The sequence below is a fragment of the Magnolia sinica genome, chromosome 6, assembly GCF_029962835.1.
Source record: "Magnolia sinica isolate HGM2019 chromosome 6, MsV1, whole genome shotgun sequence".
In the NCBI taxonomy this organism is placed as follows: domain Eukaryota; kingdom Viridiplantae; phylum Streptophyta; class Magnoliopsida; order Magnoliales; family Magnoliaceae; genus Magnolia; species Magnolia sinica.
In genome coordinates, this window is record NC_080578.1 from 88,715,587 (window position 1) to 88,787,675 (window position 72,089).

At 41.0% G+C, this 72,089-nt stretch overlaps 1 protein-coding gene and 1 long non-coding RNA gene across 2 annotated transcripts; both read right to left on the minus strand.

The window, feature by feature from the left end:
• Window positions 1–17,703: 17,703 nt before the first annotated feature.
• LOC131249710 (uncharacterized) lies at window positions 17,704–33,199 on the minus strand. Its single transcript, XM_058250485.1, has 4 exons — window positions 33,144–33,199; window positions 32,973–33,036; window positions 18,361–18,525; window positions 17,704–18,252 (listed from the first exon to the last, which is right to left on the minus strand). Exons 1-4 carry the CDS (start codon window positions 33,197–33,199, stop codon window positions 17,704–17,706), a joined length of 834 nt encoding a protein of 277 aa, XP_058106468.1.
• Window positions 33,200–43,496: 10,297 nt separating this feature from the next.
• On the minus strand, window positions 43,497–45,093 carry LOC131250114 (uncharacterized). The gene is made up of 3 exons (XR_009173071.1): window positions 44,992–45,093; window positions 44,383–44,528; window positions 43,497–44,025 (listed from the first exon to the last, which is right to left on the minus strand). It is a non-coding gene; the product is annotated as an uncharacterized LOC131250114 (long non-coding RNA).
• Window positions 45,094–72,089: the final 26,996 nt, after the last annotated feature.

Sequence of the window (72,089 nt, forward strand, 5' to 3'; positions counted from 1 at the left end):
TTCCATACGAATTCTCTAACCCTTGGAGAGAAAAGAGAGAAAAGAGGAGAGAAGAGTAAGGAAAAGAGAGAGAGAGATCTGTGGATTGTTGCTGGGATTCACTCCCACTACTCCACGTACCGAATCTCCACCACCGCATCGCTACACCATCAATTATAATATTATTTTAGGAATCCAAGTAAAGGAATCTATGAAATAGCTAACCTATTTCATTGCATAGGTGTCCTACGTTCAGTTTACAGGAATATAGTGTTCGAATCAAGTTTGAAACGAGCAAACCGACGAAAGGTGCGGACTATAAATGTTTAGGTTATGGTTTTCAAGGCTTTCAATGTCAGTAATGATTTATGCTTGACTTGATTGTTGCCATATGATATTAGTTACGACATTCTGTTTGATAAACTATACATGTATGAAATATGTGAATATAAAATGCATTTTATGTGTTTTTTGAAATGTTTTAATGAAAGTGAAATTATGATTTATGTTGGCCATGCCTATTAACTTAGAATACATATTCGTTGTATGTGTGACAACTCCTTTATGAAAGGATTTGTCATAATATATACTATAACTAGATTAGTTCATGTATGTAGTATTATGTAGTCTAAGTGTTTGTTAAAATGTCTGAATGAGATTTTGTTGATGGATTGTACTTAATAAGTGCATTGAGATAGGATTCTTAGTTTCCTTAGTCATATGATTAGTTTTCTTCATGTATTGCAAATTGTCACTATATGATTTGTGGATGAAATGCATATGTATGTTAATTTGTCAAATATGTTTGAAAAAATGCTCAAATGAGATTTATGTTTGTATTATTTATTAAATGTTGATATGAGTAATATATGCAATTCCCTATTGCATTTGAGTATGTTTGGGACTACTACTTAGTCCAGGCAATCGGTAATGGCTCCTAATTGAGTGGTCGAACTAGTTTCTCCATGTTAGATACGTTTGAGGAATCCAAGTCGTACGGTGATTGTTGACAGTCGTTAGGCCATGCGGAGTGCTTACGTGCTCTATGTCGATCAACTGAACGTGCGCTCATACCAATCGCACTTGTCAAATAACCTGATTAGCCTATTGTATGTTTACCCTGTATAGACACTACTGCTTGAATCTAAGGTATCACTTACCAATGTAAAACCCATTTAACCATAGTACCAAGATCCGCTAAGACTCATGAGCCGGACTTAGTAGTGTTTGGGACATCGTAATCAAGCCGTCGGCCTACACTAGGGTGACGAGCCTCCCCATAGTGACCAGTGAGCAACCCAAACTCGTGAGCCGAATATGGTGGTGTATGGGACACTGTATTCGAGCTGTCAGCCTACATTCAGATGACGAGCCTCCCATAGTGACCTCGAGTATAAATTAGGCCTATGCTGAGGTGACGAGCCTCTCCGTAGCAACCTCCAGTGTAAACTCATGAACTTACATATCCACTACTTTTCTTTAGGGGTGATACCCCACAACTTGCCTATCGTATGTGATTAACTAGGACTGATGACCCTAGATGGATCATTATTTAGGTAAGTGATAAAAATGAACGTACCTAAGCTTCCCAAATCTATTGTATGCATAAGCCTAATAAAATTACTTAGCTAACATGACTATGCAGCACATTGCATGTGCTTTGGCAAGGAAGCGCACGTTTAGGGAGTTTGCCATGTGTGATCGTGAGATGATGTCGCTGAGGGAGTGCAGGTGAGGGCATGCATCATTACGCATATCATTCTTGTATTAACAAGAGTACTTAGGATATGATTGTTGTATTGCTCTATCATTACTTCTTGACTGAATTGATAACATGTTAACCTTTACCTTATAGTACCACTGAGTTGATCACTCACTCCTACTCTAGGACAGTGTTTTAAAATACCAACCAGACTATGATGTAGATGCAGATTGTGATGCGGCTTACATGACGGAGCCGGACTTCATGGATGAGGAGGAGGAATTCTCCTATATTTAGCTATCAGGCAGGTCTCTATAGACCTTGTTCTGATTCGATGATATTACAGGGTTACATGGACTAGTTAGACAGTTATATTATGATATTTTGTAAATTTTGGAACAAATACTTGTATATATTCATCCTGTAACAGATTCATACTCCGGTTGGTGAAGCACTTTCGTGTTATAATTCAAGTACTTAAGTCTTCCGCTTGCTTAATTTAATTGCACATGGAGTACGATATGTTATTTAGGATTAATCCCACTTATGTTTAATGAACTAACATGGACAACATTTAATCATCATTATCTAAGTTGCATAAGTGATGCGTTGGAACTTGGGAGTTGAGCTTTGCTCGACCCCCGATTTTTGGGGCGTTACAATACCGTTCATCTATTTTTTGAGATCATTTTATAGAATTATCCAAAAAATGAATCATGTCCAAAGATTAAATGGACCACACCACAAATAAGGGGAACAAATTAGCTCCTCACCCTACACCATCCAATGGCTGGTGGTTGGTGCTGTGTGGGCCCCACCATGATGTATGTGTATAATCTATGTTGTCCATCTATTTTTAAAGATCATCTTATGGCATGAGACCAAAAATGAGGCATATCCCAATTTGAAATGGACCACATGACAAGAAATAGTGTTGAATGAGCGTCAACCATTTAAAACATTCCGGGGCGATAAAAGTTTTGGATTGAGATGATTTTTGTTTTTCCCTTCATCTAGGCCTGTATGACCTAATAAACAGATTGGATGCCAAATAAACAATACAGTGGGCCTTACGAGGATTTTAATGATGAATATCTAATCACTATTGTTTTCATGTGGCGTGGTCCACCTGATATTTATATACCTCTCATTTTTGGGCCCCACCATGAGTACGTTTTATATCCACACCTTCCATCCATTTGGAGAGATCATTTTAGGGCAATATCCAAAGATAAATCCAAAGCTCCAGTGGACCCTAGCACAGAAAACAGTGGGGATAGTGACACCCACCATTAAAAACTTCTAAAGGCCACGAAAGTTTTAGATCAAGCTGATATTTGTGTTTTACCTTATTTCATGTCTTTTTTAACTTTTGAACAGGTTGGATTTCAAATAAAAATTATGGTGGGCCTTAGGATAGTTTCAACGGTGGGAATCACTCTCCCCACTATTTTCTTTCGTGAGGTCCACTACATCTTTTTATCTGTCTCATTCTTTGGCTCATGCCCTAAAATAATATCTCAAAATGGATGGACAGTGTGGATACAACACATACATCATAGTGGGGCCCACAGAACTTGTTGACGTCACTTCAGTAGCCAACTCGTACTCAACCTATCTAAGCCGTGTGCCCGTGCGGCAGTCTCTCTCTCTCTCTCTCTCTCTCTCTCTCTGTCTTGCACCCTCTCCCTCCTCTCGCTCTCTATCTCTCTTCCTCTCTCTCTGATCTCTCCACCCTCTTCTCTCTCTGTGTCTCTCTTTTCCTCTCTCTCTGATCCCTCTTGCGGTCCATTGCTGAACGCCCTACCCATGCATGCCCTCTCTCTCTCTCTAAAGCTCGGTTGAAGGTCATTCATGACAGTGAGGTATCTTTCTCTCTCTCTCAATCTCAATACTGATTTAGGGATTTGGGGATTGGTACATAGGCACTTCAAAATTACTTAGGGCGTGTTTGGGCAGTGGGATTAGAAGGGATTAGGTGGGATGGAATTGCATCTGGTCCACATTGAGGTGTGGTACACTTAAGATTTGGATCTGCTTTATTTTTTTGATCATGCCCTAAAATAATCTTTCAAAACGAATGAACAACATAGATGTAATACACATACATCAAGGTGGGCCCACAGTTAAGGATGGATATGCGATATCAAGGTATTCCATAACAGTAACAATGACTGTAATGGTTGTTACAGCCTCCTATCTTTTATTGAAAAAAATTGTTTCAGCCCTGTAATGGAACCTACTGGCCATTTTTTTTATGCCTAGCTTCTTATATATTTTATTGTTGGTGATCTATTGTGAAGATAGCCTACTTAAGTTACTTGTATCAATATGTCATTTAGGTTTTCATGTTGATTCACATTCTCTCCCGCACTAGTGATTGTTCATCATGTTACATTGTGATGTTGTAGCCATCACTTTCAGAAGGATTAGGTCACCTCTTTGTTATGACCTGTCATAATCCCACACAAATTTTCTTACCTTTACTATTGTCAACTAAATTTTACAACTGACCAGAGTCCCCAGTGAGTAATGACACATTACATTGCTTAAAGTGTAGATTCATAATGTTGAGGCTTTCATCTCCATTGAGATGGATGAATATCTGATTCTTCATTTTCTTTGGATTTCCCAAAGACCTAGGGAAAAAATGATAGCTTAATAACCTTGGTTGATGAAAAGAATCTTCTCATAAAGTATGATGCGAATTACCTCAAATAGTCGTGCATTTGAAATAAGTCTTTCACACAAATCATAATAAAGATATCCTGTGACAAAAGCCAAATGACTGCATACGGGAACCTACAACAAGTAAAAAATCTACGGATTAACAGGCATAAAAGAACATTCATAGTTTTGTATAAACTAATATGAAGGGATCTTACACTACAGACGAGGGCTGTTGCTGCCTCTTTTATTTTATCAACAATGACATCAGGACCCAAAGATCTCCTAGTACAGCACGGTTGGTAATGTGTTGACGTGTCAAAGCTCTATGGGACTCACTCTGTTGCATGTGTTACATCCACACCGTCCATCCATTTTGCCGGATCATTTTAGGGCATAAACCCAAAAATGAGGCATATCCAAAGCTCAAGTGGACCACACAGGAAACAGTAGGGATTGAATGCCTACCATTGAAAACTCCTTAAGAGGCCATGGAAGTTATATTTATGGTTTCCCGTCCTGAATATGTGTGACCTTATGAACATGTTAGATGGCAAATAAACATCATGGTGGACTCTAAAAAGGTGTCATTGGTGGGCATTAGTCACTTGAGTTTTAGATCTCTCTCATTTTTTGGCTCATGCCCTAAAATAATTGCAGTGTAGATATAACACATACATCTGAGAGGAGTTTACATTGAGGTCATATTTGGTCAATGGGATCGAATTGTATTAGATGGGATTAACATCATTTTTGCACAATGATTGCATGTCTGGAAATTCCATGGTATTTTGGCCATCCCATCCTTATGTTTGGGATAAGATTCTAACTATGGGAAAAGCACTAGATTAAGCAAAACACAATTTTGTGGACCATGGAATTATATTCTTTATATATATATATATATATATATATAAAGCTTTATTCAAGAGTAACTAAGGTGAACAATCCTTCAGGCAGGCCCCAATAAAAAGATCCGGGGCACGCTTATCATGTGGAAACCGTAGTCAAAGCTATACAAGAGGAAGCTGGAAAATTAACAAGGAGAGGGAGCTGGGGGGCAGATGACATAAAAGGGGTAACAGATGAGCAAAACACTGGCGCAAAAGGAGCATCCCGTAGTCGGGACCAGTGGAAGACACTAGCGAGAGGGACGACTAGGACAGAGGCCCAAGATATGGGGGATTAGCCCACGCCTTTCTTGATTTTGCAGAGGCGGATATGCCCTACTCCTGCTCTATCTAAAACCAAAGATCCTTTGATGTGCCTGGGGAGATCGGGATGATTGAGGAAGACTCTATCCAGGGCGCCACCGCTAGCAATGTTGGCGAGACCATCCGCTACTGAATTGCCTTCCCGAAAGGTGTGGCTGAATTTGAGGTTAAGAAGAGGCTTGAGTTGATGGATGGCTTCAAGGATATACCAAAGTTTCCATCCACAAGAAGTAGATTAGTTTGAAACTGCTTCAAAAAGAACTTGGGAGTCTGTTTCCACAATGATCGAAGAGAGACCCAAGTTCCTGCATAAAAAGAGGCCATCGATCATCGCACGGGCTTCAGCTATCATATTCGAGATCTGACCATAGGAGTGGTGATAAGCAAAAATTAGATCACCGGAGTAGCCCCGGCATACACCACCTCCACCACCGGCCCCTGGGTTTCCCCGAGCAGAGCCGTCCACATTCAATTTCTTCCAGCCCATGGAATTATATTCGACAAACTAAATTTACAACAGATGTCGGTCACTTATATATGTATATAACTAGAATGTCATGTGTAAAGAGCTGATAAGATGGATGACATGGATAAAATACATGCATCAATGTACGACCCACTTGTGTAGTGGATTCTAGAATTCACTGAAAATCCCATGTAAGACCAAATGCAATTCCATCCCACTTAATCCCAACCAGTCCCGTCCTCTCGAACTTACCTATTTTTATGTTACTTACATGTAACCATTTAACTATTTATTATTGAATTTCAAAATATCTTTCACATATATTATAATTAAATATTAAGAGGCATAGGTCAAAACAAAAGTTATCTTTGATTTGACCTGCCTAGGCTGGACATTGAGCTCAATTGATTTGACTCTCCCTGCTAAAGGTGTGTGTTATCCATAGACAATCATATATGTCACCCCATGTTAATCCAAAAATAGGCCTATAATGATCGGAAAGGATGCCCACTCTCCAAAGTATTTCGGTTGATGTGGCCCACTTAAATTACAAATATGCCCTTTTTTTTTTTAAGCTTCAAACCTAGAGTGGATTTTACATTAAACATTATGATCGGCCCTGTGAAATCCAAAGGATTGGTGGCCAGAATCTATCAAAAAATAATTTCAAAAATTATAAGAGGCAAATTCCAAGCCTCTAAAATATAATTTCTGAAATCTAAGAATTTCCAAATCTATGATTTCACAGCCTAGACCAGGAAATCGGAATCACAGGAATCCCCATTCTCGGATCCCTGCGCCCATATGCCAGGTTCTGATCCTGGGATCCTACAAGAACGATTTTTTTTCAACGTACATTTATCTCGTAAGAAGCATAACCACAAGTTTACTGAAATCACAAAGGTAACATCATCATCGCATATCCATTAATATAAACATTTGAATACAATGCTAAAAGGGAAATACATATATCAAAATTAAAACTCCAAAAGTCAGCTACATGCTCCAAGCTCCATACTGCTGCAACCTAACATCACCTGCATGCATTTATCGTGCATAAGCTTATAGAAAATATAGAGGGTGGTGTGAGTGTGTGCACGAGGTAAGTACTAAGTAAGTGATATCAGAGTAAGCAATGCAGATCATAATAAGGCAAATACTAAGAAAGTAATGTAGATCAACTATGCAATGCGGAGACATAATAAGCCAAGTATTCAATACAATGCCATAAAGAGTCAAGTATCAGATGTCGAGAATACAATGCAATATGAGGTGCAAATGAAATGACCAAACTGGAGTGAAGTCGGAATGATAGTACGTAGTATCGCGGCTATGGGGTCCATCACAAGGGAATTCTATCTAAACCAGTCCCATACCTAAATTTGGATAGTCAGACTCAATGTGGTAAACCCCTGATCTCAGGTTAGTCATGCGCCCCAACCGAAATCCTGGCCATTGCGAAGGTACATAATAATTAGTTACGCACCACCAACCCGAGTGGATAGTGAATAAATGAATGAATGAGTATGCAACTCTAACTCAATAAGTCCACATATTAGTATTGTTCATATCTGGGAACTCATCGGGGTCTATTACACTCTACGCTAACTTGCCACCCCTATCTGAGCGCACAACTGGATAAGTGGAAGAGACCTCACTATCCACCTACTAATATCGGGCCCGGCTCGTAGATAGCGGACCCATTCCTCAAGCTGGTCAAACTCAACCTAGACATTGCCCCCTCACTCAGGCGGGTAAGGTCACACCTCCTCCCAACCGACCATGACACAGTGGGAGAGACGCGGTCAACTAGTAATATGTATCCACTCGGTCTCGACGTTGGGGCATCCTCTGGTACCAAAAAGGTTTAGGGATTTTCACCTAGGGTCATCTATGGCAGCCCGATGCTAGTAATAGATTTTCGATGTCCCATCTGGCCATCCACGATATCCTTGTGGAGGCTACGGCCCTAATGTCGCTAGGGCATACAATAATCACAACACACAATGCGAGATACTTGAGTCATACAGTCCAGTCATGCATCAATCCTACACATACCGTGCGCTCATGTGAGATAACCTCCGCCTATCACAAAGTCTTATAATAACCTGTCTAATGATATATGCAATGGTTAACCACATCTCATAACAAACATGCAGATGATGCGTATGGGCATGTATCATGATGCTATGCTGTTAAATACTCATAATCGGTATCAATAATCAACATCAACAATCGGCCTTAACAATGTGGACATTTAACTAACATTACTCTAGGAATGACCCATTTAGAGCCTAACATATAGTAGACCTATGACTTCGCACAAGGGCTTAATATACAACACCATGGGCCTTACTCAAGAGCTCAATACACATCATGATGGGCCTCTCACATGGGGTTTAAGATACATCACAATGGGCTCCATCGCCTAACCCTCAAATGCACCACAATGGGCCTTATCACATAGGCCTAATGTACATCACATTGGGCCTCAAACACAGGTTGAATGTATAACACAATGGGCCTCAAATAAGGACCATATATACACCACATTAGGAATCGACAATCGGAATCGGCCTCGACAATCGGAATCGGCCTCATCAATCGGACTCGGCCTTGACAATCAGAATCGATGATCGGAATCGATAATCAGGATCAGCCTCGACAATCGACCTCAACAGACGGAATCGGCCTTGTCGATCGGACTCGGCCTCGACAATCGGAATCGACGATTGGAATCAACAATTGGAATCGGCCTCGACAATCGGCCTCAATAGACCGAATCGACCTCGTCCATCAGACTTGACCTCAACAATCGGAATCAACAATCGAAATCAACAATCAGAATCGGCCTTGACAAACGAAATCGGCCTCGTCAATCGAACTGAGCCTCGACAATCGGAATTGGCCTCGACAATCAGAATCGGCCTAACAAAGGGTTTAAGGGAAGGTTATAATGAGGACATTTAACCATCATTGCCCATCAATGTAGACATTTAACCAACCTTGCTCCTAAGAAGTGGCCCACATAGAGCCAAACATACAATGGACCCATGGCCACATCACATGGGCCTAACACTCATCACTATAGGTCACATCATATGGGCCTAACACACACCACTATGGGCCACATCACATGGGCCAAAAATACATCACAATGGGCCACGACATATGGGCCGAGTATACATCTCAATGGGCTACGACCCATGGGCCTCAGATACAACAAGTGGGTCACATCAATGGGCCGCACTGATGGGTCTCATATACATAATAGGTGGGCCCTACTCATGGGTCTCATATGCATCAAATGGGCCATGCATTTGGGCCTTGAATACATCAAATGGGCCATGCATCATGGGCCTAATACATATTACAATGGGCCTTGCCCATGGGCCTCGAATACATCGGAGTGGGCCTTACCCATGGGCCTTAGATCCAAGCAGGTGGGCCCCATCATATGGGCCTTAAATACAAGGCAGGTGGGCCCTATCACATGGGCTTATACACATAAAGTAGGCTACATCAATGGGCCACACTAATGGGCCTCACATCCACTACAAAGGGCCTCTAAGGGGGAGCTTGGACTATGTCTAAAATCATTTCAATAGTTGGACGTGCAATATGTGTATCATCGTACACTATCATTCCATGGGGCATATGGCAACTAATGATGATCAGCACTATCCAAATATTGTCTAGGTAAATCAGCACCGTTCAAACATTGTCTATGTAAATCAGCGCCGTCCAGTCATTGTCCACATGAATCAGCGTCGTCCAAACATATCCAGCACCGTCCAGATCACGTGGACAGTGTGGATGAAACAAATACATCTGGTTGGGTCCCCACCGTCTAAAAACGTTGGACAGTGTGGATAACTCCATACATCAAGGTGGGTCCCACGTGGGACCTGCCATACATATATATATATATATATAATATTATAATAATATGGACCTGCCATACGTATGTGTGTGTATATATAATATAATAATATATAATAATATTTATTTCTTTTTTATTTTTAGTCAGCAGGGCAACACCATCCAGCGTCCATTGATGAACGACTGGATGAAATTCATACCTGCAAGTGGGCCTCACCCTCACACGAGCCACACATGTGAGGTGGCCCACGTCAACGGAAAATGGACGGAAGGTGTGGATGCACACATATATCATAGTAATGCCCCACCGTCCAGCAGCTACTGGACGGTGCAAGATATGGCCATACTTCAGGGTAGGCCTCACACGTGTGATGCTTTACCAAGGTGGGCCCATGTCCGTGTATATGGACGGATGGCTTGGATACACTGTACACCATATGTCAGATCCACAAAACTCTGACATTAACAGAGCAGCTATTTTTGCTGCTTGTCCACAGATGGACGGCTTGAAATAACACATGCGTCATGATCAAGGTGGAGTCTACGTGGTGGCCCACCTGAGATGTGAATCTGCCTTAATCTTGGATGGTGTGGATGCACCACACGTGTGCCTGGCTTCGCCATCCAGAATACTGGATAGTGCAAGATGGGACACATATATCATGTAGGGCCTCGGCAACTGCTGGACAAAATGTAACACCCCGAACTTTTCAATACCCGGGTATTGAAAGTTCTCGAGTGTTACCATGAAATTTAACTTAATAAGTACATGAATACGATGCCAATCTAACTATCCTAACCATATATTTATCCTCCAACACGAATCTAGCCATTAAGAATGATCTTCATCCATAAATCGGGTCATTCGACCGTTGCACATGTAGTTTGATATATGTACCTTCCTTTAACTAAATCAGTGAATAAGTCTTTATCTATAATGATTTAAATATAAGTCCTTTTATAAGAATTGTTTAAAAAATGACATATAATCATCTAGAACCATTAGATTTCACAAAACTCTAAGAACAACAATAATTATGAAAATGCCATCAACCTATACCCTAAATTCCAATTCACATGGTTCTCATGATCCGATTCATGTGAAATCTTATACCAAGCCTAATTATTATAAATTAACCATACACATCAAAATTCAGCCCTTAGATCACATTAAATTAGCTACTGGATCTCTACATCCGTCCGTACACTTACCAGATCAAGATTCTGATCCGTTCATCTTGTTCACACCATATGAATATGCTTAACCTACCATTAGAATTACAATATGAGAAACCTACATGTGTGAGAAAGTCACTCGATCCTAACGATAGTCATGTTCTACCCCTAATTACTCCAAAAACACACTTTATGATCATTCGTATACAAATTTGACTCATACATCCACCTACATTCATGGTCAAGGTGCTAACCACCAAGTCCTCCTATTTTTAGCTAGTCATCTGACCATCCAACATGTTTGGATCTGCCAAACGGGCCACATGAATATCGCAGTGAACCGACCATCATAAAGATCTTAGGACATAGGACGAAACTACCCGATAACTCGTCAATCAAAGGTGTACAAATACCGTTTCTAATTGCGGAGAGTTTTAGCCAATAAAAGAGCATCTCAGCCATCCTTGACAGATCGAGCCCTAAATTTAAGTGGTTGAGAGATCTTAAGAAATGAAGATGATTGGTAAAGTTTCACTTCTTTTGGATAGCACAGTAGGGAGGAATGGCTAACAGAAGATATAGCAAGGGGGAAGGGCAAATTTGTAAATATCAAGCGCATGGCAACCACATACTAAGGAGGATGGGGTTAAACGGTGAATGACACCTCATGCATCGAAGGATCATGTGGCCCACCTGAAAATCATATCTGACTCAAACTTGGGGCTGTGGGCCACAATGACATGTAAAGAGTGGTGAATGGCATGGATTCTCCAAAAGATCATCACAAGTAGACCCCAGCTAATCAAACAAGATTGGCATTTTTTCGCATAAGCTAGCTGTAACAACAGCAACTAAACTGAATGGAATGATGGGTTTCACCCCACTTCCCTACCCCGCATGTGGGTCACCTGATCAATGGATTCCCACCATATTTTGGCCCCTGACCTAAAACAACCCTACAAAACTAATAAACGGATTAGATCTCTGGGAATGCCATCAAAATGGACCCCACTCAATGCTATAGTAAGTCATAACTCTCCAAGCTAGAAATCCTTCCGAAATAAGTATGTATTCAAATTCAAAACGAACTACCTCTGTTTCTTTCTCCTAAAACAATCACGTTCCAACAAGGATTAGCATCAACAGATCTCACCACTCCATATGGGATGATCCCTACCCTCAATGGACCCCACTAACTCAAGAACCGATCTAGAAAAGAAACTCTCTCGCACGTTACAGTAATGCCCATGAAAACCGTCAGTCTAATGATCTGTAGTATAGATTTGGGATGTACCCCATTAGCATGGGCCACTTAAGTTTTGATATTGCACCACCCATAGTCAGATGGCCTAAACAGGACCCATAAAACATGACAGACGGTATGGATCTCATTAATCCTCACTGAAGGTCCCACACATTGGTGGTGCATGTACACATAATGTGTATACTTCCGAGGATCACCAAAACCAAGGCCAGCCCAGATTTCACTAGAGATTTCAATGAAGGAAATCCTTTCTTCCTTTCGCATTCATGGACAACCGTCCGCTAGGACGAGTCGTGGCCCACCACGATCGTCCCTAGGGATGATCTGAACCGTCCATTCAGTTAGTTCCATGACAAAGCCCAAAATCCCCGAAAAACTGAAACACTCTATACAACTCGTGGCATGCGCACCAGCCGACACAAGGATAACCTTTTCACATTGAAACTGGTAATGGCAATTGTTCTGCGATCAACAGCCTGTCCCTTAGTGCAATCAGAACTGTCCAAACTCATCCTGAGGGGATTCCTAACCTCGTCAAGGAGGCCGATTTGAGAGATACCTCACACCTGAATTGCTGACCGATCCGTTCTCCAAAGGCAAAACCACAACTGCCTTCTCTATGCACGAAACTGGAGCTACGTATGTCCAGCCAATCATCCGGTTATGTGAGGGATATGCACGGGTCCTCATGTTGACAAAAGACCTCCCGTCCTACTAGCATAAGCCCACGGTAGAAAGAAAAGAAGAAAGGTGGGAGAGGGAGAGAGGTTCGAGATAGCGGCAGCGGCCTTGCCAAATCTAGCGGACCGAGTCAGGAAGCGACTTACGTAACTTTCAGATCAAGGGCAGGACTACGACGACTTAGGTGATGACTTTCCCCTTGGGCTTTCCATTTCTAAGTTAGCCAAACACAGTATACATCAAATTGCTACCACTAGCTTAAGTCCTAATACTTGTCATAAATTTCTAAGTTCTATTAACTACTTTATATCAAATTCATAATTGATGTATTATGTTCATATTACATGCTAGACTCATATGCTAGTTTACGAGTACGATTCATGAATAATGGTTGTTGTTCTAATGTTTAATATTGTATCAATTGATAGTTGGTACTATAGTCTTCTGATGACACATTGAAATTTTTACCTCCATTATGTAATTCCATGCACCTTCATATAAGAAATTAGGGTTGTGAGTCACCTAAATGTATAACTCACAACACTACGCGTGGAAAACTCACTATTGTATGTGAGCCATACTTGGGGTGTAACTAGACAGATTTTGTGTGGAAAACAGGGCCCTTAACTAAGTGTCATTTTGATCAAAGGGTTTTATTTAACATCTCAAGGTGGAAACCTCATGAGCCGGGGATGGTGGTTATGGGACACTATGTCCGAGCTGTCGGCCTACACTGGGTGAGGAGTCCCCCCATAGTGACCATTGAGTCTACTTAAATTAGCTGATTGTAATTAGAATAATAATGGTTTGGCTAAATTATGCATTCACGGCATACTGGCGATGACGGGTGGCTAACTTTAGATGCTGTAGCATGTGCCTTAGGGTCATTGAGGTATTATTTTGCTAGCTCCTAGACCACCGACTATCGACCTATTTGTCCAACTGAAAGAGCATTTTCAGGTCGATGATTGCATGGGTGATGAGACCAAGTCCGACTGGATACATCCCCAGGTCGATGATTGCATGGGTGATGAGCCCCAGTCCGACTGGATGAGCATCCCCAAGTCGATGTGCATTCATACATCCATGCACTTTAATAAGACTGCATCTTACCTGTTTTGGATTATTTCCTTATTTTTCTTTAAACTATGTTTGCTAAGGCGGCGGTGGTAATCTTAAGGGGAATTCACACTAAGCTGGCCACTCATTTATCGAATATCCAACAGTATAGAGTATGTAGGTGTAGAGCGAGCTGATGCTGTTCACTGGATTGCTAGAGCAAATCTGGTAGCTGAGGAGCTAGACGGGGGCCTTGCAACCCATACTGAGCTCCACTACTAGTTGATTGATTCATGTTTTTGTTTATATGAACTTTGTTATTTGGGATTGTATAAGTTTTGTATGGGCGCTACATTTGGATTTTATTTATAGTGTTTTAAGTGCTTTTATACAATGCATGGTTTACTCTAGATTCGTTGCTATTCACTCTGATTAATAATAGGCGGTTTAAATTTACACTAAATTTTATAGGCTAATACTCGGGTTTTTGGAGGACGAGTAATATACTCGGGTTTTAAAAACCGGGGCGTTACACAAAAGGTCCAGCAGCACCCCACCTATTGGACGAGTGGATGTACAATACATTATAGGTGGATCCCAAACAGATGAGCGGTGAGGCTATAGTGTACATACATCATGGTAGGATCCACGCAGGTGGCCACCCACTTCATCATCAACATAAAAAAAAATGAAAGGAAGAGATAGAAGGAGAAAGGAAGAAGCATGTGAAGGGGAGGGACCCCACCACTATGGGCCCTCCATATACAATGCATACATCAAGGTGGGTCCTACCATATGTGGGCCCTTAAATCATCAAAACCACACAAATCAAACCTTAGAAGAACACCCACCTTTGATCTCATCTTCTTTCTTCTACTAGTGTATGTTAGAGCTCTAAAGGTACAATTTCAACAGTTGGGATCGATTTTGGAGGGTGGGATTGGGTGGTAGGGAGTGGGCCACACCTAGTTTCTCTCATGGAAGCCATGGACGTCCACATCTCATGGGGGTTGCTTGAAAAAAATGGAGAGAGAGAATGAGAGAGAGAGAGAGGTGATGGAAAAGAGGGATGGTGAGTGGTGGAGTGATGTGTACTTGACATGTAAGGGAGAGAGTTGACTTTAGGGATAGGTGGTTGTACTTGGGGATGAGTGTTGTACTTGACATTTGATTGATGGGTTGATGTGACGTATCATAGAGATTCCCTCGGTATTTGCAGCGCGCAGCGTTTTCCTTGAACCAAATGCAGATCCACATCCTTGGCCCAGGTATTGGATTGATGCGCGAGTCGCGGTATTGGAACTGCGGCGACGGTATGGTTGCTAGGGTACAAGTTTCAAGTCGAGTCGACTCTGATATGCAAGACTCGGCTTAGGATCGCGTGCAAACATCAGATACAGGTCGAGGGTCGCCAAAATCGACCGAGACGACCACGGAGGGCTACGAAATGGTACGGTCTAAGATACGAGCCTTACAGCTCTCCCCACCTAATAAAAATTTCATCCTCGAAATTTATAGAATAGACAAGAGTAGAGGAAACATCATCAAGTATATATGTCATGGCTCAATCAATTTATAAAAGAATAAAGATAGCGCTCTCCGAAGACGCATCATCAACACTATGGTGATCCTACTGAACCTTGCCCTCCGAAGACGCATCATCAACACTATGGTGATCCTACTGAACCTTGGATCCTAGTCAGAAATGATCGAGACTGGAACACTAAGCAGCCTCACAATCTCAACGGTATTAGAAAATTTCTAAGTTATCTGAACTCGGGAGTCTAACCATCCTAAGTTTTCAACAATTATAGAGTGTAGGGCAGCTATCAGCAGATATGTGATGTTATCTTTAAGTATTCCCAAGTTATGCTCTGATACCAACTTCTTTCGCGCCCCAGACAGCGAAATCGGATTCACAGGAATCCTGATTACCGAATCTGGTGCCAATAGCCTCCGTAGTGCCCTATTCTCGGATCATAGTGCCCATATGCCAGGTTCCGATCTTGGGATCCTATAAGGAGGATTTTATTTTATTTTTCAACGTACATTTATCTCATAAGAAGCATAACCACAAGTTTACCGAAATCACAAAGGCAACATCATCATCACATATCCACTAATATAAATAATTGAATACAATACTGAAAGAGAAATACATATGTCAAAATTAAAACTTCAGAAGTCAGCTACATGCTCCAAGCTCTTTGCTGCTGCAACCTAACATCACTTGCATGCATTTATCGTGCATAAGCTTATAGAAAGCTTAGAGGGTGGTGTGAGTGTGTGCATAAGGTAAGTGCCAAGTAAGCGATATTAGAGTAAGCAATGCATATCATAATAAGCCAAATACTGAGGAAGTAATGTAGATCAGCTATGCAATGCGGAGACATAGTAAGCCAAGTATTCAATACAATGTCATAAAGAGTCAAGTATCAGATGTCGAGGATGCAATGCAATATGAGGTACAAATGAAATGACTAAACTGGAGTGAAGTCGAGATGATAGTACGTAGTATCGCAAGCTATGAGGTCCATCACAAGGGAATTCTATTCAAACTAGTCCCATATCTAAATTTAGATAGTCAGACTCAATGTGGTAAACTCCTGATCTCAAGTTAGTCACACACACCAACCAAAATCCTGACCATTACGAAAGTACACAACAATTAGTTGCGCACCATCAACAAGAGTGGATAGTGAATAAATGAATGAATGAGTATGCAACTCCTGCTCAATAAGTCCACATATCAGTACTGTTCATCTCTGAAAAATTACTGGGGTCTATTACAGTCTACGCCAACTTTTCGCCCCTATCCGAGCGCATAACTAGGTAAGTGAAAGAGACCTCACTATCTGTCTGCCAATATCGGGCCCAGCTCGTCGATAGAGGACCCATTCCTCAAGCTGGTCAAACTCAACCTAGACATTGCCCCCTCACTCAGGCGGGTAAGGTCACACCCCCTCCCAACCGACCATGACACAGTAGGAGACGTGGCCTATTAATATATGACCCTCATGCACTCATATGTATCCACTCGGTCTCGATGTTGGGGCGTCCTCTGGTACCAAGAGTTAACTTTAGTCCGATGCTAGTAACAGATTTTCAGTGTCCTATCTTTCCATCCACGATATGCCTGTGGAGGCTATGAATCTGATGTTGCTAGGGCGTATAGTAATCACAACACACAATGCGAGATGCATGAGTCATACAATCCAGTCATGCATCAATCCTGCGCATAACATGCGCTCATATGAGATAACCTCTGCCTATCATGTAGTCTCATAACAACCTACCCAATGATATATGCAACAGCCCTGGACGCACAACGATTTAAGCCCTCTACTTAGAACTTATGTCACTATTATAAAAAGACTTGGCGATATCAGGTCCCCCTGCCGAAGACCTCTAGAGGACTTGAAGAAGCCCGAAATCTCTCCATTGACAAGCACCAAGAACCAGGAGTTCGCTTAGCATTTTTCAACTAACGCGACCTACGAAGGACAGAAACCAAATCTCTGTAAAACCTGCTTAAGGAAAGACCAGTCTAGTCTATCATAGGCTTTTTCCATATCTAATTTTAACACAATATTACATCCTCACACCTTTCTGTTCATATCTCAAAAAACTCCTGAGATAGCTCAATGTTTTCCGTAATAGACCTTCCTTTGACAAAAGCCCCTTTTTCTGCCGAAATGAGAAGCGGCATGACCTGACTCAACCTGGCTGTAATAACTTTAGAGAAAATCTTGTACAGGCAGTTGCAGAGGCTGATTGGCCTAAAGTCTAGGAATCTCTTAGGCGGTGCCGATTTTAGGACTAAACATATCTGGGACGCAGAAACCGCTCTAAGAAGAGGGCCACCTTGAAACAGGAAGGTTGTTTCATCAAGCAGGTCTTTGCCCACAATGTCCCAACAAGCAGCAAGGAAGGAACCAAGGAACCCATCGGGACTAGCTGTGCCATCAGCTAGTATTGACAAAACGGCTTGTTGAACTTCAAAACTGGTCGGCAAAGCCATCAACATGACATTCTGGTCAGGAGAAATCTTAGACAGGATAACCTTGAGCAGGCCTTTAGTCACTAAACATGGCACTGCCTTGATCAAGCCTTCGAAGTGATCCACCGCTGCACGCTTAATGACAGCATTATCATCTAACGACTGGCCAAACTCCAGTACAATATTGTGGATAACTGATCTCCTTTATTTTTCCTTCACTGTTGCTGGGAAAAACTTGGTGTTTTTGTCACCTGTGTCCAGCTAGCTTACCCTCACTTTTTTCTTCCAAAATGTTTCCTCCAGCAACTGTAAACGGGCGAGATTCCTAGAGGCTTTGATATAACTTTCCTGCAGGTCACTATCCAGGCCTGCAGCATCCGTAGCGGCTTGCATAAGACACTTGCAGTTCTCTACTTCTTGCTCAGCTAGAGACAGCTATGAGAAAATATTTCCAAAGACATCTCTATTCCATACCTCCAGGGCCTATTTGACGATGTTCAACTTGGTCAACACGTTGTAAATAGGGTGATTGGAGCTAGCTGAATTCCATGTAATCTTAACCACCCGATTGAAGGATTGATGTCTAATCCGCATATTCTAGAATCTGAACGGCTTCACTGATGGGGTTGATAACTGGGGAGAAACCAATAATAGAGGAGCATGGTTCGAATTAATCCGGGGGAGATGGATGACTTGGAATCTCGAAAACATAGAAGACCAGGCCGCATTCATGAGAACCCTATCCAGCCTAGCCCATATGCAGGCCGCTCCGCCCTTGATTATTGCTCCAAGTGAACTGATTGCCTGAGAAGCCTACATCCTGCAAACCGGCACTGTTTATAGTTGCCACAAATTCTTCCAAGTTGGATCTGTCTACAACCCTTCTGCTTCTTCTTTCATTAGTTGCAATTGTTGCATTAAAGTCTCCACAACCCAGGGGCTGTGAAGGGTTGAAGAGATAGCTACCAGATCACTTCATAGAGATCTTCTTTGAAACTTGTCACAGCTCGCATATATGAAGGTAATCGTGATAGGCAGGGACAAATTCTACAAAGTAAACGCAATAGACAACGATTGGTTAAAAATATTAATAAAAGAGGGAGAAATCTGGGTTCTGAAATAGACCCAGATCTTCCTCCCAATGTTTGAGTTGGAGAAGGATTGGTGGAATCCCAGCGATAAACCAACCCCCACTCTTATCGTTAGAGAGCATAGGTTCGAGAATCGCCACAATCATGGGGGCAAATTTTTGGATGAGCCTCTTAGAGGACAACACAGAGCAGCGATTTCCAATGTTGCGCACATTCCAAATAAGGACTCTATCCATTAGTAACATAATCTGAATTTACCGCCCTTCTCTTCAACCTTCGAAGCCTAGATTCTCAATCCCCTCTTGTTATAACACCTTAGACCGTTTCATCAAAATAGATTTCCTGGCTCCCATAAGAGAAATCTGGGGTGGCTGCATGTAATGACCTTGGAAATTTTTGTGCTAATCTTTCCTTAGTAGTGTTTTTGGGATAATTAGCGCTATACTCGATTGCTTGTGAAATTCGCATCAATCACTTTAAATTGTATCTGCATGGCTCAAAACTTGTAGATTAGTTAGCGCTATGTTACTCTGAAATCTGGGATCCATCGCTAAATCCAGTTGTTCTGGGGAATTTTTGGAAGATCTGGATCAGACCTGGACCGTGCGTCGAAAGTCCGTTAGCGATGATCTTAGGCTGTTGCGTTCACTATGTTGGGCTTGACCATCACCTTGAAAATCAAGTCCAGATGATGTTCTGGGTCGATTTGATTGATTTCGGAGTGAAGAGTGTGAAAACGATTGGAATTTAATAAGCTTTTATGAAATCTAAGTCGTGTCGCTTGCGCGATGATTTTAAGCTATCTGACCGTTGGATTCTGACCCAATTTCACCCTCTGATCAGGGAAGGTGGCCCAGGCATATCCTTGTGCTTGTGGACCTGATCGAGATCCCGTGACCGTTGAATTGAGTGTGGTCCGCCACGGCTGATCTGAAGAGCCGGTCGGTTCGAAAACTCAGCCTGACCTAGATCCATGGTCAGTGAGCTTAAGTCCGACCTTTCGTGGTCTTAGGCCTACCAGAAGTGCTTCGTTGGATCGTAAGAGGCAGGTTTTGGTTATACTTTAAGTATACCTTGACCCTGGGGTTATTTTCATCAATAATAGGCCTATTTATAGTCCTTAAACCCTAGCCCTCTTTTCCATACGAATTTTCTCTAACCCTAGCTTGGAAAGAGAGTGGAAAAGAGAGAGATATTGAGAGATAAGTTGGTGAATCATCTTGGATTCTTCCTTGTTCTTCTGCATCTTTGAACCTTCACTTTGAATCGTTATTCTGACGGTTCTGAGTTCATCTTAGGGTAAGTTAACCTAACTCTAACCTGTGTTAGAGCTTAGATTAGTCTTGGTGTTGTTGTAACTCATTTCAATCCTTGTTTTAGGGTATTCTATCGCCGTTGACAAAGACAACTCGTCTAAATCAATTCGGTGTTCTTTCCTTACTTAAGGTGCGGACTTTAAGTGTATAGGTTATGGTTTTCAAGGATTTCAATGCCAGTTAGTGATTTATTCTTATTATGGATGAGATTCCACATCCCAAATATTGTGTTTACGTTGCTTTCCTGATATGCATGCGTTATATTGAGATTTGTGTATTCTATGTGTATGTATAAAGTACCGTATACGTATAAAATATGCACTTGTGTTTGCCATGATTATTTGTTGTGTATGTATGCTAGATGTATGTATGACAACTCCTTGGTAAAAGGAATTGTCCAAATGCTTGTTTTGCAACATACGTCATGTATGTTGTTCCATGTATTCTAAGTGTTTGTAGGAATGCATGAATGATCTAAAGTGTAACTTCTTACACTAATTGCGGGCATTGAGAAGTGATTCTCAACACTCCCTTTGATGTGCATGATTTCCTTTATGCAAGTTACATTCCTTGTCGTTTAATTTCAAGCATTACATATGCTTACATTTATGTTAAGTTGATATTCTTCAAGTGCTTATGTATCATGATTTGAGTTGTTGTTCCTTTACTGTTTTTCATTCAATGTGAACATCTGTAGTAGTGTAATGTGTTTGGGACTATGCATTAGTCCAGGAAATCGGTAATCGACCCTATGTTCGTGGTTGAGGTTGCTTTCGCCACGTAGGACGTATTAGACGAACCCGAGTCGTATTAGAGTTGGCGGTAGTGGTTTGGCCACGCGGAGTGTTTGCGCACTCTATGTCGTTCAACCAAACGTGCGCTCGTGCTAGTCCAGTTCATTAAGTAACCCGATTGTCCGATGTATGTTCACCATGTATGGACGCTACTGTTTGAATCTAGGATACCAAACTTACCAGTGAAATCCTATTAACCATGATACTTGATTCGCTAAGACTCATGAGCCGAACATGGTGGTATGGGACACCGTGGTCGAGCTGTCGACCTACGCTGGGGTGACAAGCCTCCCCGTAGTGACCAGTGAGCAACTAAACTCGTGAGCCGATTATGGTGGTATGGGACACTATATTCGTGCTGTCGGCCTACATTGATTGGTGACGAGCACTTTGTAGTGACCTCGAGCATACCTGGATACCGCAATGAGGTGACGAACCAAACTGTGGTAGTAAAGGTATGAAAGGCGTGCATTGATTGGTGATGAGCCCTTTCCTATGACCTCAAACATATGATCGTATGAGATGTCTAGGACTGACGACCCTAGAATGGATCACTGTTTGGATGGTGATATGAGGAAGGTATCTTAGCTTCCCAATCCTGCTATATGAAAATAGACTAATAACAACTTGGTAATCATATCCATGCACCGCATTTGCATGTGCTTTGTAGATGTGGTGCACTTTGAGGTGGTGTCATGCGTAACGTAAGATGAAGACGCTGAGGGTGTACACGTGAGGGCACGCATCATTTTACATACATCCCTGCATTAACAAGAGTACTTAGGATTTATTTAATTGTTCTGCTTTATCATTACTGCTTGATTGAACTGATAACATGTTAACCAGTGCCTTATTGTTCCACTGAGTTGATCACTCACTCCTACATTCTGGGGCGGTGTTAAACACCCACCAGACTCTGTCTTAGGTTCTGATGTTACAGATGTTGATGCGACTTCTGAGGCAGAGCGGGAGTTGGATGATGATGAGGCTGCTTTCTCTTATATACAGTTTTCAGACGGGTTCTAGCGAGCCTTGGTCTGATGCGTGGGACTCTGGGATTATCTTTTTGAGAATTTAAATGATGTAACTTGATACTTTAATTTTGATAAGTAACACTTTCATACGACCCGGTTTGTATATATACTTCAGGGATTTACACTTGTACACATATTTTTCTATAAGTCTTCGACTTGCTTTATTCACTTATCCCTGAATTATATCTATGTTTGGGCTTAATCTATTCCATGTTTTATGCACTAATACAGTCAACATACATCCATCATGAAATATGTTGCATAAGTGATGTTTTGGAACTCGGGAGCTGAGTTATGCTCGACCTCCAAATTTCAGGGCGTTACAAGTTAGTATCAGAGCATGATCTGGATTAAACCGGACCTGGGTTATGGTCACACACTGTACGTTATCACCACTTTAGTATAATTGGGTGCGGGTCTATCGTAGTTTTTGTGTTTGTGCCCCGTAGCTTCTATCGGCGAAAGTTTCCTGAAAACCTTCTCCGAGATCAAGTCTGCGCTCTCTCCTAATCACACACAGTGACCCGAAACCTTTTCTAGACCATCTATTAATGAGTTTAGATGGTTTATCATCTTGTTTTAACCCTTAAACCTTTAAGAAATCTTTATTTGAATCAGATTTCTGCCAGAATGGCCCGATAGGCGTCAAATCATGCAAGGGGCCAATCGGGGCATTTTCTGTGGGGCCCAAGGGGGGAACCACATATTTTTGACCTTGGGGGACCAGGAGGACCTCGCCAAAACGGCAAGGCATCGCTAGAAGGTCCAGAGACCGGCGATGCTATCGCCGGTTCGACGAGGGCTCGCTGATCAGCGAGCCAAGCAGGGCGGGCCGGTGTGGGCCGATGAATCCTAGGCCTTGTGTGGCCCACCCCTCCACGGTTTTCACCTTAAAACCCCTTCTTTCATCTATTTCCTTCACAAGCTCCCCTCCTAAGCTCTCCCTTTCTTGAAAACCTTCTCCAAATCCTTCCAAATCTCTCCCAAATCTTCTTCTTCTTCCATTTTTCGTGCAAACCCATCACCCCATCTCAAAACCCTCACCCCCATTGCTGATTTCCCTTTCTTTCCTTCTCATTTGAGCTCCTACATTCCCTTTTTGGCTCTTAGGTGTGTGGAAGCTTCTCCATCTTCCTATTTCTCTCTTTCTCTCATTTCTCATGGCCTTCTTTGAGATTGTGACGGCCATCTTTTTCATTTCTTCCCTTCTTTCTTTGATGGGGAAGAAGAGAGCGCCCGTGGTTGAAGCCGGGCCGAGCCGCCCAACCCATGCACGAAGGCCGAGAGGTGCCGCCGCAAGCACGTCCACCACTCGTGAATTCCAGACGAAGCGGGACCTTGATCCTCGAGCTCCCGTTAGTAGAATTTTTTTGGCGGAGTTGTCGCATGGAGTCTATGAAGGCCGTAGAGTCTTTTTTAAGGCTCATGTTGATCCGTGGCTCTTTGGTGAGTTTATGTTGTTGGAGCGCCTAGAAGGGGTTGGTTGGGGTCCCTTGTTTGAAGGTGAGTATCGCACGAATGCTAGCACTGTTCGAGCCTTTTATGCCAATATTCTTGATCCTTCGCTGGAGCCTCTACAGTTCAAGATTCCTTGTGGTAACGGTCGTGTGGGTATTGTTGATGTTGCTTTGATATCTCGCCTCCTGAAAGTACCACTTGGTGAAGTACATGCCAGTGAGAAGAATGTGAACAGTGTGTGTGAGAGGGATCATCGCACCCGATCCTTGTGTGTTCGTCTGGTTGAATGGCAGCCGAATAGGAGTCTTCTGGCTACCTACATGACAGACGACTTCCATTTGCTTCACCACATATTTACGTTCAATGTATACCCAAGGTGGAGCAATCGCAGCGAGTGTACGCACCTGATGGTGGATTTCCTATATCAGGTGGGGTAGGAAGCAAAGTTATGTGTGCCGACGTACGTCCTGCGTCAGATTATTCTCATCGCTCATTCGAGTAGGAGGACCGAGTCGCTTCCATTTGGCCACCTCATTTGCAAGCTTGCACATGAGTTTGGCTTTAGGCTTGGAGCTGAGAAGTCGGTTCCCGTTCGTCATATTGATCTGAGGACTCTTAAGCTGATGGAGATCGGTTCTGGTCGGCATGCCTCAGAGAGTGAGGCTGAGTTTGAGAGCGGTGATGAAGAGAGTTATGCTGAAGGTGGTGCGGAGATTGAGGAAGAAGCAGAGCAGGACAAAGAAGGAGATGAGGCACAGGATTCGAGTGATAGCTCTCCTCCTGTGGCGCCAGAGCAGAGCGCAGAGCAGACTGCCAGAGATGCCCGTCTTACACGGCTTGAAGAAGGGCAGGCTGTTTTACACCAGGATATTGTTAATCTTCGAGGCCTTGTTAAACATAAGTTTAAGAAGGTGACTCGAACTCTGAAGTCTATCCTGTGTTGCTTGCAGAATAAGGGTGCTCCGCCTTCATCTCCTAATTCCGATGAGTAACTGTCGTCGTGGCCGTCTTTTATTTTGTTTGTTGTTTTTCTTCTGTATGTAGCCGTTGTTGGCTTTGTAGTTGGAGTAGTTGGTGTTGTTGTAGTTGTTGTTTGTAGTTGCTGTGGTTGTTTGAAGTGTAGATGTTGTTGTTTTCATGCTTTCCTAGTCGTGATTCATGTATTGCTGCACTATTTGTATTGCGACGATTTTGATTAATGGAATGCATGTTGTTTGCCTTTGGAGTTGTGTTGTGTTGCTGTGTGGATGGATTATGTGACATAGAATCTGACAGGTTGCATCTTCTGTTGAATGTAAGGATGCCTCCTAAGGGTTCGAAGTCTTCGGCCCGTCTCTCTTTGATTAAGTCGCTTGCTGGGGTTCCTCCCTTGAGAGATAGCCAGTCAGATCCGCAGGCAGGTCCATCTCGTGCTGGTGTTGGGTCGACACCTATGGCTTCCCCAGTCACACCCTCGGTTCCTGAGCCGAGCCGTGCACTTTCGTCTGCTTCGCCGTCTGATAGGTTTGAGCAGATGATGCTGTTGATGCAGCAGCAGCAGATTCAGCAGCAGCAGCACCACCAGCAGCAGCAGCAGGAGTTCCTCTCTTCCATGGCTGGCATCTTTGCTCAGTCAGTGGGGGCGACTCCACCTGTTTCACCTATGCCTCCATCTGGGAGCGCCAGTGCCAGCGGCACTTTCGAGCGATTCCAGCGCTTGCGACCTCCTACTTTTGTGGGTTCTCATAGACCCGAGGAGGCCGAGTATTGGATCGACTGCATCTCTAAGATGCTGAGACCGCTGCACTGCTCTGAGGTCGAGCAGGTTGAGCTTGTCACCTTCATGTTTGAGAAGGAGGCCAGTCTGTGGTGGGACAGTGTTCTTTGCACTGTCGAGGAGGATTTTGTGTGGTCGTGGCAGGCGTTTGAGGCGCGCTTCCACGAGAAGTATTTCCCGGTTACGTACCGACATGAGAAGGAGAGTGAGTTCCTTCGCCTCCGCCAGGGAGGGTTGTCGGCGACAGAGTATGAGAACCGGTTTACTGAGTTGGGGCGGTATGTTCCTTTGATCCTGGGTGATCAGCCGATGAGGATGTGGCGTTTCTCTGAGGGATTGAGACCTGAGATCCGATCGAAGATTTGTTGTGCTAGCATTTCTTCGTATGCGGAGCTAGTGAGCATGTCCTTGAGAGCAGAGCAGGACGGGGATAGAGCGTCCCACATGCGAGCACCGATGGTTCCTAGGCCGCGATCGAATTTTCATGGTGCACCTTTCCTCGGCAAGAGGCCGCGAGCAGATTCTCCTCCGAGGCATTCAGCGCCGCCCGCTTAGGAGATGAGAGCTGATCTTCGATGTTCATATTGTGGGAAGATAGGGCATTTGGACCGTTTCTGCTTCTCCCGTATGCGAGCCAGTGGTTTTACTCCACCGCAGAGGATTAGTCGTCCGATGCCTCAGGTGATCTCTCCTCCACCTATTCGATCAACGCCAGCTCATCCATCCTTCAGACCTGCAGTTCCTAGCTTCAGGTCACCTCAGCGGCCCATGGTTCCTCCGCCGAATCGTCAGCAGCAAGCTCGAGCTCATGCGCTTTCAGCTGAAGTGCCTATGTCTGACTTAGTGCCGAGGTCCTTCGAGGTGAAAGCGCACATTGAAGGTATTCCCGTTTCTATGTTGGTGGATACGGGGTCCACTACTTCTCTTATATCTTATGCGGCAGTTAGGCATTTGGGTTTGAAATCTGTTCCTATGCAAGGAGTGACGCTTACTACCGCTACGGGGATTTTCTCTGCTTTGGGCAAGCGTTGTTTGGATTGTTTGGTCGATCTTGGAAGTGGATCGATCCGTGTTGATTTGTTAGTTGCACCGCTTTATCACTACGATGTTATTATGGGTATGGATTGGCTCACGAGGATGCGAGCTGAGATTGATTGTGAAGCTAGATTAGTGACGATCCATGGACTTGAGGGCGAGACTATTACTTTCCCAGTTCAGGTCAGTTACCCTCTTCGTATTTATTATTATTCTTCTCTGTTGGAGAGTTCGGCTGAATCGGCATTAGTTAGTACGCCGGTAGTTCAGGAATTTAAAGATGTGTTTAAGTTGATTCCTAGACTACCACCTCAGCGTGAGATTGATTTTGCTATCGATCTTATGCTTGGTTCGGCGCCCATTTCTTTACCCACCTATTGTATGCCTCCGAGTGAAATGGAAGAGTTGAGGAAGCAGATGGATGGTTTGCTGGACTTGGGTTTTATTCGGCCTAGTGTGTCTCCTTGGGGAGCACCTGTCTTGTTTGTGAAGAAGAAGGATGGTTCCTTGCAATTGTGTATTGATTATCTCAGGTTGAATTTGGTAACTGTAAAGAATAAGTACCCTTTGCCCAGGATTGATGATCTGTTTGATCAGTTGAAGGGAGCACGGTACTTTTCGAAGGTTGATCTGCAGTCAGGGTATCATCAGTTGTGCGTCAAGGATGGGGACGTGCAGAAGACCGCTTTCAAGACTAGCTTCGGTCATTATGAGTTCCTTGTGATGTCGTTCGGTCTGACGAACGCACCAGCCGTGTTTATGGATCTGATGAATAGGGTGTTTCGGCCATTCTTGTTCCGATTCGTCATTGTTTTTATCGATGACATTTTGATATATTCGGCGAGTCGGGCAGAACACGAGGAGCACTTAAGAGCGGTATTGGATACTCTTAGGAAGAATCAGCTTTTTGCACAGTTCAAGAAGTGTGATTTCTGGAAAAAGGAAGTCAAGTTCTTGGGACATGTGGTGTCCAAGGAAGGAATAGCCGTCGATCTTGCCAAGGTAGCTGCAGTGCAGGACTGGAAGCAGCCTGGTTCAGTTACTGAGGTAAGGAGTTTTCTCGGGTCTTGCAGGACTTCTCGAAGATTGCCAGACCGCTGTCACAGCTGACACGGAAAGATTTGAAGTTTGCTTGGAGTGAGTAGGCGGAGTTAGCTTTTCAGGAGCTGAAGGACAAGTTGACGTTCGCCCCTGTGCTAGTATTGCCAGAGCAAGGGGTTAAGTATGTTATATATACTAACGCCTCTCGCGTTGGCCTGGGTTGTGTCCTTATGCAGAAGGACAGGGTGATTGCTTATGCTTCACGTCAGTTGAGGAAACACGAAGAGAATTACCCTACGCACGACCTGGAGTTAGCAGCTGTCATCTTCACATTAAAGCTTTGGAGACATTACCTCTATGGTGAGGAGTTCGAGCTCTTTTGCTACCACAAGAGCCTTAAGTATATTTTCACGCAGCGTGATTTGCATATGAGGCAACGCCGATGGATGAAAACATTGAAGGACTTCAAGTTTGATATTTCTTACCATCCGGGCAAGGCGAACCTTGTGGCAGATGTGTTGAGTCGTAAGAAGGCTATAGAGTTTGCGGCTCCGCTGATGATAGCAGAGTGGGATATGTTGGAATTCGTGCGCGATTTTGAGCAGAAGCTTACGGTGGTTGAGCCGTATGAGGTTATCGCACACATTCGTGTACAGCCCCTTATCGATGAGAGGATCGTTGCAGCTCAGGCAAATGATGAGCTTTTGGTGAAGCGGGTTGGTACAGATGAGAACTCCAACTGGAGTGTTAGTTCTGATGGGGGCCTATGTTTTCGTGGCCAGTTATGTGTTCCTGACATCCCTGACTTGAGACGGGAGGTTCTCGAGTTAGCCCATAGTTCTAAACTTGCGATGCATCCAGGTAGCACGAAGATGTATCAGGATATGAGGAGAAGTTATTGGTGGGACAATATGAAGGTCCAGATTACTGAATTTGTTTCTCGTTGTCTCACGTGCCAACAGGTCAAGGCAGAGCATCGCCGACCTCCTGGGTTGTTACAGCCCATGCCCATAGCTGAATGGAAGTGGGATTTCATCTCTATGGATTTTATTTCTGGGTTGCCGAGGATGAAGAAGGGATATGACTCTATCTGGGTGATCGTCGACCGCTTAACGAAGTCGGCACATTTCTTACCGATCAGAGTCACTTACTCTGCAGACGAGTTGGCTAGGTTGTATATCAAGGAGATAGTGCGTCTGTATGGAGTTCCCTTGGAGATTGTGTCTGATAGAGACACGCGTTTTACATCTATCTTCTGGACTCGTATCCAGGAAGCGATGGGTGTGAAACTGAAGTTCAGCACCGCGTTTCATCCGCAAACAGATGGGCAAACGGAGCGCGTGAATCAAGTCCTGAAAGATATGTTGCAAGCTTGTGTTTTGGATTTCAAGGACAGTTGGGATGATTGTCTTCAGTATGTAGAGTTCGCGTATAATAATAGTTTTCAGGCGAGTATCGGCATGGCTCCCTATGAGGCGTTGTATGGTCGCCCGTGCAGAGCACCACATTGCTGGGCAGAAATTGGTGAGCGTAGTTTGCTTGGCCCGGAGTTGGTGCAGGTGACTTCAAAGAAGGTTGACATCATTCGACGTCGACTTCTGACAGCGCAGAGCAGGCAGAAGAGTTATGCTGATACGAGGCGTCGACCGCTTGAGTTTGAGGTTGGAGACCATGTTTTTCTGAAGGTCTCTCCTATGAAGGGAGTTCTGCGGTTCGGTAAGAAGGGAAAGCTGACGCCGAGATTTATTGGTCCATTTCAAGTTCTGGATCGAGTGGGAGCGATAGCATACCGCCTTGCTTTGCCCACACCTCTTGCGGGTGTGCATAACGTATTTCATGTTTCTATGCTGAAGAAGTACGTTCCTAATCCTTCGCATATTATCAGTTGGGAGCAAGTGCAGTTGAGTGAGGATGCCACTTATGTACTACGACCGACGCGTATTCTCGACAGGAAGGAGCAGGTATTGCGTAGCAAGGTTATCCCTCTTGTGAAGGCGCTATGGACACATGATGGTGTGGAAGAGGCTACTTGGGAATCTGAAGCTGAGGTCAAGAAGACCTACCCTCTGATCCTTGAGGAATTTATGAAGGTATGAATTTCAAGGACGAAATTTTCTTTAAGGGGGGTAGATTGTAACGACCTTGGAAATTTTTGTGCTAATCTTTCCTTAGTAGTGTTTTTGGGGTAATTAGCGCTATACTCGATTGCTTGTGAAATTCGCATCAATCACTTTAAATTGTATCTGCATGGCTCAAAACTTGTAGATTAGTTAGCGCTACGTTACTCTGAAATCTGGGATCCATCGCTAAATCCAGTTGTTCTGGGGAATTTTTGGAAGATCTGGATCGGACCTGGACCGCGCGTCGAAAGTCCGTTAGCGATGATCTTAGGCTGTTGCGGTCACTATGTTGGGCTTGACCATCACCTTGAAAATCAAGTCCAGATGATGTTCTAGGTCGATTTGATTGAGTTCGGAGTGAAGAGTGTGAAAACGGTTGGAATTTAATAAGCTTTTATGAAATCTGAGTCGTGTCGCTTGCGCGATGATTTTAAGCTATCTGACCGTTGGATTCTGACCCAATTTCACCCTCTGATCAGGGAAGGTGGCCCAGGCATATCCTTATGCTTGTGGACCTGATCGAGATCCCGTGACCGTTGAATTGAGTGTGGTTCACCACAGCTGATCTGAAGAGCCGGTTGGTTCGAAAACTCAGCCTGACCTAGATCCATGGTCAGTGAGCTTAAGTCCGACCTTTCGTGGTCTTAGGCCCACCAGAAGTGCTTCGTTGGATCGTAAGAGGCAGGTTTTGGTTATACTTTAAGTATACCTTGACCCTGGGGTTATTTTCATCAATAATAGGCCTATTTATAGTCCTTAAACCCTAGCCCTCTTTTCCATACGAATTTTCTCTAACCCTAGCTTGGAAAGAGAGTGGAAAAGAGAGAGATAGTGAGAGATAAGTTGGTGAATCATCTTGGATTCTTCCTTGTTCTTCTGCATCTTTGAACCTTCACTTTGAATCGTTATTCTGACGGTTCTGAGTTCATCTTGGGGTAAGTTAACCTAACCCTAACCTGTGTTAGAGCTTAGATTAGTCTTGGTGTTGTTGTAACTCATTTCTATCCTTGTTTTAGGGTATTCTATCGCCGTTGACGAAGACAACTCGTCTAAATCAATTCGGTGTTCTTTCCTTACTTAAGGTACGGACTTTAAGTGTATAGGTTATGGTTTTCAAGGCTTTCAATGCCAGTTAGTGATTTATTCTTGTTATGGATGAGATTTCACATGTCAAATGTTGTGTTTACGTTGCTTTCCTGATATGCATGCGTTATATTGAGATTTGTGTATTCTATGTACATGTATAAAGTACCGTATACGTATAAAATACGCACTTGTGTTTGCCATGATTATTTGTCGTGTATGTATGCTAGATGTATGTATGACAACTCCTTAGTAAAAGGAATTGTCTAAATGCTTGTTTTGCAACATACGTCATGTATGTTGTTCCATGTATTCTAAGTGTTTGTAGGAATGCATGAATGATCTAAAGTGTAACTTCTTACACTAATTGCGGGCGTTGAGAAGTGATTCTCAACACTCCCTTTGATGTGCATGATTTCCTTTATGCAAGTTACATTCCTTGTCGTTTAATTTCAAGCATTACATATGCTTACATTTATGTTAAGTTGATATTCTTCAAGTGCTTATGTATCATGATTTGAGTTGTTGTTCCTTTACTGTTTTTCATTCAATGTGAACATCTGTAGTAGTGTAATATGTTTGGGACTATGCATTAGTCCAGGAAATCGGTAATCGACCCTATGTTCATGGTTGAGGTTGCTTTCTCCACTTAGGACGTATTAGACGAACCCGAGTCGTATTAGAGTTGGCGGCAGTGGTTTGGCCATGCGGAGTGTTTGCGCACTCTATGTCGTTCAACCCAACGTGCGCTCGTGCTAGTCGAGTTCGTCAAGTAACCCGATTGTCCGATGTATGTTCACCATGTATGGACGCTACTGTTTAAATCTAGGATACCAAACTTACCAGTGAAATCCTATTAACCATGGTACTTGATCCGCTAAGACTCATAAGCCGGACATGGTGGTATGGGACACCTTGGTCGAGCTGTCGGCCTACGCTGGGGTGACGACCCTCCCCGTAGTGACCAGTGAGCAACTAAACTCGTGAGCTGATTATGGTGGTATGGGACACTATATTCGTGCTGTCGGCCTACATTAATTGGTGATGAGCACTTTGTAGTGACCTCGAGTATACCTGGATACCGCAATGAGGTGACGAGCCGAACTGTGGTATTAAAGGTATGAAAGGCGTGCATTGATTGGTGACGAGCCCTTTGCTACGACCTCAAACATATGATCGTATGAGATGTCTAGGACTGACGACCCTAGAATGGATCACTGTTTGGATGGTGATATGAGGAAGGTATCTTAGCTTCCCAATCCTGCTGTATGAAAATGGACTAATAACAACTTGGTAATCATATCCATGCACCGCATTTGCATGTGCTTTGTAAATATGGCGCACTTTGAGGTGATGTCATGCGTAAGGTAAGATGAAGACGTTGAGGGTGTACGCGTGAGGGCACGCATCATTTTGCATACATCCCTGCATTAACAAGAGTACTTAGGATTTATTTAATTGTTCTGCTTTATCATTACTGCTTGATTGAACTGATAATATGTCAACCAGTGCCTTATTGTTCTACTGAGTTGATCACTCACTCCCACGTTCTGGGGCGGTGTTAAACACCTACCAGACTCTGTCTTAGGTTCTGATGTTGCAGATGTTGATGCGACTTCTGAGGCAGAGCGGGAGTTGGATGATGATGAGGCTGCTTTCTCTTATATGCAGTTTTCAGACGGGTTCTAGCGAGCCTTGGTCTGATGCGCGGGACTCTGGGATTATCTTTTTGGGAATTTAAATGATGTAACTTGATACTTTAATTTTGATAAGTAACACTTTCATACGACCCGGTTTGTATATGTACTTCAGGGATTTACACTTGTACACATATTTTTCTATAAGTCTTTTACTTGCTTTATTCATTTATCCCTGAATTATATCTGTGTTTGGGCTTAATCTATTCCATGTTTTATGCACTAATACAGTCAACATATATCCATCATGAAATATGTTGCATAAGTGATGTTTTGGAACTCGGGAGCTGAGTTATGCTCGACCCCCGAATTTCAGGGCGTTACACTGCATCTCTGTTTTGGGACTATTATGGCCTGAGTTCTCTTCAGTAGATCCATGATTGGTCTTCTACTGGCCTGAGGACTCATTACTAGCACCTAGCATCTACTGAGGAACAACTGAAGTACAAGAAATTACTGAGGACCTTGGCCTAGAATCAACTGGGACTTCTTGAGTGAGGACTGTTTCCTGCCTCTCCAGCCTGGCCGCCGGAGAAAAGAAAGGGGACAAATCTATTACAAATTCTATTTTATAAGAGATTGGGTTGGGAGTCTGAAATGGGCCAGTGTGATCACACTCTTCACTAACCTCTTCTCTGGATACTTCCCTGAATTCTTCTCTAGTAACCCCGTAGAAAATGTCATCTATTGCTGGCACTTCCACTATAGAAACGTCCGCCAGAACATTCGGAATTTGGCCTATTAGGGCAGCATCCTTTGGTGGAGGTGCAGGCGATCTGTCTTAGAAACGCCCTTAATGCGACCCTTCTCACTTGTGACTATAGGAGAGCTTTCAGCTGATCTTGAGCGGAAATAAACAACAGTCGACCAACATTCCGTAGCAGATCACCATCAACTTACAGCGGCATTAGAACCTAAGGAGCTATGTTGGTCGTCCTCTCTATCTGGGGAATCTCTTGAATCCTGTCCAGTGATCTGACCGCTCTAATAGGGGAGTACCTAACCAACTGACTCATTGACTGGTCTAAGGCATTTTGTAACTCTAGGTCGCTGACTGGTCTTAGAGGGAAATCTAAAACTACATTTCCTGCTTAGGATATGGGGTTAGTATGGATAGTAATCATGTTCCTATGGGCTATTCCTTCGATAAAGGCATTTTGTCGAATAAGGGGGAGGCACCCTTGGGAGACCACTGGTGTTGCCCTCTGAGACTGAGAGGGGATTAACCTTCTATCCAGCATTAGGCCTATGACTTGGCCTGACTTCTCACCCCTAAGATTCAGGCATGACTGCTACTCTAGAGGGCCATTAAATGATCTTTCCACCTACTCTTTTGTTCTACCCGGAACCTGGTTCATCGGCGAATGCGTTGGCTAGCACCCTATGGATTCCATCGGTTCCATCATCACATATACCGGGAATTCATCTTCTAGCACCATTAGACTTAGAACACGACTGAGGTCCACCCCTGGACGCAACATCACCTTGATGCGAGCGAAGACCTAGAAAATCCCGAGCCTAGCATTGACATCCACTTGGAGGACCCTTCCAAAATAATTCCCCAAATCTATAATCACTGCTTCCAACTAGGCGTGTGCTGGAATCCCGAATAATCTAATCCAGATTCCTTCCTCTCCTGTAACCATATTCTTAGCCCATGGGGAGATCGATTCTATGCCCATTTGGGCTTGGAGGGCAGCGTCATTCTGGAACTTGATGTACTCCGATTTAGTCTTGAATATCAATAGGAAACTTCACGGAGACAACCTGGAGATCTCTATTGTGGTAGCTGCAAAACTCGTAGCCCTAATTGCATCGATTAATTTCAGAATTGATGTGTATGGCAAGGCCACCTTACATACTAATCCCAGCTGAAGTTCCTGAAGTTTTTGCCTCACCACCCTTGGATTCGTCACTAAAGAGGAATGGTTGGGAAGTTCACCCTTGCTGTCCCTCCTGAGGTTATCAGCGGCTACTGCTGCCGCGTACGAGAGACTCCACATTCCTGTATCGAAGGAGTATTGATTGCGATCATTAGCAGGAAATACCCCAGACCATTGGGAGCCCTGATTTGCATTAGCCGCAGCCTTTTTCCTTTGTTTTGCCCAACTAACATTAATGATTCTGCCATCCACCCATCTCTCGTTGAGAATGTCAATCGCGTTTATGGCATCTTGCTCATAAGCGAACCACACAAACGCATATCCCCAAGATTCCTTGTGCCTGGGTGGGTGGGGATGTACACATCGAGGATTCGTCCGTACCTGTTAAAAATGCTCCAAAGATCTTTGCTAGTAGTGTCGAATGAGATGTTCCCGATGAACACGCTGAAATCGAACTTAGGTGGGCGAACAGCCCGGGTTCTCTGGGAGGAAACCCTTCTCTTCGATCCCCTTCTCTACGATGAAGAAGCTCGCTCTGGAGGACTGAGAGAGGGACTTCAAGATTCTCTCTCCTTGTTCCTACGGAGAGGGGATCTCCCCCTCATGGGGCCCTTTCACCCCTCACGCCCTAGCTTCTCTTGAGCCCTAGCTTCTCTATCATATTTGTATTAGCCTGATACCATATGTGATAATGCCAGAGCATGTTGAGTGATCCCCACGGTCTAGATTCGAGTCTAATAATCTATAAACAAACCTCACAAATTTGGGCCTAATGGTTCGACAATAGATTCAAAAGAACTGATCCACCATGACTGGTGCACAGTCGTCTTTGATATTAGCTGTTGAAATTATAATTTGCGGAATTGAATGACCGTACAGTGCATCAGAGATGGAGATAAAAAAACCTTAATTAAAATTCACACCTGATTAAGACACCATCGTTGTAGGCTTGATGCCGCAGTCTTTCGCACTTTATACCTTTTAGAGAAGCATCGAGATGGGAATATAAGCTTCAGTCATGTGTAGGCTTGAGAACCTAACACCGCTTTCATAGTTTAGAGGTTTGAGGAGTTTGAAACCCATCGAAACTCTTCTCTCTTAAGCTTTATACGAATTTAATAATCCTAGTTTAACTAGATCACCATGCTTGTAACACAGTTGTAGCACACCACCCCTTACACGATTTCAGATGAATCCCAACCTTATGGGGTCTAATGGTACAGCAAATAACACTATCTTACCGTTATGAAAATCCAGACCGTTGACGCATACGACCTACCTTATAAAATTCTTACAACTTGACCGCTCCCTCCCCTCCATTAGCACGTTGTTAAAAAGAATACAAACATAGTTTAACAACAAGGGAGAGGGTGCCATCTACGAGAAAGTACGCATGTGAAGATCCGTGTTTCCACGAGGTGGGCCACTGTTTAGACTTCAGGCCAGAAGATCTAAAGTGTGGCCCACCTGATGGCCACAATATTGTACAAAAAAACAATGGCTAGGAAAAAGACATTTTAGGCATCTAAATCTTTCGCATAATGTGGCCCACTTGAAGGGATAAACTGTCTAATTTTGTAGCCAGAAGATCTAAAAGTGTGGCCCACCTGATGGAAAGCGCATGCCATATTGGCAAGTTTGGTAGCGTGTGAATGAGCAAGGCTCCACATGCGTGTGGTCTGAGCGGAAACGGATTGGCTACTCCCCCTGACACCAGCCCCCGAGCTGGTGGTCGGTGCTCTGTGGACCCCACCATGATGTATGTGTTTCATCCATTCCGTTCATCCATTTTTAAATATCATTTTATGTTTTTACTCCAAAAATGGAAGGGTATAACTCTCAAGTGGATCACACCACAGGAAAACAATAGTGATTGGATATCCATCATTTAAATCCTCCTAAGGCTCGATGTACTGCTTATTTGACATCCAATCCGTTGGTTAGGTCATAAATATCCAGATGAAGGGAGAAAACAAATATCAACTTGATCCAATACTTTTATGGGCCCCAAAAAGTTTTTAACGGTCGAAGTTCATTCAACACCGTTTTCTGTAATGTGGTCCACTTGAGACTGGTATATATCTCATTTTTTTTATATTACCATAAATTTATCTAGAAAAATAGATGGACGGAATGGATGAAACATATACATCATGGTGGGCCCACAAGCACCGACCACCAGCTCCGGGGCTGGTGTCAGGGGCAGTAGCCAATCCGTTTCCGGTCTGAGCAAACCTTCTAAAAAGTCTTAACGACTTTCAGTCTAATATCATAAACGACGGGCGTCTTTGAACAGTATACACGCCCTTTCTGTTCTGACAAGAGGGGTCCGTGTTTTCCTAATCTAGACCATTGGTCTATTATTTCTAAGGTATAGCATAAAAGTAACTCGATAAGACAATCTTAGCCGTTCCATTGGTCACGTACATAGATGGACATTTAAGAGTAGAAATACAACAAAAATTCCCATCCAACTAAAAAAAACCCAATTTGGTGGCTGACATCTTCTAATCTGGGGTATTTTTGGCTCATGGTCCTTCGACAATGGGCCACAATAAATAAATGGTCTTGATTAACAAATAATGGCCCAAAGAACTTGTAAACCATCAAGATGGCCATTCAGAAGTTAGTAATACCAGATGGCATTTGCATTCCACCCGCCCCTAACTTGCAAACGTTAGATGCAGTCTCGTCATGTGTACACACTACACATGTTCGCACATGTCCAAGCGGTGCATCAGGGAACTCGAAATCGGTAGTGGCACCGCACCTTGATACCGGACGGTGCTGGAAAAACCCTATGTGCCCCCACGACGATGTCACTACAAGAAAAAGGGGCTATAGCCTCAGTTGCTGTGGCTAAATAGGTTAAAAACGGAGGCTAAAGCCTTTAGCCTCAGTTTTGCCTCGGTTATCCAAACCGGGGTTGAAACCTCGGTGGCTAAAGGCTTTAGCCTCAATTTTAGCAACTGAGGCTAAATTGATTTTTATAGCCTCGGTTCTTCAAGTGAGGCTAAAAACCTTTTTAGCTTCAATTTTCTCAAAATGAGGCCAAATCAAAATTTTAGCCTCCATTCTTTTCAACTGAGACTAAATCCAAATTTTAACATCAATTGCCTCCAACCGAAGCTAAATCTATTTTTAACCTCGGTTTTCAACAACCGAGGCTAAAGCCTTTAGCCACGGGAGTTGTAATATCAGTTTAGGTAACTAAGGCAAAACTAAGACTAAAGATAGATTTAGCCTTTGTTGACATCAACTGAGGCTAAAATTAATTTCTAACATCATTTATCAATAATCGAGCCTAAATCATTTATTTTAACCCATTCATAAACCTATGCATATTCAGTGGCAATTGATCAAATGGCTTGCATTTTTGTTCTCATAAGGTAACAACTCATGGAGAAAAACATGAGAATCACACCGACTTTTCAAATTGAAATTTTAGTTTCTATTTGGAATAGAAATCTGGGAAAAAAAAAAAAACAAGAATTCAACAACTGAAGCTTTAATCAACCGTCATCACTGGATTCTAATTCAGATTGCTAGATCTTGACTGCAGCAACTGAAGCCTCTGGTCCATCTCCGAGAAATCAGCCAACATGATAGAGCTGTAGTTGGGAGAGATCTGGTGCGTCATCGGCAGTGGAAGCTTTCCTCTGCCAACGGCCATAATCACAGGATCGATGAATTCAACATCAACATAGCTGCTATTTCCAGCAACTTGTTGTTGCAGATTCAAATTAGCTAACTACCAAGGAACGATACTGTGCAGCTGAACCTGCCACAAGAAGGAATATAAGTATCCACAACAATCAGAAAAAAGATCTTACAAGCAAGAAAATAAAAAAGGAAAATAAAAAATAGATGGTAGCAAAACCGTAAGAATTTGAGCCAGTAGATCAATGGTAGACAGGGTGCATTTCAACATTGAGGTCTCAGATTTGAACCTTGCTTACCTGCCAATCAACAAAAACAAAAGAAAGAAAAAAGATTTTTAAAAAATAACTTGAAACTGCCAATGAAATATCGGCATGTATTCAACAATTAATTATCAAACTTATAGATATTATGTTTCAAGTTTGAAGTCACATTAGGCCTGGAACCTCTGGTTGAGCCACACCTCTGATTTCATTGCCATCCAAAGATAGAGAAGCATACTATGAAAACAGAACCTGTTGATGCAGTTATCTTTGTTTTCTGCAAGTGATGCTTGTACGAACTCAAGCCCAGGGATAAAGCTTCCTTTTATCTTGGCAATATGTCAACTTCATAATTTTGAGCAGGAATGCCTGCATGAACTGAATTTTTTATGTCATCATTCATACTGTCAGTTATCTTTTCTTCGGATATTTTCTGCATCCAAGGGAGATGGTGCTTCTCAAACAAGAGAATATCAAAGCAGATAACATAGTACATGAAGTGCAATAAATGCAAATGTCAGCTGATACTAGAAGTATAACTAATAAAACCACCAGAGCACATGGAAAAAAGGATCATGGCATCCAGCCAAGACATGGCCTGGTTGTCACGACTCAGCCAAGTTGACTCAGTGTCAAAGGTCACCAATATGAATCGCCTTTGTAACCAGCAACTTGTATGTAAGATGGTTGAGATTATGTGATGGGGGAGAAGTTTGCCAATCCTAATCCCAAATGAAAAACCCCAATTCCAATCCCAATCCCAAAAGAAATACCCTAATTCCAATCCAAATCCCAATCACAAACGAAAAACCAAATTCCAATCCTAAAAGGAAAAACCCTGATTCCAATCCCAAATTGAAAACACTAAGTCCAATCCCCACTACAAGCATATAAACAAGATGAAGAAAAAAAAATTACCTTCCAGGGTAGAAACCCTATTTGTTAGATGCTAAGGTATAGTTGGATCTCCGTTACGATGCGGCTGATGCGCCGCTGGGTTGCGGTAGAACGTCGCTGGCCGATGTAAGAGGGAGAGGAAGAGGGAGAGAGATTGATCAAAGAGAGAAGGGGAGAGTCGATCAAGAGAGAGGATTTGGGGGGTTTTCGAAGGGTCGAAGTACAAACGCTGGCTAATGCTGGTACAAAAGAATTTGGTCAACTCCCAGCTGAGCATGACAGAGAAAATACTCATCAATGTATTAACAGTAAGGTTCTAAAAGGCGATTATACGAGTGAAGCACTCAGCTGCTGCAAGGGAATGGAAACGAACCTGTTATTTGGGAGATTCTTCAAGGGAAGCACTTAGCCTAACCAGTCAGTTCTAACCTACAAAACAAATCTTAGCCATTAGCCACTGTTCCAGGTTCCACGAAACCAAATACAGCATTAAGTAACAATTTTTGAATTGCAAACATCCAATTTAATCAAGATGAAATAACAAAGAGAAATAATGTAATGAGGAAGTGCAGTATCATGTTTGGACCAGATATCTGTGCAGATGATCATGATAAGCACAAACAAATACTTGTGTAGAACTAAACAAAAGAACTACAACATAAATAAAAGACAATTATGGCTATTGTTGCTCCATCTAATAGAAGTCAGATGATCATAATAAGCACAAACGATATGGCATGACCACATGCAGACAACTCTGGTTTAATCTGGCTACTACCAAAATAAAGACAAAAGCTCTCATCTCTCTTTGTTTGAAGTAGGTCTAAAAGAAACTCCCTATATTAAAAATTGGCAGCAACAATAATTTAATGATATAGTACAGGAACACTGAAATAATGAATAAAGTCACAGAAAGGAATGTTGTGATGGGAAGAAAATTTTAACAAGAGAACTATATTTTCATTTATTCAATAAACAACTTCTTCATTGTTAAGTATATGAATTACAAGGTAATGGGTGCCCCCAAAAAAAGGGGCATCAATTGCAAATGCAATGATCACATGGTATTTTGGATTAAATATTGGTTTTGGAGTGTGACTTGCAAGGGGGCTGGAACAATTTGCCCCAAATTGTTTGTATCGGTTCACTATTGGTTGGTTCCGGTCTTTATTAGCCTGGTGACTCGTTTCATAACAAAATAGGACTTGTCCAAATTGGTTCCCTATTGGTCGCTCTCAGTCTGTATCAGCCTAGTGATTTGCTTCAGTCTGGGATGAAACTGGAATGACTCGGATGACTCATCCGCTACAAAATCAAATTTAAAAAAAAAAATGGAATCACCACAACAAAAATAAATTGCCATCATCTTTCCTTAAAATAATAATAATAATAATAAATAAATAAATAAATAAGTTGATCGACACTGGTTTAGGTTTTGTTTGAATGCACAAGGGAATTAAATTACAAACATTCTTTTGAAAAGATTTTTGTTATTTAAAAAATCAATGTTTCCAATATTCACCGTGGAAAAGTAGTTATAAAGTTGCAGCTATGTTTCTATCAAGTCCAACTTCAAAGTAACATATTTGCATTTTGGAGCTCAAATCATGAACTTGAATGTTAAGTAGATTACAACTTGACTTTTTTCACTTTATTATCAAATTAAGAACTGCATCCAAACACACCCCTAAGGATTAACAAGCTGACCTTAACAGTCTATACCATACAACACAACTAATTTGGGCAGTCTCAAATCAATTGGAAGTTCACGACAAGTGATTGCTAGACAATTAACTGAATTATCAGGCAATCTGAACCCCAGGAAACATGTCAATCATTCGAATCAAGTAGATAACGGACACTTCAAAATGTTCCTCAACATCTCTTTAAACAACAAACCAATCAATTTCACTATTTTTTTCTTAGTTTTCAGCTCATTCCTACATTGTCTACCGAATTTAACTCATAATGTGGTAAGCAATGCGTACTAAGATATCTATTGAAGGAATAACTAGAACAGATTCTATACTTATTGTGTAACAAGAAGCACATCGATGGTGGACGGATCAATCTCGTCAAAGTAAGGCAAAGCAGCCATTCCCGAGTAAGTTGGATGTATTCCACAATCAAACTACAAACCAAGAAAACACAAACTGCGTCAAAATCTAATGCATGTAAATAAAAAGAGAGAGAGAGAGAGAGAGAGAGAGAGAGAGAGAGAGAGAGAGAGAGGCAGAATTATCTATTTAACAACAAATCCAGAACCTCCATGTCATGGGGCCCATGGTTCAGTGATCCAAACCATTGATTTGCCACAAGGAATGACATGGGCACCTGTGGAAATAAGATGTAGAGGAAAAGAAAGGCCATCCCCAATGTGAAAGTGGTGAAATTGGCTACAGCATAAGCAATGGAGAGGATTTCATGGTGAAGGAGGCCAACAGGGAGATCTGAAACAATCCCAATGGCAGCAGCCATAATAAGAAGGAACGACATCCACCAACAAGATTTTTGGGCTCTTAGCACAAACACAGTGCGACCCGCTTGATGAACAACACAAATGCAAGATTGTACTTTCATCTCACAAGAGCACTTTGGGGAGGTATCACCCGTCCACCAAAGGGCACGGCCATACCAACGATCCAAATCACCGTAATGTGGACCCCGGACGCTAACTATACACTAAAAAATATAAAATTAGAAAAAGAAAAACCCTAAGTAGATGTTGATGCACTCGATATGGAGATCGGAGTTGCCGCTGTACATGTCGATGGGGTACATGCCATGGTCGTCGGAGATAATCTCCCATAAGGCCCCGATCTGATTACCACATTGCCCTCCCTGGATGTGGAGGATCTCTCTCATCTTCTCGAGATAACGAAGGCAGAAGGAAAACAGGGGCTGACAAATGAGGAGAGAGAGAGAGAGAGAGAGAGAGAGAGAGAGAGCATGAGGAAGTGCGAGCAGAAAGGGAGAGGTAGAGAGAGTCCGGGGCGGGGAGAGGCGTACAGCGGAGAAGGAGAGGCAAAGAGAGAGAGGGAGAGGAAGCGGCAGAGAGAGGGAGGGAGAGGGAGCGAGAGGTAGAGAGAGTTGACGCATAAGGTTTTTTTTTAATGTATATATAACATAGGGACCCTTTGCCCCGCAGCTGTTAAAACTGGCTGCGGGCAAAGGGTAGCCCCATCGGCCGGCTAAGGCCTGATTTCTTATAAGATCAGTATCCTTACACAGTACACTCCAATCTATCATGGAGGAAGAATACCACCAGAACTAAGTGATCCTAAATTTTTAAGCATTCATGACTCTTGTTACAATATATTGCACGGTAGTAACAAGCATACCGGCCGATGGTCAAGGATTGACATGAGAGCTGAATGCTCTCTCACAGCACGCTCGATTCGTGCATCACTTTCTGTGGCTTGCTTCAGGTTTCCAGCAAATCTGTTCAACCTGTCCTGCAAGTTCTTTGTCAGAGTACTTGACTGAGGTCTAGTCCACCGTGTCCCAAATTGGCTTCGAAATTGAGCATCCTCTCTTGCTTCTTTCTGCAGAAGCTCTTCAGTCTGCACAAGCAGCTCCTGGTTCACCCTTCTCAAATCCATTACTGGAGAATAATCAGGACATCTATCTTCCATTACCAAGATGACATGCTTGGAATTACTGGAGAATAATCAGGACATCTATCTTCATTCCCAGCTAATAGAAATGATATTCGAGCATTGCCATAGTTTTGTGAATCCTAAAGCAACCACCAAGACCACAAGAATGCAACTTGTACACCACTATCTTTCACAACGAGACCTTTGGAATGCATAGCCTTGTACCATAGAATGGGTAATCATTACATAGCACAAATTGCATCTCATTTCACAAATAATTCCTATTTGATAACCAATCCTCTGTAAGTGAACCCTTGGACTTTGAAGGTGCCCAAAAGTCTTATTAGAGTTTATATTCTCTAGCAAATCTGAAGAGTAGAAATCACTGAAAAGCCTTAATTTGGACTTCGAAGGTGCCCAAAAATCTTATTAGAGTTGCTTGTTGTCACAAACCCTTGGCTGGGTAAAGTGTACTATATAAAACCATCCTTGTAATAACCTTCTTCTTGGTTTTTATACCCTATTGTTGCTGGTATGAGTACCAGCTAATGTTAGCTCCCTATACCAACAACTATCAACTAATATTATTTCTATTCAAAGGATTCAAAGAGCCATGAAAAAGATTAAAGACATTAAGAAAAAGATGTTTTCAACAACTTTATCAAGCCAAAGTGCCTCAATAGGGCCTTTCCTTTGCCTTTCAATACAGTGGAGATAGTTGAAATGAAAAAGAAAGAAAATAAATAAATAAAATCAAAACTCCAAACAATGAGATCTGAAAGGAAAATAGATCTATAATTTTCCATTGCATCATCAGAAAAGCTACTGATATGCTAGATCGCCTTACATACTAACCAAACAATGCATCTCCTCTACTCCATTTCAGTAAAAAGACAATAGAACAAAATTGATATCCATAATCCAAACATGAAATATACGAACATATCTACCATAAAATCAAACCACTACAAGCACCAAAACCTAACCTTAGATCGTTTCGATCTATCAGATTTAGCAAAATCTCCCAAAAATAGCAGAGAAAACCTAATCTAGAGATAGGGAAGCTCAAATCTCAGTAAGAAAAGATAACAAAAAGCTGAAATTCATCTAGCGTGGGAAGCAAATTGTGACCTACCTGGCCTGCACGGAAATCGGTGTATATGCCCCTTGTTTATCTAGCGTGGGAAGCAGATTGTGACCTACCTGGCCTGCATGGAAATCGGTGTATACTCTCGTGTTAAGTAGCAAATAAGTTAAAGCCATCATTACATTTTAAAGGTTTATGGATTACATGACAACTAATATCAATTTTCTCTAATCATGAGATGATGAAGAACTCGGATGAGCTGCATTCACTTACCATGATTTAATGCTAGATGCAGCATTTTGTGAAATGAAAAGGCACAATTATAGGAGGAAATAACAAAAGAAAACCCATTCACAAAAAACTAGTACAACTCAACCATTTATTGTAAACATGCAGAATAAAATAACACAAAAATTTAAATATTTCTAAATTATTGCAGATAGCAAGGACTCAGAAGCAAACAATTCCTTCAAATTACCTCCAAATGCAGGATGAGAATGTAAATTGCTCAAGGCAGAAGTTGCAATCACTCCAATCGCATCAGATCAAAGATCTAAACCTCGAAAGAGGATATCTGAGATGCTGATGCGTGCAAAAGCTTTCTTTCCAGTAAAATCCCTAGATCTGAAAGAACACAGTAAAAAGCAGGAGATCACTCCTACTTAAAAATTCGACGATCAGAACCTCAGAAATCGCAGATCTTCTAAAATCAAAATGTCTCGATCAGGAAAAAAAGAAGCACAGATCGATTGATATCCCTTCCGATAAGGTAAACACAGCTTCTATATATATCATCGATCAAAGATCTAGGCTGTGAAAATCACAAATCTTCACAACTAAGAGCTTCTGCAGCTGAATCTGCTTCTATTTCAACCGATCGAAGATTCTGAGTTCAGAAGACACATATTTTCGCATCTACGAGCTTTCCGGGTATGAATCTCTCGATTAAAGATCAGAAATCGCTAGAAAAATGGAAGGAGAGATCGAGAGAAAAGGGGCGGAGACTAGGGTTTCAGCTCTTTTTCGAGAAACTGAGATCGAGGGAAAAGGAGAGGAAGGAGCGAAATGAAAAGAATTGAGAGCTTACCTTGAACTGATTTAGATCTGGATCTGAATGATAAGGAGGTCTTCTAGCAGCTCTCCTTCTTCCAATCGAGAGAGAGAGAGAGAGAGAGAAAGAGAGAGAGAGCGTGGATCTAAGCAGAGAAGAGGAAGTGAAGTACGGTTGCTATGGTCAGCTTATTAACTGAGAAATGCTGGTGTATTCCTTCGACTGGCCTTACAGGTGGAATCAAGGCACACGTGTGTAAGATCAAAGTCACTCGTTAGGCAATCCCTAGTGTACGGATATGATCTCTAAGATGATTTTGGACCATGACCCAATGTATGGTAATTACCGTAACCTCAAGCTATAATATGGTCCACCTAAGCTGTGGACAGGAGTGATTATTGAGATGTATGGTCCAAATGAGGAGTGAATTCATCAAATCTAATTGGTCCGGATGAGTGATGCATAATTCAGGTGGACCACATCAAAGGGAACTATAATGGACATTGGGGAGGGTGATGGCCAAATATTCTAATTGGTGGTTGGGATCAACCTCACCAAATTAGGTTCGTTAATGGGCCCATCCATGGTAAGTCTAGACAGATGAACGGTTTGGATATCACACATGTATGACGTGTGTACTAAGATGGTGTGGTTGATAAGGTTTAGATGGTAGACTTTTAGCCTCGTTTATGTAATTGAGACTAAAAAGTTGACTTTTCGCCTCGGTTCCTATGCAAGCGAGGCTAAAAAGTTGACTTTTCACCTCAGTTCCTATGTAAGAGAGGCTAAAAGGTAGACTTTTCACCTTGGTTCCTGTGCAACTGAGGCTAAAAGGTAGACTTTTCACCTCGGTTCCTGTGCAACTGAGGCTAAAAGGTAGACTTTTCGCCTCGGTTCCTGGCAACTGAGGCTAAAAGGTAGACTTTTCGCCTCGGATCCTGTGCAAGTGAAGCTAAAAGGTAGACTTTTTGCCTCGGTTCCTGTGCAATTGAGGCTAACAGGTAGACTTTTCACCTCGGTTCATATGTAACTGAGGCTAAAAGGTAGACTTTTTGCCTCGGTTCCTATGCAATTGAGGCTAAAAGGTAGACTTTTCACCTTGGTTCCTGTGCAACTGAGGCTAAAAGGTAGACTTTTCGCCTCGATTCCTAGTAACTGAGGCTAAAAGGAAGACTTTTTGCCTCGGTTCCTATGCAATTGAGGCTAAAAAATAGACTTTTCGCCTCAGTTCCTATGCAACCGAGGCTAAAAAATAGATTTTTCGCCTCGGTTCCTATGTAACTGAGGCTAAAAGGTAGACTTTTTGCCCCGGTTCCTATGCAACTGAGGCTAAAAGGTAGATTTTTCGCCTCGGTTCCTATGCAACTAAGGCTAAAAGGTAGACTTTTCGCCTCGGTTCCTAAGCAACTAAGGCTAAAAGGTAGACTTTTTGCTTTGGTTCCTACGCAACTGAGGCTAAAAAAATAGACTTTTCGCCTCGATTCCTATGCAACTGAGGCTAAAAAATAGACTTTTTGCCTCGATTCCTATGCAACTGAGGCTAAAAAAATATACTTTTTACCTCGGTTCCTATACAACTGAGGCTAAAAGGTAGACTTTTTGCCTCGGTTCCTATGCAACTGAGGCTAAAAAATAGACTTTTCGCCTCGGTTCCTATGCAACTGAAGCTAAAAGGTAGACTTTTACCTCAGTTCCTATGCAACTGAGGCTAAAAAATAGACTTTTCGCCTTGGTTTCTATGCAACTGAGGCTAAAAGGTAAACTTTTCACCTCGGTTCCTATGCAATTGAGGCTAAAAGGTAGACTTTTCGCATCGGTTCCTATAGAACTGAGGCCAAAAAGTTAGACTTTTCGCCTTGGTTCCTATGTAACTGAGGCTAAAAGGTAGACTTTTCGCCTCGGTTCCTATACAACTAAGGCGAAAGATAAACTTTTAGCCTCAATTCCTTAGCAACCAAGGCTAAAAGACACATTTAGCCTCTATTTTTCAACTGAGGCTAAAAAACTGTGGCTAAAGGCCTATTTTCTTATAGTGTGTATTTGTTTTATCCACTCTGTCCATCCATTTTGCGAGATCATAGATAAGCCCCAAAATGAAATAGATCCAAATATTAGGTGGACCACACCATAAGAAACAGTGGTGATTGAATACTCACCGTTCAAAACATTCCAGAAGTTCCGGATCAAGCTGATATTTGTGTTTTCCCTTCACCCAAGTCTGAGTGACCTAGTCAATAGGTTGGAGGGAAAATAAACATTAAAGTTGACCATAGGAAGTTTTTAATGGTTTGCATTCAATCACCACTGTTTCCTATGGTGTGTCCACCTGAGATTTGGATCTACCACATTTTGGGATTCACGCTTGAATATGATCTTGCAAATTAAATGGATGGACGGTGTGGATAAAACACATCCATCATGGTAGGGCCCACATAGCCTTTCCCGCACCAACCAGTACTGAGGTGGGTATTGGCGGTATACAACCGAATCCGAGTCGTCGTGTAAGTCCCACCAAGTGATTCCCTGGCCAAAAAAAAAAAAAGCTAATCCATTGAATGTGTCCGCCGGCAGTTTCTGAATAAACTTGATGACTAAACCACTTGCAAAGTTTCAACAATGGGTTCTTACTCATACTTAGGTGGTAGACTCGGGAGAGTTTCAACACAAGGTCGTGAATTTGAGTACCCATTGTGGTGAAATTCTACCGTGTGATAGGAGTGTGTGGGGTGTGAGTGCATGTGTTTAAAAAAAAAATTATCTCTTATCATTAGTGGAGCAGCCTAATTATTGGGTGAGACCCTATCTGATGGATAGCTTGATTCTCACAACCATATATGATGGACCCATCACTACAACAAAATAGGGCTTAGCCGACTGATGGGCTTACCCTTTGCCCGCAGCCCGTTTTAATGGCTGCAGGCAAAGGCTCCCTTTCTATTAAAATAAAATAAAAATAAAGCCCTCTCCATTTGCGCCGTATCTCCATCTCTGCCTCTCCCTCTCCCTCTCCCTCTCCACTGCCTCTCGCTCTCCTTCCCTCTCCCTCTCCCCATCGCATGCTCTCCTTCTCCCTCACTCTCTCTCCCTCTCCCTCTCACTCTCGCGTGCTCTCCCTCTCCATCTCCCTCCCTCTCTCTGCCTCTCTGGCCCTCTCCCTCTTGCACGCTCTCCCTTTCCCTCTCCCTCTCTGCTCGCTCTCCTCTCACTCTTTGAAGTTTCAAGTGTTGCTAGTGGCCTTCCTCTCTCACACGAATCCTCTCTCCACTATCGTTCCTTCATCTCCATGGCGGAGATCGGATGAGTTGGTAAAAAATAAAAAAAAATAAAAAAAACCTAGCTCTCTTTCGCTCGCTATCTGTGAGATCTTGATCTTCCTTTGATTCCATCATAAGCAGGTGATTTTCCTATCTCTGCCCTAATTTTTCTGTTTTCTGCACTGGATCTTCTATAGATGCATTTTCTTGTAGTGATTTTCAACTGAGAGCATCGAATCTCAGTTTTTTGTTATCTTTTCTTAATGAGATTTGAGCTTCCATATCTCTAGATTGCGTTTTCTCCTCTCTTTTTGGGAGATTTTGCTGATTCTGATAGATCGGGACGATCTAGGGTTAGGTTTTGGTGCTTGTAGTGGTTTGATTTTGTGGTAGATCTGTTCGTATATTATGTTTGGATTATGCTTATCAATTTTGTTCTATTGTCTTTTTACTGAAATGGAGTAGAGGAGATGTACTATTTGGTTCGTATGGAAGGCGATCTGTCATATCAGTAGCTTTTCTGATCATGATATGGAAAATTATAGGTATTTTGGAATTTTGGAAAATTGTAAGAAGCTATGTTTCTGTGGTTTACATTTTAATATAATTTTTCATGATTTCATGATATCGTAACTGCTTTTCAATTAGATCAGATGCTGATCGTTTTGTATATTATGCTGCCGTGACTCTTTAAGCATATGGATCGCCATGATGATTGGAATTTTAAAGTGTTTCCTGGATTGGAATAGAAAAATTCATGGATCCCATTGTTTGTCTTTCAATCCCTGTTTCCTTTTTTTTTATTTTTTATTTTTTATTTTTTACTTTTTATTTGCATATGTACTTATCTAGCTTCATCATTAGTATTGGTGTTCTTATTTATCCCACAATGAAATGCATTAACCAATTAATAGAAGTACTAGCTGTCTGGCTGTATTGCTCCCTTTGGAATTAAATGTATTTTTATGCTATCTTTTTTATTTGCTTATGCAAAGATTATTTCTCGGACATTAGCTACTCATGTTTCTTTAATGAGCAAGGAGATTCTAGCAAAGTTGAGAGATTTGGGCAGGTCTTGGTGTCTTTGTGTTGTGTCATTTGGATGGACCAGCAGAAGGGTTCTGATTCATTTTGTTGCCATTTCCAAGTTGTGACACAGTGATGGTTGCATTGTGAGGTTCCCAAGTACAAGCTTATCACTCCTTCAATCTTGTCGGACAGATTGAGGGTACATTTCTAACTTGAATTGCAACCTTGATTTTGCAAGAGTACTATTGCTGTCCTGTCTAAGTTAAACATTGATTTTGTTCAACCCATTCTTTTGATTTGAATTTAATTTTGCACATCAATCAAGTTTAGATTCGAATTTATGTTTTGTGATCAGGGCAGTAGAGTATTTCTGGAATTGAATGAAGATATTGGACTTGCATTTGGCTTTCATCTTGTGTTTTAGTTAGTACTAAGAAAATAGGTTTTCTCATATTGTATAACCGCTACTAAATATTTACCTTATGGTGGATGTTAAATTGGAGTAGGGTGACTTGTCAAATCAACTGATTTTAGGGAGGTTGCTCTTTTGATGAGCATTGAGGTAGCCCCTAAAGTGGTCACAGGTTTTGGTTTCTATAGTTCTTTTCTTGGTGTTTGTTATGGTTGCTGTTAAAACATATGCTGGATACTTTTCTTCTTCTTCTTTTTTTCCACCTGTTCTATTGATTAAATCAAAATTGCTTCTGGAAGGCAAGGAGCATTGTTTATGTCATAGTCAGCAAAACTCTGTTGCAAAGTCATATGCTGGATACTTTTTTTTTTAGTGTTTTTTTCTGTTCCAAAAACACTTTTAAGAGCAATTTAAAAGACACTAGAGCTTTGCCTACATCCATGCGCAATAAAGCTCGTTTACATGCCAACCATGTATTGGATCCACATCATTTTCCAAATTGCTATTGCTAATGGCTTGCGTGGTGCATACTTAAATCTGATTTTGCCCCAATTTGATTATTGCTCGAATGAATGCGCTCCCAGATTTGAATCTCTTTTGGAAGCTTTGGGTCATTGTACTGTTCCATCCTTGATTCTGATACCCCCTTTTCTCCTTCTTTTTTTTCTGTTCAGGTGGACCCTTTATGGAACCACCAAGTGTATCATTTGCAAACAACAAGTCCACCAAGATGGTCGATACTGTCATACGTGTATATGAATGGATGCTAGAGGGACTCAATTTGGTTATCTATATGGAAACTGATCACATTCAGCATATCTTTCCCTTCCCTGGTAGGTCCCACCGTGAAGATCACCTGGTACAAAAATCAGGTGGCTCTGCTCTTTCATTGGGTGGGCCACACCATTGGAATCAATGGACAATTGGTCTGACTCAACGTACAGGTGGCCTGAATTTTGTACCAGGTGATCTTTGTGGTGGGGCCTACCGTTTTCATTGCATGGATTCCCCAAGGAGCGGCATATTGGCCATAATTAGGGAGATTTTCAATGAGCTGAGATTTTCAATTATGGTTCCATTTCATTGTCTTGCAATTGGATTGTGCACGAGCTGGCTGATATTTGGTTTGATGATCCAGACCTTTGATCTGAAGTGAAGTGAACCACTTCAATCCCAATGTTGGGACAATCCTAACCCTTGAAATTAGGGTCCTGTAAATTGATGGTATGAGGGAAATAGGCCAAAGTTTTGAGTAATAGTCTCCTTTATTTGGAAGACAATTGGAGCATGGTCCATCCATTGGGATGATCTCAGCGTTTAGATTCGTTAGCCCAAAAAATCAGGCCTATCTCGTAGTCAGATGGGCCATTGGACAGAGCATTTCCATATATACATTATATAATTTGGCACATCTATGCATCAATCTCTCTTTCATAACAATGTTCACTGACTCTCTCTCTCTCTCTCTCTCTCTCTCTCTCTCTCTCTCTCTCTCCCCCCCCCTATCTATTCATATCAATTTGGGCATTTTTTTGTCATTTTTTAATCCTTAAAGTAACATTGTGTAATGATTTGTGTTTTGGGAATTTTTGGGTTTCTAATCCCGAATTAGGGATTTTGTAGTGTTGATTCCCTAATTGTGGATTATAGATTTTTTAAAAAAACTGAAAAATCCCTAATTAGTGAAATTTTCTTTAGAACTATGAAATGCTTTGTTTCTCTTGAGAGTAGCTAGATTGGGAAAATGCTGAAACCATTAGCTTCTTTTTTTTTGTTGGATTCGTATATGTACTAGCTATCCAAATAGATATATACCTGTAATCATGATGCCCCAAAAAAATACATATAGGTTGATCCAAACGACGAATGAAAAACAACCCTTGCCTGTCCATTTGCATTTTGTGATCCAAAATGAATATATACTCAAATTGCACATTCGCTTACACGAATCCCCTCAAGAATTGAACACGAAAAAAGGAAGGGAAAAAAAAACCTTGTGGGCAATCAAATTGCACATTTACGCCTAATTACTAATTGAGCCAGAAATTGGTTGCGGATCTTCTGCTATACTAGGAATTGATCCACTTGTGGGTAATCAAAGTTCCATCTATAGTCTGTCTGCTAAGCTCCCTGTACCTTGGAGATACATTTCCTAGCACCTTTTATAAGTGGATGGTAGTATTTTAGCATGGATTTTGTAGGGACTTTCAATCAATCGGATTGGCCTGAAATCCCTCAAGGACCCACTCCTTTTTTCTTTGGAATGAGAGTAATAAGTGATGTTCCCAACTCCAATGAAAATACAACTACTTTCAGAAGCTTACATTTCAACCTTTGTAGTATGTAGTATGTAGTACGGATGCAAGACAGAGGATCAAACTTTCACTATTTTATGGTCTGCAGCTAACAGAGAGCACGGCCTGCAACCTTTCTTGTAAAGCTGCACCTTCCAACTTGTACATGCACTTGGATTCTCTCATCTGTTCTTTGAATATTTGGTATTGCTTGTCTTCTCAATTGGGTCTCATTTTGAACTTCTACATGCACTTGGATACTCTAATATCTAGCTTTTTGGAAATTGGGTATTGCTGGTATTCTCAATTGGGTCTTGCATTTTGAATGTCTACATTTACTTGAACTCTCCCATATATGGTTTTTCAGGTATTGCTGGTTTTTCCAGTGTTTTTCTTTTTCATTCTGGTTTTGATGAAGTTGTGGTTTGTTAAATTAGAGTTAATGTGTTTATGGTGTTAGACAGAATGTATGATCTGGAGCAAGGCATCATGCATCCAAACATCTGGATTGATGGCAAGAGAATCGAATGAGGTGCTGAAGATGAGATGATCCATCAAGTGGACAAGGTTCCAATTAGGTACTCTCTCTCTCTCTCTCATATACAGATTATAGCTACATAGTAGATGGCCAACAATTGAAGAGTTTGGATGACAATCTCATTTTATTAGGACTGCTCTAGCATAGCTCTCATGTGGAAAAATGCAGGCATGCCAACTAATGTGAATGAGATCCACACTGTCCAGCAGGTACATTGCCTAATGAGATCTATTGTGATGCTAGTGCAACATCCACTCCGTCCATCATTTGAGAAAAATCATGTTAGGATTTAAGCCTAATGGTATATTTGTTATGGATTTTTCAGATGAGGAACCTGTTACATTTATAAAAATTTATATTACATTTATATACCATTAGACTTAACCCAAAATCCCTAAAAACATCCTGATGCTTTTCCCATATACACGCCTAATGGAACATGCTATGCATAGCTAATATTTCTTCTTTAGGAGTTCACATTTGCTAGAACATTTTTTCTTTAGAAGTTCAAATTATTTGGCTAAATGGTAAGTGATCATCCTTATGTTAATCACAGTGAATTTATCTGTGTTTTATTCTTTCTGATGCTATTGCCAAAATAAGTTCTGTTTGACAAAATGTTATAGCCATTAGTTAGTTGATTCTCAAAATCATGGAATATGCAACTTTGCAAGTGCCTACCTACTTTCTCTGTCAAAACTTTCTTCTTGTGAATTGGCAGGATGGACCTCCACCATTTTCTTTGAAAGCATTCCTCAACACAAAATGATGATGGTGTTTGAACTTACTGCCAACAGGTAGTTCCAGGTTGTTCAATTCTCCCGGTCTCCTTGGGCTATATACATGGTTTGTGGTGTAAGCTTCTGTCATGGGAGAAAAGTTCTCGCAAGCCTGCAATGTGTAAAGGCTAGATGACTAGGCCATGTATGTGTTCATTTCTTCTTGTCATTTGGTCAAGTGTGCCTTGTCCTTCTTAACTGGACAAATGATGTATTTGGTAATGTTGTTTAAGTTAGCTCGTTGTTGTTGTTGTTGTTGATGATGATGATGATGCTTGTGTTTCATGCTATCCTATGTTAGACATATTTCATGCCTGCATGCTGTTTCATGCTATCCTATATACTGACAGTTTTCTTTTACGCCACAGACTTCTACACATGTCTATTTGATAAAAGATTTTTGCCTAGGTGGGGAGCTATTTGCTTTGCTTGACAAACAGCCTATGATGATTTTCAAAGAGGAAGCTGCAAGGTATCTTCAATGAGTAATTCAATAATTCCCTCAATTTTGAGACTCCGACCAAGAATGTTTCTTCACGGTTGCCATGCCGTTTTTTTTTTTTTGGGTTGATAATTGGATACTTAAAGGTTGTTCTTGCATATCTTTTGTAGCCATGGTCACAAAAATACTGTGCTCTATGTCAAGTGGAATCAAAATGGTGACTAGGTGCTAACTGCCTCTAAGGATCAAATCACCACTGTTTTATAGGCTTTAGGAAGGGATGAATCGGAGTTAGATGGTTGGATTATTTTTATTTATTTATTTATTTGTCTTGCTTTGTAGGCTTTAGGAAGGGATGAATGAGAGTTTTGATGGCCCACTCTGCAAGGTACTCTACTTGTATACTTGTAGCATATGTGCAACGTAGCAAAGACATTCTTGCATGCTTTTTCAATGTTATTTTTTTGAAATCTTCTTGACTTGGCATATGATTGGATCATCTGAATATTAGCAAATCCATCTTGAAACTAAGTTGCCACTCTCACTTGAGAATTTTACATTTTTTGCTCTTAGGAACTTAGAAAAAAAAAAATCCAAAAGATAACAAAAGTGAGTCTATCCAAAGACTAGTGCAGCCACAACGAAGTATGAAATTTTTATTTCAATGTGTTATGGTAGAAAGGGTTGGGGCTTAACTTGAACCAGGGAATTAGAATCTGGAAGCAAGAAACAACTTGTATTGATTTTCATAACACTTACTGATCTTAAAAGGCACGTGCTAGCATTTATTTCACATATGGCATCTCTCATTGCTGATTTCTATTGGCATTATCTGATCTGAGCCCAACACCGACGCATGTTAATTACAGTTTATTTTTTGGTTTTAGGTGCTTCTTTTCACTGGATGATATTCCTGGCAAGCACTCTGTGGATACAGGGTAAACATTTCTCAACTCATTTGATTGCACCAGTAATTTAGAAGTTCTTCAATTTTCCCATATCCAATTGGATATCCTTCTGATAAAGAGGGGCATACTTCTAGGACTCATCCATAAAGAAGGCTTACTGAATCTAGTTCCTTGTTATGTTCATTTCAGTTTACTGCAGGATCCAGAAATTCAGCACATTCTATCTGACCCCATCTTGTGTGCAATATCAAACTGCAGGTTTTTGCCCACAAAAGATAACCTGAGGAGAAGGGAAATGGATAGAGAAGTGCAAGCTATTATGAGAAGAGGGAGATGGCCTCTTTTCTAAACTGAAAACACAAATACTAGCCTGGTTCAAAATTTATATGTCCTCATGAATGTTTCAATGGTGGGTGTTCATTCTCCATTTTTGTTTTTTCCTGTTATGTGGCTTACTTGCATTTTGTATCTGCTCGTTTAGCTAGACATCATCATGATTAGGAACTCAAATGGACCTTTATCAGTATGATGTAAGTATCCGTTCTTCCATTGTTTCTATTATTGTTTTTTAGTCTAGTATATTAATTAGTAATAATTTTTCTGATTACTCTTGTTGATGAGGATGATGGTCAAGGTGGTCCTAGGTCCTTTTACAAGCATTTCCATGTATACATTATATAATTTGGCATATCTATGCATCAATCTCCCCTTCATAACAATGTTCACTGACATGTGCTGCAAAAGATGTTCTCACTTTATGGGACCTAGACACAAATGTTCTTGTAGCTGTAATTGGAGATACTCTTACAGTGATTGTCTAAATATCATTATCTACTTGTGCTGTGTGTGTAAGTAGACATTTGACGTGGATCATTGCTGAAAAATGACTGATGGTTATCATACACATTAATTTGTCATGGAAGCTTACTAAAAGAGATGAGGCCTTGGTGCAAAGCAAGAGTGCCATAGAAAAAGGTTTATTTTTTAGTGTTTATTTATTTATTTATTTATTTTTTCATGCAAAATTCTCTGTTTTCATTGACGATTTCATTGAATTGAAGTTGGGTTTCTTTGGAAATCCTACCAATTCCAATCAAGTGGATCCTGATTACACAGAATCTCAAAAGAGACTTGACAAGTGGATCCTGATTACTCAGATCGTCTGGTCAGTGTGATTTCAAGCTATGATCCATCCACAATGGGGACCTTCATTTGTCATTATACAGAATTCACAGCAGCATGGCTTCTCAACTGCCAATTTCATTTCCTCAGGCGCATGCTTCATGAGGATATATAGCTATTGCAATCGATTCCCGCTACCATGGTGAACAGGCCAGAAATACAACCACATACAGAGATGTATGTAATCATTTGCAAGTATCATGTGTTAGTTGAACAGGCCTGAACAAGGTGTTGATGATGAAGAAAAGAAAAGTTTCTTTGATCAGAGTCATTTTCATGGCACTTTTTCTTCTTTTTTTTTTGTTATTATTATTTTGGTTCTTATTAGTACAAGAACCTTGTATTCCATGCATTCTCAGTATATTTTGACAACTTAGCTGATGTATCCTGGAAATATTAAATGGTCTCTGTTTGATTTCCAAGTCCAAGCAGCAAAAGTTTAACATCGGTTTCAACTTTTAACCTTCCATTTTCCTCACTCAAACATTTATTTTTCTTATTATTATGATTATTTTGAAATTTATCTTTGGAAGCCTTGCTGACCACAAATTTCTGGTAGAAGACCAAACTGATTTTGATGGGTTTCTGGAAACCTACATTGCTTTGTACCTGTCAGCAAGATTGTTAATACTCTTCACATATCTGTTTATTGATGTCAAGTAGCTCTTTTCTATAGGTAACTCGGCTTAATTCAAGTTATCTAGGTGGTTTGGCATCATATATTTGAAATGCTAGGAATTTATCAGTAGATTCAAAAGCAGGGAAAAATCGATTTAATGGCTTTACTCCTTCGGTAAGTGAATCCATTAAATTTGTTTTGCAGTCTGCGTGTTTCTTGTACATTTCTGCCATAAATTTGTCTTCAATTTCACCTTCTTTTTTTTTTAATGAGAAATATTTGCTCCATGGCTACGGTCGCACTGTGGGTACTCATTTCAGCTACGGATTTTATCCGTAGCTTTTGAGCACCTTTCTGGTCGTGTAGCAAAAGCCAACGATTTAGCGGCGTCCAGTACAACTGTCAGTAAAGGTCCTGGCCATCGGTAAAGCCTTTACCGACTGAGGCTTTACCGGCTGTTAGCAAACCGCAGGCAAAGGATTTGCCGGCGGTTTTATTGGTCTTTGCCGGCAGTTTTGACCGCCGGTAAAGGACAGTTTTCTTGTAGTGCATTCATACTTGAGTCTTGATATGCATTGATATGCCATCTCATAATCATATCTGATGGACCCATTCATACTTGGGCCTTGATATACATTGATATGCCATCTTTTAATGGCTCCAGCTTCTAGAGTAACTGGTTGGTTGATATAATCTTTGATATATACTAATCTCCTTTCTGGAGATTGAATGGAATCTGGCCGCTATTTACCCTGATTTTGAAAAAAAATAAAAAGAAAAAAAAGATATACATTAATACACCATTCTCTGGTGGCTTGAGCTTTGATTCCTCGAGCCTTTAGACCATAGTATATATCAAGGGGAACAAGGGAAAAGTCTTGTGTTCAAATTCCAGAATTATTTATGGTGTAAATTGTGAGTATCTCCCTACCCTTGTCCATTATATTTCTAGCAGTAGATCTCAGGATATTCGTTGATTTTTGTATTCAATCCACATCGCACATTGTGTATGGCCCAATGTTAAAAATTGCATTAATTATAAGTTTCAGGCCATTCAATCAACAGACATCTTTTTCTGAAACATTGATCTAAATCTCCCTCAAACGTGGAAAAAATAGGGTGATAAATCAGTTAATTGTGAACTAACAATCGATCACTGCAAACTTTTGGCTGTGGTCCGTCCAAGATCTGACCTACCAATTGAATGGCCTGGATCAAATGATAAAGTCCTCCATTAACTTCTCTTTAAAGAATTTAAGAGTTCCTTACCAATTCGTTTATTAAATAAATCATAATTGAAAGTAAATGAATTATCATAAATTGCATTAGTACGAACAGTCACTATACAACTCTTTAAGAGCTTTGCTCTCATGCCACAATTTAGAAAAAGAAAAAAAAAAGGAGGAGAAGAAGAAGAAGAAGAAGAAGAAATTAAAGCATACTTTCCCATGCAGCTGAACTTGGACACTTGCACCAAACTCAGTCAACATAGAACATCAAGACCCTTCATCATGGTGGTCAGTTTCATTATGTACCCCAGCAGTGCCGAACCGAAGGAGACTATCGTGAGAACCAAACATCATAGTAGGGGCGTGGACTGCGAAGTTCTTCTCCATGAGCGGGCATGAGCCACCATCCCTAGTTTTCCCGTTGGTGCACTTCGAATGATCAGAAGGTGGCACGCGGCCTCTCTGAAGGGACTGCAACATGAGAATTCCATCCTTTGATCCCCATTCTCCATCCAATGGCCTCATGGCCTCGAGCGGTCCGAGGGTCGAAAATGAAAAAATAAGGATGATAGATATTACTGACAACAGACTTTTTCTATAAGGAGCCATTTTTGTGAAGAAAGAAGTGAATTTTCCTTTTTGGTTGGTTGGGGATGTTTGTTTGAAGAGGAGATTGGGATTTGGGTTTGAAGATGGAAGAGAGAAAAAGAGAGGAGATTGGATTTGGAAGGTTTGAAGATAGAAGAGAGAAGAAGAAAGGAGATTGAGATTTGGAGGGTTTGAAGATGGAAGAGAGAAGAAGAGAGGAGATTGGAATCTGGAGGGTTTGAAGATGGAAGAGAAATGAAGAGAGGAGATTTATAGATTTGTATTTTTCTCTATGGAGTCATTTGAGTGTGTTTTAAGGCGATGTTTTGACTTCAGACACGGTTAGGGTTTAAAAGAAAAGGGGAGCGAGTCTCCGGTTTGACTGCCTACCCGCGTGTTGAATAACCAGACACTTCGAAGAGAGTTCATTTTACATCCGTCGCGATTTAGAAAATATCATACGTTTCTTACCACTCTCGGCAGCATAATGATTATTCCAGTGATCGGAACCGCTCCTATTAAATAAAATATGCTTAATGTCAAATTTATAAATTTATTGAAGCAATGATTTCTGAAAGAAAATTTTGTTGGGTGGAATTCATCTTTCAAAATCAAAGGATACGATCATTTTAAAAGTAAGATTATGGACTAATTTCTTATTGATGATGTTATAAGACTATATACCGTTCGCATCATTGGACCATATCAGCATGTGGGCCCATGTGGGTGACGATATACTCTAGTTTCTCAATCCCGACAGAATGAAAACGAAATCTAGGAATGGCTCTTTTTCCTGGCACGCACAAGTTACAGACTAATAAAAATTTGCGTACTTGGCATACAAATATTTCAAATCAAACCGTTCAAAGTCAAGGAGCCCAGTTTTGATATATCATGAAGAAAGAATGAAGCTAAATTCGTTATCTGACAGTCTCATTGCTGAACCTTGTTAGACGGTTGAAAATGACAATATCTAGCGATCTTTTTTCAACAAACAAGCATCCATGCATAAGAGTTTATATTTTTCAACCAACCAAAATTTGGGTTAGAGAATGTGGGCTCCACAATTCAGTTGATTTAATTTAATTTAATATATGCCACGTTAAAATTTCGGAGTGCTTGTGCATCAAGCTTCATAATCTTTCAGAGTATCAAATAGCCCCCGTCCCCCCTCTCTCCCGCGGGCTTCCCTCCCATGTTTCTCGCTCCCGCCCACGCGCTGTGGACTCCTGTGCGAGTTTTTAAGCACTTCAAAAATGGTGGCGATTCTTAATACATACACATGGCGTAGTTGAACGGAAATCTAGACCGTCCACATATCTTAAGAAACTGTTTATATATCATAACACAAAAAAATACATTAAAAAGTCAATAGTGACAATCTATGTTTCGATTTCGAATTTGAACCACTCGCTATATTACTTTTAACCTTGTCACTAATTGGATGGTTAAGATTGATTGAAAAGTTTTATTTTAGATATATGTTCCATCAGGGGGTCCACAATTAGGATGTTCTGGATAGCTGTACTTCAGTGCCACGCGGGAGGAGGATGAGTCACCACCATTTTTTTAAAAAATATTGAATAAGTAACATAGAAGTCTGAACGATCCAGCACAAAATCCAGGAAATGGATTGGCTACTCCCCCGGCCACTAGCCCGGTGGCTGGTGGTCGGTTATCTGTGGGCCCCACCATGATGTATCTGTTTCATCTATGCCGTTCATCCATTTTTACAGATCATTTTAGGGCTTTATGTCAAAAATTAGATGGATATAAATCTCAGGTGGACCACACCACAGGAAAACAATAGTGATTGGATATCCACCATTAAAATCCTCCTAAGGACCACTGTACTGTTTATTTGACATCCAATCTGTTTATTAGATCATACAGACATAGATGAAAGGAAAAAATAAAGATCAGCTTGATCCAAAACTTTTATGGCCCCAAATAGTTTTTAATGGTCTATGTTCATTCAACACTGTTTCCTGTAATGTGGTCCACTTGAAATTAGGATAACTTATTTTTGGTCTCGTACCATAAAATGATTAAGAAAAATAGATGTACGGCGTGGATGAAACACATACATCATGGTGGGGCCCACAGAGCACCGACCATAAGCCATTGGCTGGTGGCAGGGGGAGTAGCCAATCCCTTCCCCAAAATCAACGTTTTGTCCCACCAAAATGTGTCCCACCACCGTGGTTCCCACGGAGAGATGATCGGGTAATTTCAACCATCCATATTTTGGGCTCTAATCCATAAGGAGCAAAATCAAGAAACTGGTGATGAACAGATGATTCTGACCAACAGTATATGTATATGAATTTTGACCGCTAAAAATTAAAAATAAAAAATCCAGCTGCACAGATTCACCCCAACAAAATAATAGTCAGGATCAAGTTTTGGGCATGATCACTGGATTATAGGCCATTAAAAGTAACATACACAGGATGGACGCTTCAGATATTCCAACCACCTTTGCAAGTGGGGACCATGGGGCAACGAACGCTGGTAAGCCTGAGTCGACACAGCCAACCAAGCTCGGGCGCGGATTTGCTACTGACAGGTTTAGCAGCGAGACTCGCTCCTGAAGTGACGTCATCAAGTTCCGTGGGCCCCACTATGATGTATATTTTGTATTAACACCTTCCATCCATTTGAAGAGATCATTTTAGGCCAATATCCAAAGACTGAGTTAAATCCAAAGCTCCAGGGACCCCAGCACAGAAAACAGTGGGGACAGTGATACTCACCATTAAAAATTATTAAAAGTTACAAAAGTTTTAGATCAAGCTAATATTTATGTTTTCCCGTATTTAATATCTTTTTAAACTTTTGAACAGTTGAATTTCAAATAAATATTATGATAGGCCTTAGGATAGTTTCAACTGTGTGAATTACTCTCCCCACTGTTTTCTTTGGTGGGCCCACTACAGATTTTTATCTGACTCTTCCTTGTATCATGCCCTCAATTGATATCCAGTGTGGATATAATACTTATATCATAGGAGCTCACGGAAGTTAGTAATGTCACTTCAATAGCCCACTCACTACTCAACCTGGCCGTATCTAATCCGCGTCCCCCCATGCTCCGGTAACCCCAGTCTACTTTAGACGCGGATTAACTACTGCAGCGAGAATCACTACTGAATATTATGTGGGTCTTACCTTGATGTAAATGTTTTATCCACACCGTCCATTTATTTGGAGAGATTATTTTTGGAAATCATTCAAAGAATGAGGCAGATACAAAGCTCTAGTAGACCCCACCATATAAAACAATAGGGAGAGTGACACTCATTGTTGAAATCTTTCAAGGGTCCACCATGATATTCATTTGAGATCCAACATTTTCATAAGTTAACACAGACCTTAGCTAAGGGAAAACACAAATATCAGCTTGATCGAAAACTTAAGTGGCTCCCAGAAGTTTTTAATGGTAGGCCTTCAATATACACTGTTTTTTTGTGGCGGGGTCCACTCGAGATTTGGATCTTACTCATTCTTTGGCTAATGCCCTAAAATGATCTCTCCAAATGAATGGACGGTATTGATATAAGACATACATTATGATGGGCCCACAGAATATGGTGAGGTCACTTCAGTAGGAGTCTCGCTAATCTGCGTCCAGTCTTCTTGGCAGGCTGAAGAATGGGGAAGCGGATTGGCCGGTGTACCACACGCCAGGACGCCGTTTGGCTATAACGCTGCCACGGGCCAGCTGCCTAGTGTTCTTTGATATGTGGACCCTAACATGATGTATTTGTTTCATCCATTTCGTCTATCCATTTTGAAAGATAATTTTAAGGCTTAATACCCAAAATAAAGTAGATATAAATATCAGGTGGACCACACCATGGGAAAACAGTAGTGCTTAAATGTCCACCATTAAAAACCACCTAGTGCCCACTGTAATGGTTATTTGACATCTAACCTGTTGATTAGGTCATACAAACTTGGATGAAGGGAAAAAATATACATCAGGTTGATCCAAAACTTTTGTGGCGCCCATGAAGTTTTTAATGATGGGAGTTTAATCAATACTGTGCGGTCCACTTAAGATTTGGATAAACCTCATTGTTGGCTAATACCATAAAATGATATGAAAGAATGGGTGGACGGCATGGATGAAACACATACATCACGGTGGAGGCCACAGAGCACCGACCACTAGCCATTCGCTAATGGCGGCCGACCCGTTTCCCACACGCTGACCAGGCTTGTATGGGTACGTGTCGTGCGAAGACGAGCGCTGACGCTCCTCGTGATCCAAGTTGTGCAAACGGTTCAAATAAGATCAGAGTTACATGGCCCACAGTGACTTATTTATTATATCCGCATCGTTCATCCATTTGGGGGATCAATTTCGAGAATAAGTTCAAAAATGAGACATATCTAAATCTCAAGTGGACCACACCATATATAGGAGTGGACCAGTGATTCTCACCTCTAATACATTCATAAGGCTCACCCTAACGTTTATTTTCCATCAAATCTATTCAAAAGCTCACATAAACTTGTCAAAATAAATATCATAGTGATCCAAAATTCAATTACCCCTAAAAGGGTTTCAATGGTAGACGTGGTCATCTTAATCGTTGTATTTATGTTATTCTTCGGTTAAAGCCTTACAACGAGCTTGCCAGATGGACGGACGGTTTGGATATTACCCATCATTATGGGACCCACATGACTTGGTGACGTCAAACACGCCAGCCCGGTCGGTGGTGTGTGATGCACCAGCGAATCCGCTTCCGAAGAAAGGGGCCTCGTATGGACCTTTACGGACGTGAAGCCCATCACGGCGGACGGTAATAAATAAACGTTATGGTGAGCGTTATCAATGTTTTACAGGTGAGAATCACCTACTGAGAAGTTAAGTATCCAAACTCAGTACTAAAAGGCCCACCATGATCCATGTATTGTATCCACACTGTCCATCCATTTGAAGAAATCATTCAGAGCATGAGCCAAAAAATAAGGCAGGTCGAAAGCTCAAGTGAACCCCCACCACAGAAAATAGTGGGGAAAGTGACCCTGGCCGGCACATCATGATGTTTATTTGAAATTCAACCTTAAATTAACATAGGCATGAACAAAGGGAAAACACAAATATCAGCTTAATTGAACAACTTCAGTGGCCTTTAAAATTTTTTAATGGTAGGTGTTCAACTTCTTATGTTTGCTGTGGTGGGTCCACTCAAACTTTGGATCTGCCTCATTCTGTGGCTCATGCCCTAAAATGATCCTTCCAAATGGATGTACAATGTGGATACAACACATACATTATGGTAGGACCTACATAACTTGATGACTCACTTCGTTAGCGAGTCTCACTATCCAACCTGTCAGTAGCTAAGCTGCCTCTCCGGGGCGGTGCTATCATGTTTGGCCTTTATTTGAATCGAAAGCCAGGCTCAACCCAATGATATTTCGGGCACCAAAGTTCATGAGGAAGCCCGGACCGTGTAATGTAAATAAAGTGGGCCTAGAACCAACAAAATCCCACTTTTACCACTTAAATGCTACGTCCCGGATTAGGTGAATCTGGGTAACAGCTTAGTGGGTGAGTCTCTGACAATGGGGCCCACCCGTTATATGTGTTGTACATCCATGCCGTCCATCAGTTTTTCTGCTCATTTTAGGGCATGGTCCCAAAACATAAGTAGAAACAAATCTCAGGTGGACCATATCAGAGCAAATGGTCGTCATTGAACGCCCACCCTTGAAAACTTCCCAAGGTCCATCATAATGTTTATTTACCACTCAACCTGGTGATAAAGCCACACAGAACAAGATGAAGGGAAAACACAAATATCAGCTTGATTCAGAACTTTTACAGCCCATAAAATTTTTTAAAAGTTTTCAAGGGTAGATCACCATTTCACCACCGTTTCCTGTGGTGTGGTCCACTTAATTTTGGATTTGCTTCATTTTGAGACCCATGACTTCAAAAAAATAGACGGACAGCATGGATATACAACGCATATATCAAGGTGGACCCGCAGTCAGGGATTCACCCACTGAGCTGTTTCTCTGAACTGACCTAAGCCGCGCCCTCAATATAGAAAATTAATAAGAAAAGGTGTTTTTATGCCTGCCATGCAAGGCACTCCACTCAATTGACGTCTTCCTGGTCAAAGTTACTCGTCCTTGTCAACTCGCACATGCTCTTAATTCCCTCCTAATATTCCTGAGCCTTGGAAATCTTAGCCGTGCAAAAAGATGTTATCATTTGGTCCGCACCTCTGCGTTGAGGAAAAAAGCCCTTAGGCTGTACATTGATTTCGTCATTGTGTCATTTGGAAATCTTAGCCTGATGCAAGGCTAGGGTTGAAAGAAATTGTATTGGAAATTTCAATCTAAGGTCTAAGACATACCATTCTGATGTTTGTCCTGATGCAAGGCCATGATGGAAAGAAATTCGATTGGAGCAACAGGTTATCTATTTCCTGCATATGATGTGTTGTTGGAAAGTTACGTATAAGCTCTACATCCTTTCCATTGCTAATGACATTTGCCGATCAAAAGTTCCATAAAATTTAATTACCTTATAGACTAAACTTGAGTTTTAAGTCAAAATTTTGCTATTTTTAATAAAATTTGCTATATTTAATTTTTATAGGATTTGGAGAGTCTTCAACTGCTTGAAGGTTTTTTTTTTCCAATTTATTTCAGGTCCTTATTACTTTTAATAAGTTATAAATTTTTTCAAGTAAAAATAAGTTATAAATTTTCAGAAAAGTTACAAGCTTAGGACTCATTAATTATATAATTAATAGCAATAGCTTTATTCTTATTATTATTATTATTATTCATTTTAATATATAAATAAACTTTATTTATTATTCCTAACAATATAAATTTTTGTAAAAAAACACTCTACATACCTTGCGAATTCAAGGAAACCTCGTGGATCTAAGGTTTTCTCTCCTTTCTACTGCTATTTTTTCCCTCCAAAGGGGTGGGAGCACAAGTAACTTTGTTGATTCCAAAAACAAAATATTAAGGATACTAGCAAGCGCCACATAAAAAGGAACAAGCTACCCTTATCATATAATCTCTATACAAAACCTCTACATAAAAATAAATAAATAAATAAATAAATAAATAAAGATACAAAAGCCCTATATATATACACCACGGATCCTGAGTTACTTGATTACCATAGAGGTTCTCCTACCAGGGGTGATCCTTCTTATCGTCCTCAGGCCTACATTGTTAATAACTTTGAGGCCTTAAATATCACATCATAGCTCTTCTCTACTATGAAAGATGCAATTTGGGCTCCCACTACTGGGGATCTGTGCTAGGCCATCCACCACCGAGTTTCTGTCTCAAGATGTGTGAGATTATGATGCCCAAATTTGATCACAAGCAAACTCTTTCCTACACCCAGTACTAAATTATCCAGGAGATCAGAGTGAGGGGATTAAAAATGGAGTCATAGATGTTCTTTTAGTCCCACTCAACTATGACATTGTTTAGGCTCATTTTCACACATAAGATTCCCATCCAATATGGCATGAGCCTCAACAATTGTATTTACGGCTCGTCCATGGGCATGATCAAAGGAAAAAATGATTTTACCCAAGTGATCTCTACATACTCCCCCACCACCACCCTTACCAGGATTGCCATAGGATGAGCCATCAACGTTTAACTTTAGCTAGCCCGGGTCTACCTAGCCCATTAAATAACTACCAATCTATGCTCTCTTCTTAGTTTGCGCTAGAATCTAAGTGAGTCTAAACCAATTCCCTCACAGAGCGACCACTTTCAATCACCTTGGCAATGGATACCTTCTTCTTTAAGCCATTAGACACCTTGTCAATAACATCCCCCGTTGAGATCATCTTCCCCTCATACTTAAGGAAATTTTGCCCCAACCAAATTTCTCGAACAATAAAACATGGCACCATGCCTTGAGGAAATTAAACAGGTAGGAAGAGGAAACTCTTCCTTTCCATCACTCACCTGCTACACTAAAGAAAGAAGACATTGATCACTTCCTCCTCTATTTCTATCATGCACCTGCTACGCTAGTTGTTGGGAATCTGCGTAACCTTAAATTTGGATCACTCGAGATTAAGCAAACACAGACAAAGTACTCACAAGCACAAACAATTTTTACATGGAAAAACCCTCATAGGAAAAAAAATCATAGCACAAAGTGATAGTGAATCATTATGAAAGCGAAAAGTACAAGAGATGGAAGCACTTACAATGTTAAAAACCCTCATTTTTTCCTATCCAAACCCTAAAAACATTTAAGCCCTAATTAGAATCCCCTAATCCCACAATTACACTTTTTTTTATATATAAAAGAAAATTTATTAAAAGAGGAAAGATGTAAAACCTTTCGGGTTGGCTCCAACAAAAAGAAAAGGAGCCACATCTATCATATATCGACTCACCCACTATACTGGACTCTCAACAGAGGACAGAACCTGGGGAGCTATACAAAAGAACCCCCACTAAGCCTGCACAAAAGACCGAAAGAAGACCGAAAAGAAAAAACCAAAAGCACCAAAAGGGTCTACACTCGCAGGTTACCCAGACCTGCCTTGTCCAGGACCAAAAGGCCTCTTATCCTCCTTGAAAAATTTGACAAAGAACAATAAAAGGAATTAGCGCAGCCTTCATACGCCATCCTGGCTAACACGTCAGCCATTGAGTTTCCTTCACGGTAAATGTGCCTAAAGGATAGGTTTAGGTTGCAGCTAAGGCGCTGAATGACTCCCAGTCTATACTAGATAATCTAGGGGCAGTGAGATGAAGGAGCAGCTGCAGCTTCCACCACTACCCTAGAGTCGGATTCGACGATGATACAGGAGAAACCCAATTTGCTACATAAAGTAATTCCATCCAGCATTGTCTGGGCCTCCACACTCGTGTTCGAGGTGAGGCCGTAGTACCTATTAAAGGCGAATATGACCCTGCCTTGGGGGTCCTTAAGAACCCCACACTACTAAGAAACTGGGAAAAGGCTACGGATAAAAACCGTAGCTAAAGGGCTATGGCTACGGTTAAAGTCCGTAGCATGACTGTAGCCATTGGTACCGTAGCCATAGGTTTGAAAGTTATAGCTACGGATTTAATCTGTAGCCATAGAAACAATAGGTACGGATTAAATCTGTAGCATAATTTTCGTAGCTCTAAACTATATACAGCTACGGATTATATCAGTAGCTAAAAGTACAATGAGAACTGTAGCAATAGGCTGAAAGTAGCAACAGCTACGGTTTCCAGATAAATAGCTACGGTTAATAGCCGTAGCTAATGCCTATTTTTTTTAATAAAAAAATAATAATAATAAAAATATAATAATGACATCTCTTACCATTATAGTACATGCCCTGATAAATCAACTCATATAAGCTAATATGGATAAATATTTCATAGCTAAATCATTCATTCATTCAATCAAACATAATCATTCATTTTAATTCATTCACAAAAGTTCAATGCCAACATAATAGTTATATGTCAATTTAAAGTTCTCATTAATAGAAGATCCAATGTCTTCTCGCAGCCAAATAGCTTCTCAACAATCGCAAGTGAGAACTCCATGGATGTGCCTCTACTGGTTATCAATTTACCATCAACTAACACTATATTCTCAGCTTCACTTTGATCCGAAAGCTTACTGCACATGGCTGAAAATCAATTTCATCATACAAACAATGTAGTCATATGAAAAAGCTATGCCTCGAAACTGAAGAACTAAATTATAGAGAAAGACAACGACGAGATGACATAAAAAAGAAAGACAATACTCGAGAGCATACACTGATCTTCTCATTTTTAAACAAGCAAAATCTGCAACAACCAAAGATAAAATAAACATTCAGCTATTCAAAATACCAACTAATATAGGTATAACAATACCAACTAAATTTGTAAAAACAGAATATATCAACCATTTCAGCTAAACTCAGCCGCTGAATTGGGTAGAGTCATTCACATGGTCAAGGTGTCCATTAGTAAAAGTTAAGGCGCTTCAAAACTCCCACCTCTAGTGGGGAGAGTAATGCCTTCAACAAGGATCCACACATGTTACCCCAAACATTTTTCAATTATCTAACTTAAATACTAAATCATGAAGTCAAGCTGAGCTTACAGGCTTTTGAATTATGCTTGACAGTAATGTAATTCCAATTCCAACCCCAATCTGAGTCCGTTGATGAATATGCACAACTTGGATTTGCTGATGCTTCTGTTACCTGTTGTAAATGACATAAATAAATAAATAAATACATGAGAAGAAGAGGAACAACAACAAATTTAAATAAAGATAGACCTAACACCAAAGTCATTCTTAGCCATTGGTGTCAAGTTTCCAAAGAAAGAAGAAGAAAACAGAAGGAAAAAATCAACAAAGTAAGAAAGATTGTTTTAAGCAAGATAAAGCTAGACAAAACAATTTGTTCATACTGTCAGTTTGTAACTGGTGTTGACTTTAGTTAACTTCCAGCTTCGCCTTATTGTAGATAGCTTTTCATCTCATTAGCTAAATGCAATTAATCTATGTGGGATGACTCTTAACTAGATTTCACATACACTCAAGCAGCTTGTCATTAGAAGAAACGGAATATCAACTCCACCTAGTTATCTATATAAGAAACCTTCCATTTCAAATAAATATGGCCATGTTAAACACGCATGGGACATGTAGACAGCTATTGAGGCAAAAATTAGTTTATCTTCTTCTTTTTTTTTATTATTATATAATTATAATATGTTTGTAATTTTCTAAAATTGTTATCTATCAATAATACCATGTATTTGTATGTATGGATTGTGAGAAATACACCAACAATCCTTTTGCCAAATGTTAGCTACCATGAAAAAACCCTCTTTGCAAATTTGCTACCAAATCAAACTAAACTAAGAAACATGAAAAGAATTTTTATTCAACAATAATAATAATAATACATTACCCCTCTGCAACATAGCCTTTAAATGGGCCATATCTAACCCAAACAGCCCAGAATTGCAATGTTTTTTTTTTAATTTTTAAAGAGAAGAACTCGAGGCCAGACAAGCAACAGCAAAAGGCAAGCTAAAGAAGAACAGGACAATCGTAGCCCTTCAGTTGAGGGCTTGCAAATAAGTAGTTAATAATAGAAACCGAAGAATGGTTGATGTTCATCTAATAAAAGGTCAAAGATTGGATGGTAGGATCTTCCAATGATACTTTGGGGCATTGTTCATCAGTGGTGGGTCAATCAGATTAACAATCTGAACCATGGGCGCATGGGCCCTACTTGTGCGAACTGAAGAACAAGGATAGTGTGCATATCCCATGGTCAAGGATCATATATCCTTGTTTCGTGTACCCAGGATCATAAGAGAGGTAAAATTGACATGGGTTGCTTAGCTAAGTGTCTTCTTTGTGGTATTTCTATCTTAAAGGGTTGCAACTTAATTAGAAGTACTATAATCACATGGATGAAAGTGTTACTACCACTAGCAAGTGCTATAATCTCATGGATGAGAAAGTTTTAGCACATAATTATACTCCATGTAGTAAGAAGTGGTTGTGGCTGTGGAAGTAAGAGTAGCAACAAAAGGTAGAATTAAATATGTTATGTTAAGATCCAACTGATCTAGGAATCTAGACTCTTAAACAGCAGATTTATGTAGAAGATTCATGCAATTGACAGTTCATTCTAGCCTATGTAGAGTTTGTTTCCCATGATCTCAACAGAGCATCAATGTCGCATCTGGACCACCATTCATACATGTAGACACACAACAATCAAAGTTGGGTCAAACAGTTTTTTATTGATAATGAGGCCCTAATGGCTGTTAGATCAGCCTGTGGGGCCTAATAAGCAGTATGATCTGTTTATGGATCCACTAGTAGCATATGCAGTTAGTTTTGTGGTATATGTTGATTCATCTATGAGGCCTGTGGATGCAATTAGTTGAGTAAAAGTTTACATTGTGGGCTCATATGGATCCATAGTACCACACATTTGGGTTGTTTAGCACAGATAGTGGTCCTATGGGTCCATATGATCCCATAGTTATGAGGCCAGTATATAGGCTTGTTCATGTATAGGCTAACTCTCTCTAAACTAGGAATAAAGACTAGGAAAACTAGTATGTGGATATAATTTGCGGTACAAGTTAAACAAAAATGAAGATTAAACTAAATTTTTTGCTTGAAAATAGGAAACTAAATATATTTTGTGGGAGTAGTAGGATCCATGTCACATAAGGAAGCACTTGTCAATTGTCAGACCACAGAGCAAACATGAGAAAGGAAGACATACACATTTAAACAACAGGTTGTAGCAAAGGATGAGTGTAAGCATGTCCCAGCACCAAAGATCATGTAATTCCTCTCATAATATTAACCGTAGTCCTATGGATTGCAAATGTATTTCAAAAACCCATAAACTCGACTGGCTGTCCAGCAGGGTCAAGTCCACTCAATGAGTCAATTTAAAATATTTGCATCTAAAGCATTCACTAGATGACCATGAATGGTAATTGTGAGACTGTTGTGGCCGATTCCAAAGAACATAATATAGCATTTGAAAGCCGATCCCTAATTGCTGGAAGAAAGGCTAAGATGCTTATGATGATGATGATTGTAGCAATGGTGTAGAAATAGAACAAAACCTGGAAATAAGATTGAGAGCAGGGTACTTCAGTCGGGTTGGAAGATCGCTTGGTGGGATCTGGTGGTTCTTTAGTCTTCTTTTCTAATCCTTTGTTTACTAGCTCAGGCCTCGTCTCAGAGTCAAGTGCTAGTGGAGCCTTAAGGGGCAAAGCATCTTGTAACTGCCTATGATGCTTTTGATCAACACTTGATGGACTGGCAATCTCAACATTATGGTTGTTGGAAGATATTGTCTCTGTAGCTGGTTTCCCATCTCTCCTTGGTCTCTTTGGACTAAAACAAGGCAAAACGAACATGAGCCACACACACACACACACACACACACACACACACACACACAAAACTCTATAAAACTATCATTCTATAGGTATTTTCTTTTTCTTTTCTTTTCTTTTTTTTTTTCCAACAACTAAAAGGTAGCTTTTGGCTGTTTTATTGCCAAACTATCATTCTAAAGGTAATTTACATGCTCAACTTTTTTTTTATAGCAAAGATCACTACTCTGCATCTACCCCATCTACAAAGAAGGTGGGGCACCTTTTGGTTGTTTAATTACCTTCATGCGATGACAAAAATGGTTTACCACCTTTTTGATGGGCTAAAAGACAAACTATTGCTCTTTTCTTAATTAGGGCACTCAGTAATTTTAGATGATATTTTGGAACCCAAGGGACCCATATATTGTTATCCTCAAAAAAATTCTAGTCCGTCAAAAAGCATTAAAATCCACAAACATGCATGCCTGTAAGAGCAATGGAATAGAATCATTGTGCAATTAACGGTCTCTAGCTAAACATTAGAGGAATGGTGGCGTCATGATGTATCAAGACCTAAATAATATCTTAATGGTCTCTAGCTAAATATATTTAGTTTCTTATTTTTAAGCAAAAAATTTAGGTTAATCTTCATTTTTATTTAACTTGTACAGCAAATTATATCCACATACTAGTTTTCCTAGTATTTATTCCTAGTTTAGAGAGAGTTAATCCTTAATCTCGATTTTGGGTGATAGTGAAAGAAGAGTATTCTTCTAGCTTTTTCTAATGGTGCAATGGGAGGGTAGGGGCTTGCCAAAATCGAGATTAAGGATTAATCTGGATTTTCCTGAATCCCCCAAATGGAGTCCAAACTTCTCAGTGATTGTTTGCATGAAAGTACCAATCTATCATTTGCATAGGTGCACTTACTGAAATGTGTAAGGAGTTAAGGACCCCTATGCA

What these genes read in the sequence shown, in the direction of transcription:
- LOC131249710 (XM_058250485.1), bottom strand. Translation starts at nt 33,199, where the DNA reads ATGACATTTTCTACGGGGTTACTAGAGAAGAATTCAGGGAAGTATCCA. An exon ending in GGGAAGTATCCAGAGAAGAG is followed by an intron (nt 33,037 to 33,143) that starts GTTAGTGAAGAG and finishes TCCGGCGGCCAG; the next exon opens with GCTGGAGAGGCAGGAAACAG. An exon ending in ATTCTAGGCCAAGGTCCTCA is followed by an intron (nt 18,526 to 32,972) that starts GTAATTTCTTGT and finishes ATTTTCTCATAG; the next exon opens with CTGTCTCTAGCTGAGCAAGA.